General features: G+C 35.7%; 5 protein-coding genes and 1 long non-coding RNA gene across 13 annotated transcripts in view; 4 read left to right on the forward strand and 2 right to left on the reverse strand.

Moving 5' to 3' along the window:
* LOC110656214 (methionine aminopeptidase 1A) overlaps nt 1-4,614 on the forward strand; it is a 5,913-nt gene extending 1,299 nt beyond the window's left edge. For both annotated transcript variants that reach the window (XM_021812829.2, XM_021812828.2), the window contains exons 4-17: nt 389-574; nt 1,013-1,088; nt 1,387-1,434; nt 1,566-1,610; nt 2,325-2,424; nt 2,582-2,633; nt 2,717-2,758; nt 2,989-3,050; nt 3,151-3,249; nt 3,579-3,652; nt 3,730-3,799; nt 3,976-4,041; nt 4,124-4,212; nt 4,329-4,614. In XM_021812829.2, the coding sequence (XP_021668521.2) occupies nt 389-574; nt 1,013-1,088; nt 1,387-1,434; nt 1,566-1,610; nt 2,325-2,424; nt 2,582-2,633; nt 2,717-2,758; nt 2,989-3,050; nt 3,151-3,249; nt 3,579-3,652; nt 3,730-3,799; nt 3,976-4,041; nt 4,124-4,212; nt 4,329-4,406 (1,087 nt within the window). In that variant the 3' untranslated portion in view covers nt 4,407-4,614. The remainder of the gene's footprint in view (nt 1-388; nt 575-1,012; nt 1,089-1,386; nt 1,435-1,565; nt 1,611-2,324; nt 2,425-2,581; nt 2,634-2,716; nt 2,759-2,988; nt 3,051-3,150; nt 3,250-3,578; nt 3,653-3,729; nt 3,800-3,975; nt 4,042-4,123; nt 4,213-4,328) is intronic.
* An 18,433-nt stretch (nt 4,615-23,047) lies between these two features.
* On the reverse strand, nt 23,048-29,025 carry LOC110656215 (protein GRAVITROPIC IN THE LIGHT 1). 3 transcript variants are annotated; one of them, XM_021812833.2, is made up of 4 exons: nt 28,854-29,013; nt 28,085-28,140; nt 23,518-24,564; nt 23,048-23,407 (listed from the first exon to the last, which is right to left on the reverse strand). In XM_021812833.2, exons 3-4 carry the CDS (start codon nt 24,497-24,499, stop codon nt 23,403-23,405), a joined length of 987 nt encoding a protein of 328 aa, XP_021668525.2. In that variant the 5' UTR covers nt 24,500-24,564; nt 28,085-28,140; nt 28,854-29,013; the 3' UTR covers nt 23,048-23,402. The 3 variants fall into 3 exon arrangements, with proteins under 3 accessions (XP_021668525.2, XP_021668523.2, XP_058008308.1); XM_021812831.2 differs by having other exon boundaries at nt 23,048-24,564; nt 28,854-29,025; XM_058152325.1 differs by lacking the exon at nt 28,085-28,140 and having other exon boundaries at nt 23,048-24,564; nt 28,854-29,008.
* Nucleotides 29,026-38,316: 9,291 nt separating this feature from the next.
* LOC110656216 (arginase 1, mitochondrial) lies at nt 38,317-42,326 on the forward strand. Of its 4 annotated transcripts, none has more exons than XM_058152327.1 (7): nt 38,317-38,541; nt 38,641-38,795; nt 39,076-39,235; nt 39,704-39,837; nt 40,760-40,969; nt 41,530-41,640; nt 41,745-42,326. In XM_058152327.1, exons 2-7 carry the CDS (start codon nt 38,655-38,657, stop codon nt 42,003-42,005), a joined length of 1,017 nt encoding a protein of 338 aa, XP_058008310.1. In that variant the 5' UTR covers nt 38,317-38,541; nt 38,641-38,654; the 3' UTR covers nt 42,006-42,326. The 4 variants fall into 4 exon arrangements, with proteins under 4 accessions (XP_058008310.1, XP_058008311.1, XP_058008312.1 ...); XM_058152328.1 differs by having other exon boundaries at nt 38,653-38,795; XM_058152329.1 differs by having other exon boundaries at nt 38,317-38,497.
* Nucleotides 42,231-45,910, reverse strand: LOC110656217 (protein NRT1/ PTR FAMILY 7.2). 2 transcript variants are annotated; one of them, XM_021812839.2, is made up of 5 exons: nt 45,707-45,910; nt 44,437-44,575; nt 44,059-44,276; nt 43,378-43,940; nt 42,231-43,269 (listed from the first exon to the last, which is right to left on the reverse strand). In XM_021812839.2, the coding sequence occupies exons 1-5, from the start codon at nt 45,818-45,820 to the stop codon at nt 42,405-42,407; spliced, it is 1,899 nt and encodes a 632-aa protein (XP_021668531.2). In that variant the 5' UTR covers nt 45,821-45,910; the 3' UTR covers nt 42,231-42,404. The 2 variants fall into 2 exon arrangements, with proteins under 2 accessions (XP_021668531.2, XP_058008309.1); XM_058152326.1 differs by having other exon boundaries at nt 42,231-43,272.
* On the forward strand, nt 43,002-44,371 carry LOC131182911 (uncharacterized). The gene is made up of 2 exons (XR_009151077.1): nt 43,002-43,295; nt 44,022-44,371. It is a non-coding gene; the product is annotated as an uncharacterized LOC131182911 (long non-coding RNA).
* Nucleotides 45,911-46,771: 861 nt separating the features above from the next.
* On the forward strand, nt 46,772-51,730 carry LOC110656219 (probable tRNA N6-adenosine threonylcarbamoyltransferase, mitochondrial). Its single transcript, XM_021812841.2, has 13 exons — nt 46,772-47,155; nt 47,247-47,291; nt 47,383-47,457; nt 47,668-47,764; nt 48,223-48,313; nt 48,533-48,582; nt 49,104-49,294; nt 49,437-49,522; nt 49,632-49,707; nt 49,809-49,892; nt 50,044-50,158; nt 50,768-50,856; nt 51,168-51,730. Exons 1-13 carry the CDS (start codon nt 46,868-46,870, stop codon nt 51,297-51,299), a joined length of 1,419 nt encoding a protein of 472 aa, XP_021668533.2. The 5' UTR covers nt 46,772-46,867; the 3' UTR covers nt 51,300-51,730.
* Nucleotides 51,731-60,948: the final 9,218 nt, after the last annotated feature.

Below are 60,948 nucleotides of genomic sequence, written 5' to 3' on the forward strand. Positions count from 1 at the left end.
TTTGTTTATTTATTTGTCGCAACAGAAAAATTTATACATTTGCTCTTGTAAATATCATGGGCTGTGCAGACCTGGAACTCTTCATTTATATATTTTTGTAGATATCTTTTTACTGCTGTAAATCTTTTTTACTATTTCAATTGAATATGATGATGTCTCTATGTCACTTTTTCAAATCATCGTAGTTAATTCCTATTTAAATTATGAAGGATCCAGTTGTTTTCTCTCTATGTTAGTTTGCATTGGATGCAATTGGAATTTTTTCAATCTTCTTGCATATTTCATTGATTGACTCTTCCTAACAAATTTATATCATAAATATTTGTTGAAATCAAGTTAAAGCTATGTTATTTATCATTCCCATATTGATGAAGTTTTTTCTTATCAGCACACAGGACTGCTTTAAGGCTTGTTGGAGCTCTCATAAATCAGTTCATGTGAAGGCAAAATTGTCCTCACTTGGGACTGGTTCTACAGGTGAACAAGATTTAGGTGTACTTAATGAAGGTTGGCAATATTGCTTAAGGAGAGGACAATCTCGAACTCCAAAACTTCCTCATTTTGATTGGACAGGGTATTTCTCTGGGATTGCCTCTCTACCTTTGCTTTTCTGATCTCATTCTTTTATCTTGGTGACATTTCATTCTCCTTTGACAAGGTTGGTAGCGTGAGGGATCACAATATCTCTATATTATGCTTACGTGACTTTAAAGAATGTTCGATCAGACATGATATTGTTGAATTTTGTTAATTAACTAAACCACTTATAAATGATTAAATATACATATTAATAATGAAAATATAGAAACTGACTTTGGTAAAGAGCTGCTTCCCAGTTGTAGGGGACATCTTTGATAAACCTGGTCATTACTGAAATTCTGGGAGGCATGTTTTATTTCATAAAAGTAGAAGTATTTTACATTCTAAAATCTCCCATTTTTCCTTTTTGGAATAAGACTGCAGCACTGTTTCTTCATTTTATGAAAGCATAATGGAGTTTGTTTTTGCACAGGAAACTAAGACCTTATCCTATATCTCCCATGCGAGTAGTTCCATCTCACATTGATCAACCTGACTGGGCAGTTGATGTAAGTTTTTCAATAACTTCTTTCTAAATTTGACATACAGCTTCTACTTGTTCTTTTATTTTAAAGCAATTTGAGATGATAATATGAATATCATTAAGTCATTTATTGTAATAATATTTTTGTTGTCCATAGAAATGGGTGTCTTCATTTCCTAATTCCATGTCTTTCTTATTGTCTCTTTACAACCTAATATTGTACCACATTGCCCCAATACTAGAATTCTCTTTATTTCCATCCCTACCAGCTTCCTTTTTCTTTTACAGTTATAGACATACTTTTCTCGTGCTATAATTTGCAGGGAATCCCAAAGATTGAACCCAACAGTGAATTGCAGCGTGTTGTGGAGGTAGATTTATTTTAATTTCTTGGTGCTTTCCCTTTACATTCAATTGATGCATGATTATGTTGGACTTATTTTTTAAGCTAATTCCTTCTAGTTCTAAATTCCCTTCTTATCTTCAATTGCATATGATGCAGATCAAAACTCCAGATCAAATTCAAAGAATGCGAGAAACTTGTAAAGTAAGTTATCCTCCATCCTCCACCTCCATTGAGGTACTCTATAAGTGTGTTTTTCCTGCCTTGTTTACCTTATAAGTTGCGTGCCAATTTTGTATTATTATCTAAATGGTGTTCACATGTGTGTGCAAGGAACTCAATGTGCTACATATGCATAAATTTTCATAATGAGATGGAATCTTATTATTAGAAAACTAAGCATTTCATGAGCAGTAGCTATGGCTTCTGCTGACAGGAATTTCTATTGGAAAAAAAAGTATTTTTATTATGAGATCCTGGTCACAGACTGTCAGAATGGAAGTGCTTTAGGTAACCAATGCTTGCAGAATGGTAGAATTGGATGCAATTTTGGATCTTTAGAGACCATGTTGCAACAAAAGTAGCTTTTCCTAGAAAGATTTTATTTGATGTCACTTATTGTAAGATTTACATGTTTGAAAAGTAAAACCTTCTGAGATAGCTTATACCAGGTGATAGTGCATTTTTCAGTTTTAGCTTGTCATTCTATTTACTTTGGGTCTTCCTTGTGATTGTGTGATCAAAAAATAATTGTGACCACGTGGAAAAACTTAGAAACTCCATTTGGCCCAGTTCTCTTTTCATTCTTTTGATCCATAAAAAAATGTGGAGGCACATTTGACCTTGGTCTACCCAACAAGCGGTGGCCTTCTGCCATCCATGCACTGAACAATACTCTGCAACAATCCTTTTTCTCAGATAGCAAGAGAGGCTTTGGATGCAGCTGCTCGGGTCATTCGTCCGGGTGTAACTACTGATGAAATTGATCGAGTGGTTCATGAGGCAACTATTGCAGCTGGTATGTTGATTTTAGTGCTTTTTTTCATTACTTCAGTTGCATGTTTTATAACGAGATTAGTTCACGATTCATCAGATTCTGGATACATAGGTGTGACTAGCTGCTTTAGTTATGATCTTCTAAAGCTTGTTTATTTATTTATTGTAACTTACTGCAGGAGGATATCCATCTCCTTTAAATTATCATTTCTTCCCAAAGTCATGTTGCACGTAGGTTGTCCTTTTGTGTACCTTCTCTATAAATTTGCTTTGGAGCATAATATATTAATCAGGCAGATTTAAATGTGTTGCAGGTCAGTTAATGAAGTAATCTGCCATGGAATTCCTGATGCCAGGTGCATACTAATTCCATCATGTAAAATTTTTCTTGCACCAAAGCACTTGAAACTTGCTTTTATATCTAAATTCTGAAAAAATGATATGATGCTATTATGTAGTTTGTTGTGCATGGGTGTGTGCCTTTCAATTTTACCGTTCTAATGTGATTGTTTTGTCATTTTGACCGTCGTCCAATGTCTTTGTAATAGTGTTTGAATTCAAACTAAATTTGTTTTCATTGCACCAGGAAATTAGAGGATGGTGATATTGTAAATGTGGATGTGACTGTATACTACAAAGGTGTCCATGGTACAAATTTCTTCAACTCTGTGTTGACATTTCTTTTTTTTGTTTAAAAATCTAATAAACTCGAAGATGCTTGTTAAACGTTGATCAACACATTATGCAGGTGATCTCAATGAAACATACTTTGTGGGAAATGTTGATGAAGCATCTCTTCAGTTGGTCCAGTGTACTTATGAGTGTTTGGAGAAAGCAATATCCATTGGTATATGTTATATTTGTGCTCTTGCTCTTTTCTGTGCATTTGTTTTTATGTATGAGCATTTGTTCTCTTGGTTGCACTTTTTAAAGCATGAGGGACAGCTGCATGTCAAGGGAATTGCCTTAACTATGATTTTCTGAAAGAGACTCAGAAATGTATCTTGGTTATTCTGCTTTTGCTTAATTTTTTCAGCAATATTATGGATTGTTAGCAACAATCTCCAGTGTCAAAATGTCTCTGTAAGATGGGATGTTCACTGGGCTCTTCCTTTATTGATGATTTATGAGAAAATATCTTGACTTCATCTTTTTTCCTGTTTGATGTTGAGTTAGTGAAACCTGGAGTTCGATTTCGTGAAATCGGAGAAGTTATTAACCGTCATGCTACAATGTCAGGTTTATCGGTGGTAATGTACCTGAGGCCAAAATTTGTGCACTTTGTGTAAGCTTGTTGGCTGTGTTGATTGTTGTTTTGTTGAAACAGGTGAAGTCATATTGCGGTCATGGTATTGGGGAGCTCTTCCATTGTGCACCAAATATTCCCCATTATGGAAGTATCCTGAGTAAACAAAACTTTTAAATCCAATATTTTTCGTAATGAGAATGCACTTATTTTCATAAGACTTTGACAGGGCATAATCTATAATGATGAGAGAATTGCAAGTTTATCCCCCTTTTTTTTTGTGGTTTTCTGTGGCCCTTTATGCTTTGTACACCTTAACCTAATCAGGGAGTAAAGCTGTTGGTGTGATGAAGGCTGGACAGACCTTTACCATTGAACCCATGATCAATGCAGGTAGTTTACTGATTGTTTGAATTGGTGAGGTAGACAGTTTCCTCTTTTGGTATGACGTCTGATATTTTATTATGCTAAATAGGGGTTTGGCGTGATCGGATGTGGCCTGATGGATGGACTGCTGTTACCACGGATGGCAAACGCAGTGCTCAGTTCGAGCACACTCTTTTGGTAAATGTGCTCTCTTCATAGTCTTGTTCATCGTTCTGAATCTAATTGATATTGTTGTCTGCTGTGTTGCTAAATATATTGACCGTCAGTTCTTATGTTCTGGATATGTTATGCAGGTGACAGAAACTGGAGTTGAGGTTCTGACAGCACGGCTACCCTCATCACCCAGTGTCTTCCCATGGCTAAATGCATGATTGGTCCTTTCAAGTATTTTCACAACGTTATCATATGTATCTTATCTTTCCGTAATTTCGCGAGGAACCTGCTGCAATGGACCCTTCAAGTGGATGAGAATATCATGCTTGAAACAATTTAGGGAATTTTATTTTTTGCTTTAAAAAAAAAAAACTCATATAAGTAATTAATGATATTTTTTATTGCAAGAGTGTTGCTTTTAACAAATTTTACATCATGAACCAATGGATAATTTACAAATAAGAAATGATTATTGAATTTGAAAAGAATTATAATTGTATTTAAAATAAAGAGATAAAAATGAGGGAAAATAACTATTTTTGCTTACACGCAATTCATTCATTCATTGGTTTTTTTTATTTCTTGTAGATTTGTCTATGTGGAATCAAACTCTAGATAGAGCCTATTGTCATCAGCAGCCCAGCAGGAGCCCTGTCGAGCTGGGGGCCTTGGACTTGGCTGCTAATCTGGAACCTAATTGAAGTCTTTGGCAGCCCAAACTCAAATGGCAAAGTGAATTTGGGCCTTAGTTGCGCAAGTTAGAAGCGCTTTAAAGTCCAACGAAAGGTTTGAGTTTTGGCGGCCCAAATTAAAATCCATTCTGCGGTTCAATTAAAGTACTTTTGGGCCTTAAGCCGGATATGAAAGCACGATTGAAGGTATTGGGCCTCAATGGCCTAAATTTGGAAGCACAGATGAAGTGGAAGTGGGTCTAACTGCGCAAATACTACAGCCCAATTGAAATGGTATTCGGCTTCAAAAGCCCGGTTAGTGTTTTGGGCTGCAACACCCAAATTAAAAGGCTGAACTAAAGTGCCTTGGTGGTAAATCTGCCGAAAATTGATCCGTTTGAATGTGATTGGGGCCTTAGGGGCCAATTAGAAGCTCAGATGAAGTCATTTGGACCCAAAATATGAAAGCCCAAAATGGTATTGGGTTTCAAAGGCCCAACTCAAAAACCTGTTAGTCTTTTGGGCCTCAACAACCGAACAAAAGGCCTAATTGAAATGCTTTTGGGCCTCATGGGCCCAAATTTGAAATCCCAGTTAGCGTCATAACTTTGCATTCAAAAGAGGCTATAAAATCGTTTATTATGATCTCTCTAAACAAGTGCCTAAAGAATACACAAATAATAAATAAGAGAATACTAAATATTCAAGTAAAATTTTCAGTTCTGACACAAGATATTTGAAAAAGTGCATAAAACTCTTTTCATAAATTATCGGGTTATTTTTTTATTTTTATTTTTATTTTTTTTTCATATATATAGATAGATCAATAAAATTTAAGATCTAAATTCTATAGATTGAGGTTTGAACTAAATATATTATTTAGATATTCTAAACATATTAAGAAAAAGGAAAATAAAAAACTAAAAATCAAGCATATACAATTTAAAATGGTTCAACAAATTATCGAACAGCAAAGTGAAATGGTAAAGTTTTCAATCAATATGCAATGTTACAACCTTCACAGCAAAAGTTATAGCTTTGGGAAGACTGACAGGCAATAGCAACCGTCTACGTGCTAGTCAACCAATGCTAAACAAACTCCATGCCATAAACCATCACCCTGGAAAAGTATAATATTTCAGTATGGCTTCATTCTGAAAATATAGTTAATTAGCACAGCAAATTTGAAAGCATGGAAAAGAAGAGCATAAGATAACATTCCTACTTCCATTAAGAGAGTACTTCCAAGACAGGTTCCTTCAACCGAAACTCCATCTTTTTTACCTTTAAACTAATAAATGATAGAAAATAAAATATTTACAGTTTATGGCAGCTTATAAAGCGAGAGAACACATACCACGCAATGGACTTCTATCCACTTGACGCAAAGCAATCACAAGACAAGAAACACACAGTACAGCTGGGTTCTTCATATCCCCAACAAATCTCCATAGGCATCTCCAAGTAGAAAAGTTGAAGGGTTGTGATTTGTGAATTAGCAACATCCAATGTAATGACATCAAATCATACACGGGGCAGTGAAACATCACTAGATTGATGTCCCAAACACAGTACTTTCATATTTAGAAGATTCATTAAAGAAAACTTTAAAACATAAAGATGGTTATGTAATCTTCAAATAGCATTTATCGCCCTAAATTCTTACAGAGTCGAAATGCATGAAGTTCAAAACAAGATGTCAAAATTTGAAAAACACTAACCACTTAACACCAGGCTGGTGGACGATGGGGGTGGCAAGTCAGTCCCATCCGCGGATTTAACTTCACCTAGTACTTATGAAGCAAAGGGCTACGAGTTGCAGCACCAGACTAGCCCAATCATGACGCATCATTCCAAACAATCAGACCAACATCCATCAACAGTTTCCGACTACCCGCCATATCACAATAAATGATATGTAGGGCATCAAGTAAACCCACAGTGCGTCTCAACCACCCCTCCCTCCCCCCAACAAAAAACAGAGAGGGGGAAAAAAAGGGAAGAGAAAGTGAAGAATAAACAAATAAAGAAACCCAGCAGTGAACTCTGATAGATAGATGAGCACAATAGAATGATAATAAAAACTTGCAACTAAATGACATCATCTGTGCCAGAAGATTTTTAATGGAACTAATAAAAGAATCGAAGCCATAGGAGTGTCACACATTTTGGCTCCATCCCTCCTGAACCTTCCTGCCGCAAAGAAGTCGCATGGCACTTCTCCAAGAGAGAGAATCCGAGTTCCAAATCGGAAACTTAAGCAACCCCTAATTCAATTGTTTTAGTACGCAAAATCGACATCAAAGGAGAAACATAAGAATCAATCGATATGTGTGATTTTGGAGTACTTCAGGATAAAGATGGCAACTGGGTCTACGAAACATCTCTAATGGGCAATGTGGCTTTGGAGTACTTCAGTTCTCTGTTCGCTAGCAGCAAAGGCGAGTACGAGGATGCCCTCAGTTGTATTTCAGAGAAGGTCTCTAAAGAAGATAATGAGATGCTACTCAGTCCTTTCCAGGCTTGCGAATTCAAGAAAGCTATATTCCAAATGAACCCAGATACAGCCCCAGGGCCAGATGGGCTAAATCCAGCTTTTTTCCAGAATTTTGGCATTTGATAGGTGATGAGGTAGTCAGAAACTGCCAAATTTGGCTTAATTCGGGTCAGATTCCTCCCTCATTCAATGAAACGATCATTGTGTTGATTCTAAAAGGTGCAGAGCCGAAGTCGATGCCGGACCTACGACCTATATCCTTATGCAATGTGCTGTTCAAAATTATCTCTAAGGTTATTGCCAACAGACTAAAAAGGATTCTTCACAAAGTAGTTGCTCTTAGTCAATCTGCTTTTGCACCTGGTCGTGCTATTTCTGATAATGTGCTTGTTGCTTTTGAGATTATCCACTTTATGAAAAGAAAGTGCAGTGGAAGGAAATGTGAAGCTGCTCTCAAAATTGATATTAATAAGGCTTATGACAGAGTGGACTGGACTTACTTGCATCTTATTCTTTTGAAATTAGGTTTTGATAAGTTGTGGGTAAAATTAATCATGAATTGTGTTACCACAATTAATTATACCATCAATGTTAATGGTATGGAGGTGGGTCCAGTGAAGCCGGGGAGAGGCCTGCGACAAGTGGATCTGTTGTTACCGTACTTATTTATCCTCTGCATGGAAGGCCTAACCACTTTATTAGTAAGAGCGGAAAGACTAGGTCATATCCATGGGGTTCGCATCTGCAGGAAAGCCCCGCCTATCTCCCATCTACTTTTTGCTTATGATAGCTTCCTTTTTTTCAGAGCTGAAGAGTTTGAGGGCAAGAAAATTAAGGAAATTTTGAATACCGATGAGAAGGCTTCTGGTCAAGCCATCAACTATCAAAAATCAGGTATTTTCTTCAGTGGGAATGTCAGATATGATTTGAAGCTCCAGATTAAGTATATCCTTGGAGTCTACAGCCCTATTAACCATGGGAGATACCTTGGCCTCCCTTCCCTTATTGGTAGGAACAAGAGACAGATTTTTGCTTATTTAAAGGACAGGTTATGGACTAGAATCAAAATTGGAATGAGAAGCTTCTATCTCGAGCAGGAAAGGAAATTCTTATAAAATTCGTGGCTCAAGCTGTACCAGCCTACTGCATGAGCATTTTCCACCTTCCCTCTTCATTATGTGAGGAGATGCATAGAATGAAGTAGGAAAAAAACTGGACAAAGGAATCTTCATTGGATGTCTTGGGACAGGATGTGTTGTAGGAAAGACAATGGTGGACTGGGTTTTCGAGACCTTCATTGCTTCAATACAGCAATGCTAGGAAAGCAAGGGTAGAGCTTACTAAAGAACTCAGAATCTCTTCTAAGTAAATGCTTCAAAGCCAAATACTACCCAAGGGGTAACTTCTTGGAGGCCACGGAAGGGGAAAATCCAAGCTATGTTTGGAAGAGTATTTTGCATTCCCAGTCGCTTTTGAAACGAGGCTGTAGTCTTAATGTTGGGAATGGGACGCACATTAGGATTTGGCATGATCCCTAGATAAATGACAATGATAATTTTTGGGTCGAATCATTCCCACTCCAAGAAAGAGAGAACATGACAGTTAAAGAGCTGATAGACCCAGTTCGTATGTGTTGGGACATTAATCTTCTAAGAGGAATATTCCAAGGGAGAGATGTGGAGGTCATTAGCAGCATGCCTATTAGTATTTTTGATAAGGAAGACACCTGGATTTGGCATTTTGATAAAAGAGGCAAGTACTTAGTGAAATCGGCTTATCATGTGGCCAGAGATATGAGGGGAGGTGTGGAGGGAAGAAACCCTCATGATCATTGGCGAAAGTTGTGGAACCTGGCAATACCTCCTAAAATAAAGAATTTCCTTTGGAGAGCCTACAAAGACATCCTTCCCACCAAAGTAAATCTCAGAAGACGTGGTTTGGATGTGGTTGAGAATTGTCTGACATGTGGTAGACTTGAAGACACTGTCCACGCACTCATTACTTGCCCAACGTGTCACGACCCAACCTATGGGCCGGACCGATACTAGGACCTGGGCCAGCCTAAAGCCCCCGAGGCCCCGTAGTAAGCCTAACTATTCACTAACCCAACTCTAAGGCCCGTTTGGGCCCAATACCAAGAAATCAACCGGTCGGAGTCTGGCCATAAAATGGGCCTTTCAACGGGGAGTTTTTGACTCACCCGACCTGTAAACAAAATATATCATCAATTGGGGAGCTCAGCTCACCCTCCACATACTCAAATCAACATAAAGATAAATGGGAGCTCAGCTCCCTCATCCAGTCCATCAAACATGCATATAATAATTTTACAGGTCCACATAACAATTTATATTACAGACTCGAATCATTTAAATATTTCTAACACATGTGAAAATTCTAGGAGTAAATAAAATTACACAAATATTGATAAACAACCTGCGAAGGAGAAAAGCAGGTTAACCACAATAAAATCCTCTTGTAGCCTGAAAAAAATATTGAACAGGAGTGAGCGTTCGACTCAGAGAGTAAAATATCAATTTTAACCATAATCTCTATAACTATCTAAAACTAATGCAACCTGTAGAGTGAAATGCAACACCAGCAATAATTTCACATCATAACATCAAAAGGTAAATTGGAGCACTCACACACCCAATAATATCAATCATAATATATGGGAGCTGATCCCCTATACAGCTCTCTTAATTCCAACTGTGCCAGCGAAGAACTCAGCTCGAACTTCCACTTAATAACCAAATCGGGGTCCCAGCGAAGAACTCAAGCCGTGTCTACCCCGAAGGACCGGGTCCCAGCGAAGATCTCAAGCCGTGTCTACCCGTCCTATCCATAGTCCACACCACATCACACGCACGCCAACGCACGCACACTGCTCCAAATTACCACAACAACATACATGGCACTTTCACAGTTATGAATGCAACATAAATCGTGCCTAAAGTTTATCTACATAGATATATGCATATAAGTGATGCATGGGCATGCTTGAATATATAATAATAGTGAAATTACAATTAAAATTAATATTTTACTCACAGCCTTGACAACGGTCACTGTGGAGGCTGGGCGGAGGAAGAAGGCTGTCCCGGCTCACCTGACAATTACATTACAATTATTTAATACAAATGACTCAATACAAATCAAGAAAAGACCAAATACGTCCTAAGTCGTGCCGAAAATTCGGCAGAGTCTCCCCTATACCTAGGACCTACCCAACCTAAAAAAGGGCTCAAAACACACTTCTATATTCGCAACTCATATATCCACAACTCAATCACATCACACAGCCCCTCCTGGGCCCATCAAATCAGTCATCCATCACAATATGTAAAATTTTAATTTAGTCCTTATAATTGATCTTTTTGCAAAAGCTGCCTAAACAAGCTCTAAAAATTCTAAAACTTTGCCCCGCGGTCCTTAGCAATATTACTAGGCTATTGCAAAAAGAATCATAATTTTCTGAGCTACCACGAATATTTTATGGAATTTAATCCTATTTAAGCACTAGAAAATTACAAAAAAGCAAGGTTCGGGTTTACCTTTGCCGATTCTGACTTCGGGGATGCGCTCGGGACGTCTGAAAATGGGGGGGGGGGTAGCCAAAACCTCGATCCAATTCGGAGACTTTTTCCGATAGCGAGTCTGTCTGGCCGAAAATTCACAGACCCGGACAACTGTCGAATTTCCGCGAATTGAGGATACCTACACGAAGCCCACAACACGGGGGTTAGTACATAAATTTTTCAGAATTTTCTAAGCTCATTTAATGCTCGAAAAAACACTGTGAAGTTTCGTGGGACCCACTGAAAACGGTGTCGAAAAATTTTGAAATTTATATCTCCGCGAAGCTCTCAGCGAGTGGAGCGCTCTGGTACTCTCGGTTTTCTCGTGAGGTTTACGGTTTGTGAGAAATCTAGCCCGAAAGTCAAAATGGGCTAAAACTTCCCGGGCAAAAATTGAACAAACTGCTCGATGGATTTCGGTGTTCTTGGTGTCTATGGAAAGCTCTCGACGAGTAGATGAGTTTAGACACAAGACCCGGTCCGATTGGTGGCCAGATCAGCCGAATTTTGGTCAGGAAGACGAACGGTCGTGCACGCAAGGGAGGGGCGTTCGCGCGCGTTTTCCGGCTGTTTGGGGCAGCGGCTGGCCGTGGGGAAGGGGTGGGGCGGCGCGCGGTTGAGCTGGGGTGGCAGGAGAGGTGGCGGCGCGGCAAGGGGAGGAGGGAGGAGAGAGAAAAAGAGAGAGAAAGGGAGAGGGGTCGGACGCGCTCGGGGAGGAGGAAGAAAAAGAAGAAGACCGGTCCGATCCGGTCCGGTTCGATTCGGCCGGTTCGATTCAGGATACAAAATTTTGAATTTTTTACTCTGCCTCGAGACCGAAAATGAGGTCCAAAAATTCCGAAAAAATTCCAGAAAACTCAGAAAAATTTGTAGACTCCAAATATATTTTTAGTTTTGCCACGTGGTCTTTAAATAAATTTTTAAAAATCATCAGAGTTTATATTTTCGAAAAATCGAACCCAATTTTTAAAATCCGAAAAATCTCAAATAATTTCTTAAAATTTAAATAAAATTAAAATATCAATAATACTCATAAAATAATAAAATTTAAAATTTTGGGGTGTTACATTCTTCCCCCCTTACAGAAAATTCGTCCTCGAATTTTACACAAGGTAGAATAAAGTACAAGGTTACACATTGAACAGATAAGGGTACTTGCTACGCATGTCCCGTTCTGACTCCCAGGTACACTCTTCCACCGACTGGCTCCTCCACAAAACCTTAACCATAGGAATCTGTTTTGATCTTAACTGTCTCACTTGGTAGTCCACTATGGCTACAGGTTGCTCCTCAAATGTCAAATTTTCTTTTAGCTCTATTACATCTGGCTGTAGTACATGGGAAGGATCTGGAATGTATTTCCTGAGCATGGAGATGTGAAACACAGGATGAACATGAGAAAGGTTGGGTGGTAGGTCCAACCGGTAAGCAACTGCTCCAACTCTATCAGTAACCTCAAAAAGTCCAATATACCGAGGTGCCAACTTGCCCTTCTTTCCAAATCTCATGACTCCTTTCATCGGAGAAACCTTCAGGAATACGTAGTCGCCTACTGCAAACTCCACATCCCTTCGTCTGGGGTCTGCATAACTCTTATGTCTACTGAAAGCTGTTTTCAATCATTCCCTGATTAAAGGGACTACCTCTGAAGTGTACTGCACTAGGTCTACATCATGTACCTTTGCTTCTCCCATTTCCGTCCAACACAGAGGAGACCTACACTTTCTTCCATATAGTGCCTCATAGGGTGCCATCCCTATCTTTGGAATAATCGTTGTTGTAGGCAAACTCCACCAAAGCTAGCTGATCATCCCATTGACCTCCAAAATCCAAAACACTCATGCGAAGCATGTCTTCCAGTGTTTGGATTGTCCTTTCGGACTGTCCGTCTGTCTAAGGGTGGAAAGCAGTACTAAAGTTTAACTGTGTGCCTAGTGCCTCCTGCAACTTTCTCCAAAATCAAGAAGTGAACTGGGGCCCTCTGTCAGATATTATGGAAGCTGAAACTCCATGCAATCTGACTATTTCTCGAATGTAGAGTCGGGCGTACTGTGCCACAGAATATGTAGTCTTCACAGGCAAGAAGTGAGCTGATTTAGTTAGGCGGTCTACAATTACCCATATCGAATCATATCCTCGCGTGGTACGAGGCAACCCAGTCACAAAATCCATAGTAATTATTTCCCACTTCCATTCTGGGATAGGGAGCTCTTGCAGCTTCCCTGACGGTCTCTGATGTTCAAACTTCACCTTCTGACAAGTCAAGCACTTGGACACAAAGTCTGCTATGTCTCTCTTCATGCCATTCTACCAATAGCTATCCTTCACATCATGGTACATCTTGGTGGAGCCTGGGTGGACACTGTACAGTGTATAGTGTGCCTCTCGCATGATTTCATCTCTGAGATTGTCCACATCGGGCACACATATCCTAGAACCTTGCACTAGGGTGCCATCATTGGCAAATCCAAACTCACCACCTTCACCTTGTTGTACTCTTTCTATGATTTTCATCAATTATTGGTCTCTGTGCTGGAAAACTCTAACTCTGTCTCGCAAGTCTGCCTCACTGAAAAATGAGCCAATAATACCCCCTCATCAGAAAGATCTAGGATTAAACCTTGATCCATTAACTCATGTACTTCCCGAATCAACGGTCTTTTCTCTGCTGAAATGTGCGCCAAACTGTCAGAAGATTTTCTGTTCAAAGCATCTGCTACTACATTGGCCTTCCCAGGGTGGTCCTGGATAGTGCAATCATAATCTTTCAGAAGCTCCATCCATCTCCTCTGTCTCAAGTTTAAATCCCTCTGTTAGAAGATGTACTTCAAACTCTTGTGGTCGGTGTATATCTCGCAAACTTCACCATACAGGTAGTGTCTCCAGATTTTTAGTGCAAAGACTACAGCCGCCATTTCCAAATCATGGGTGGGGTAGTTCTGCTCATGCCTCTTCAGTTGTCTTGAAGCATAAGCCACTACTTTTCCATTCTGCATCAAAACACACCCTAGGCCAACTCTGGAGGCGTTACAGTACACGGTGTATCTTTCACCACTCATAGGTAGTGTCAACACAGGGGCGGTGGTTAGACACTCCTTAAGCTTCTGGAAGCTCTTCTCACAGTGATCTGTCCAAATGAATGGAACATTCTTCTGAGTTAACTTAGCTAGGGGAGCCGCTATCCTGGAAAAATCTTGGACAAAACGCCTATAGTAGCCAGCTAGACCCAAAAAACTTCGCACCTCAGTGACTGTTGTAGGCCTAAGCCAATCAGTTACAGCTTCAATTTTCTTGGGATCCACTTGAATACCTTCACTAGAAACCACGTGTCCCAAGAATGAGATGCTTTCTAGCCAAAATTTACATTTTGAAAATTTGGCATACAGCTGGTGCTCCCTCAAAGTCTGCAATACCATCCTCAGGTGCCACACGTGTTCCTCCTCGGTCCGAGAGTATACCAAAATGTCATCTATGAATACGATGACAAAACGGTCTAAAAACAGCTTGAACACCCGGTTCATCAAGTCCATAAAGGCTGCTGGTGCATTAGTGAGTCCAAAAGACATCACCAAGAACTCATAATGACCATATCTTGTCCTGAATGCCGTTTTGGATACATCCTCATTCCTGATTCTCAACTGATGGTAGCCTGATCGCAGGTCTATCTTGGAAAAGAATCTAGCCCCTTGGAGCTGATCAAACAGATCGTCGATCCGAGGAAGTGGATACTTGTTCTTCACAGTCACCTTGTTCAGCTGTCTATAGTCAATGCACAACCTCAATGACCCATCCTTCTTTCTCACAAATAGAACAGGAGCACCCCAGGGTGAAGTTCTCAGACGTATGAAACCCTTGTCCAAAAGCTCCTGTAGTTGCTCCTTTAACTCTTTCAATTCTGCTGGTGCCATCCTGTAAGGCGGCATTGATATGGGGTTTGTACCCGGCATAACATCAATGCAAAACTCTATTTCCCTTCCTGGTGGTAACTCTGAAAGCTCCTCAGGGAAGACATCCATGAATTCTCTGACAACAGGAACATTTTCCATGCTAACACCTTCTACAGATGTATCTCTCACCAATGCTAAATATCCTTGACATCCACGCCTCAACATTTTTCTAGCACTAATTGCTGACACCAAATTATATGGAGCCACGCTCCTGTCACCATCAAAGCTAAACTCTTCCACACCAGGTATGTGAAAATACACCTTTTTGTTCCTGCAATCTAAAGTGGCATAATGAGTTGCCAACCAATCCATCCCCAAGATTACATCGAAATCCATTACTGGTAGAGGAACCAAGTCTGCTGGGAGGATCTTTCCATCCAATACTCTTTGGGCTACAGAAAAACCATATCTACATCTATGTTGTCACTAAGTGGGGTAGCTACTGACAAAGGGCATTCTAAAGTTGTAGGGTTTCTACCCAATCTCATGGCAAACACAGGGGAGACAAATGAGTGCGTAGCACCCGGATCTATTAAAACACGAGCCTCATAGGAACAGACCAGAAGAATACCTGCCACAACTGCATTTAAAGCCTGAGCATCCTGATGGGTCAGGCTGAAAACCTGAGCTTGACCCCTACCCTGAGTGGCAGAACCCTGATACTGACTTCTACCTCCTAATCTGCCTCCAAATCCACGTACCCCTTGTCCTCGGCCCTGTTGGCCACTGAACTTACTGCCTACCATGCCGGAAGCACCCGGATACAGCTGACGAGGAACATTTGTAACAGAACCCTGTGACCCCATCTGTGACTCACTGAACACGGGGCATTCCCTAGCAAAGTGACCTGGTTGGCCACACCTGAAGCATACTCCTGAACCCATCATACGAGATCCTGAATGTCCTCTTCCACACTGTGCACAAGGTGTCAAGGAGGATCCTGAACTGCACCAGGCTGCACTGTGACCACTTCTTTGGATCCGTACCTGAGTGCGAACCCTCGGGATTTGTGTCTAAAACCACTCCTCTTATTTCTTCTTCTTCCTCTGTAATTAGTTTGACCACCACTATCTGTAGTAGCCATGTGGGGAACACATGAAGAACCCTCTGATCTATTTTTCTTTGCCCTTCCGCTGTCATCCACCGCATAGCTAATTTCAATCTGTCTGGGTCGGTCAACCACCACATCAAAAGACTGATCCGATATCATGGCCAGGTTTGCATACCTCCTGTCAAGCCCCTCTAGGAATCTCTTCACCTTCATAGTTTCTGTAGCTACTGCTGTGGGGGCATACCTGCTCAGTTCCATAAATTCTGTAGCATATTCATCTACAGACCTACCATTCTGTCTTAAGGCCTCAAAGGCCCACTGCTTTTGATTCCTGAAGCTTTCTGGTACAAACCGATTGATGAACAGTTCCACAAACTGAGTCCGCGATAAACCCTCCATCCGAGGTAATATGTAGTCATTCATCCATTGTCTAGGCATAGGCCCCATGACATGCTGTATACACCCTATAAGTCTTCTATCAGTCAACTATAATTCTGTTCCTGCCTGTCTGCAGGAATTCAAAAATCGATATGCATCATCTGACACATCATAAGTACCAGGCATCAACTTCTTGAAATTTATGATCTGTTTGTAAGGTTCTCCTCTTGGTACGGTGGACTGCTGCTGCTGTGGAGGGTGGACCATATACTGTGCCATCATGTCGATGGTTCTCTGCAACCCAGCTAGAGTAGCTGCCATTGGGTCCATGGGACCCTGTGCCATGAAAGACTGATCCTGAACTGTTGGCAGCTGCTCTTCTACTTGAGCAGCTCTAAGCCTCCTACCTCGTCTCCTTGGGGCAGGGGCCTCATCCTGTGCTGACACCTTGTCGAGCACATGCAGTTACAGTGCGATGTGACTCTCACCTTCTGCTCATTTTCCTGAAATTCAGCAGCATTAGCCCACAAAATTCAAAACTGCACATTACATAGCTCTATAGACTCAAGTTTACACACAATAAAACTAGAAGCAAAGATGACAATGCAAGACGAATGTGGACCCTATTTTCCATATGTGACTCCTAGTAGACTCTTCCCAACACTTTAGACAAACAATCCCTAAGAATCTGGAGCCTAAGCTCTGATACCACATTTGTCACGACCCAACCTATGGGCCGGACCGGCACTAGGACCTGGGCCAGCCTAAAGCCCCCGAGGCCCGTAGTAAGCCTAACTATTCACTAACCCAACTCTAAGGCCCGTTTGGGCCCAATACCAAGAAATCAACCGGACGGAGTCTGGCCATAAAGTGGACCTTTCAAAGGGGAGTTTTTGACTCACCCGACCTGTAAACAAAATATATCATCAATTGGGGAGCTCAGCTCACCCTCCACATACTCAAATCAACATAAAGATAAATGGGAGCTCAGCTCCCTCATCCAGTCCATCAAACATGTATATAATAATTTTACAGGTCCGCATAACAATTTATATTACAGACCCGAATCATTTAAATATTTCTAACACATGCGAAAATTCTATGAGTAAATAAAATTACACAAATATTGATAAATAACCTGCGAAGGAGAAAAGCAGGTTAACCACAATAAAATCCTCCTGTAGCCTGAAAAAAATATTGAACAGGAGTGAGCATTCGACTCAGAGAGTAAAATATCAATTTTAACCATAATCTCTATAACTATCTAAAACTAATGCAACCTATACAGTGAAATGCAACACCAGCAATAATTTCACATCATAACATCAAAAGGTAAATTGGAGCACTCGCACACCCAATAATATCAATCATAATATATGGGAGCTGATCCCCTATACAGCTCTCTTAATTCCAACTGTGCCAGCGAAGAACTCAGCTCGGACTTCCACTTAATAACCAAATCGAGGTCCCAGCGAAGAACTCAAGCCGTGTCTACCCCGAAGGACCGGGTCCCAGCGAAGATCTCAAGCTGTGTCTACCCATCCTATCCATAGTCCACACCATATTACACGCACGCCAACGAACGCACACTGCTCCAAATTACCACAATAACATACATGTCACTTTCACAGTTATGAATGCAACATAAACCGTGCCTAAAGTTTATCTACATAGATATATGCATATAAGTGATGCATGGGCATGCTTGAACATATAATAATAGTGAAATTACAATTAAAATTAATATTTTACTCACAGACTTGACAACGGTCCTTTGTGGAGGTGGCGGAGGAAGAAAGGTCAGTTCACGACAATTACATTACAATTATTTAATATAAATGACTCAATACAAATCAAGAAAAGACCAAATACGTCCTAAGTCGTGCCGAAAATCCGGCAGAGTCTCCCCTATACCTAGGACTTACCCAACCTGAAAAAGGGCTCAAAACATACTTCTATATTCACAACTCATATATCCACAACTCAATCACATCACACAGCCCCTCCTGGGCCCATCAAATCAGTCATCCATCACAATATGTAAACTTTCAATTTAGTCCTTATAATTGATCATTTTTGCAAAAGCTACCTAAACAAGCTCTAAAAATTCTAAAACTTTGCCCCGCGGTCCTTAGCAATATTACTAGGCTATTGCAAAAAGAATCATAATTTTCTGAGCTACCACGAATATTTTATGGATTTTTAATCCTATTTAAGCACTAGAAAATTACGAAAAAGTAAGGTTCGGGTTTACCTTTGCCGATTCTGACTTGGGGGATGCGCTCGGGACGTCTGAAAATGGGGGGGTAGCCAAAACTTCGATCCAATTTGGAGACTTTTCCGGTAGCGGGTCTGTCTGGCCGGAAATTCACAGACCCGGACAACTGTCGAATTTCCGCGAATTGAGGATACCTACACGAAGCCCACAACACGGGGGTTAGTACATAAATTTTTCAGAATTTTCTAAGCTTATTTAATGCTCGAAAAACACTGCGAAGTTCCGTGGGACCCACCGAAAAACGGTGTCGAAAAATTTTGAAATTTATATCCTCGCGAAGCTCTCAGCGAGTGGAGCCCTCTGGTACTCTCAGTTTTCTCGTGGGGTTTACGGTTTGTGAGAAATCTAGCCCGAAAATCAAAATGGGCTAAAGTTTCCCAGGCAAAAATTGGACAAACCGCTCGATGGATTTCTGTGTTCTTTGTGTCTATGGAAAGCTCTCGACGAGTGGATGAGTTTAGATACAAGATCCGGTCCGATTGGTGGCCGAATCGGCAGGATTTTGGTCGGGAAGACGAACGGTCGCGCGCGCAAGGGAGGGGCGTTCGCGCTCGTTTTCCGGCCATTTGGGGCGGCGGCCGGCAGTGGGGAAGGGGTGGAGCGGCGCGCCGGTGAGCTGGGGTGGCAGGAGAGGTGGCGGCGTGGCAAGGGGAGGAGGGAGGAGAGAGAAAAAGAGAGAGAAAGGGAGAGGGGTCGGACGCGCGCTGGGAGGAGGAAGAAAAAGAAGAAGACCGGTCTGATTCGACCGGTTTGATCTGGTCCGGTTCGATTTGGCCGGTTCGATTCAGGATACAAAATTTTTTACTATGCCTCGAGACCGAAAACGAGGTCCAAAAATTCCGAAAAAATTTCAGAAAACTCAGAAAAATTTATAGACTCCAAATATATTTTTAGTTTTGCCACGTGATCTTTAAATACATTTTTAAAAATTATCAAAGTTTATATTTTCGGAAAATCGAACACGATTTTTAAAATCCGAAAAATCTCAAATAATTTCTTAAAATTTAAATAAAATTAAAATATCAATAATACTCATAAAATAATAAAATTTAAAATTTTGGGGTGTTACACAATGGCTGCTTCTTGCTGGAGAGAACTTGGCATTGGAGTGGATCATAACCATACCTCTCTTTTTAAAGATTGGATTATGCATTTATTTTAGAATGAAAGTTCTGATTTTAATTGCAAAATGGCAGCTATAGTATGGAGTTTATTCAAGACTGGACTAATGCCAGAACACAGCATCAACCCTCTGAAACTCCCACACTGGCAAGTGGGAGCTCTCATTGGGTACCCCCTCCTAGTAGTTATTTTAAATGCAATGTGGATGGTGCTGTTTTTCAAGATCAAGCTAAAGTGGGATTCGAGTACATGGTTCGTGACTGCCAAGGCCATTTCATCGAAGCAGGGTCAGGCTGGAAAAAGGGTCTTTCTCCTCTTAAGGTGGTAGTAGCTTTTGGGCTTAGAACAGTGCTGTCTTGGTTAAGCAGCAAGCACTTTCATAATATTCAAGTAGAAGTGGATTCTAAGGAGCTGGTGCAGGGTATCCTTTTTTGGGAAGAAAATTACTCGGACTGGGGCTTTTTAGTTCGAGATTGTAAGCAGATCATTCAGCAAGGAACCAATGTCTCTATAAATTGAGTCCCACGACAGGCCAACTGTGTAGCTCATAGGCTAGCTAGATATTCTATTTATTTTGATCATATGGTTGTATGGGTAGAACCGTTTGAAGCTCTGCACCCTTGGTTGACTTCTGTTTTATAGTAATGAAATTCAGCTTATTTTTCAAAAAAAAAAAATCGATATGTGTGATTTCATCTCATAAATGAAGCAAACTTGAAACAGATAGAGATAATGTAAAGAGAAGTGAATTACAATGGATCCAATTTTGTGGGCGGAGGAGGGATGGGAGACGCGGCCACTGGAAACGATGTCGTCGAGGAGGGACTAGTGAACCTTCCATTTCTGCGAGAAGTACTTTTGCAAAACCCTCTCCTTCAAAAACCAAAAGATTAAATTCCGTTGCCGGAAATCAAACCCAGGTCTTTTAGGAGAGAGCTGAATATCCTGACCGACTAGACTACAATAGAATGGATCGGTTAATTGTATTTTCTAAAAAGAAATATAATTATGAAAAAAAGGCCCAAACAATAAACTACTTAAATAAAATGGACTAAGAACGAAAATTGACATATTGAGAGCAAACAAACCAACTAATCAATTTAATCTAATGATGATTAATTTCATGCTAAATCATTTGAGAATAGTGTGATAAGATATGATAATTTTTAAAAGCAAGATAAGATAAAATATTTAATCTCATCTTATTTGAGGAAGTATTATAAATGATGATTTAGTAATAATTTGTAATATATTATAAAATATAAAACTTACTAAAATACTTTTATTGTGTATAGAAATATATTTTCATTTTTGAAAATATATTTAAATAAGAATGGATATATAATATTTAAAATTTATTGAGAAGGATATGAATAATAAAAATTTTGGATAATGATAAAACTTTAAAATTTTTCCTTTCAAATAAGTCATTAATTCCGAACCAATGAAATAGATGGGGCATTTGTAACAAATCCATTCATATAATCATATATGTAGAAAACCGAATTTCTTTTTTATTCAGATGCACTCATTAAATTTCCATCTAACTTCTTGATAATAATACCATTTTACACTCTCTCAATGTGTATATATATTTTTATATTATTTTTTCAAATTATTTAATTTTATTTTTTTTAATATACAATTCATTAATGCATTACTAAGGTCCAACAGGAGAAGCTACAAACACTGAGTCTACAATCAAAATAAAAGAAAGGACGCCCAAAACCTAATTGAGCATTTTACTCATACACAGATAACACAGCCCATTTCCTACTAAAAAATCTTAGGTTGAAGAAAAAGACCAAGCGGCTGTTTCTTCTTGCAGCACCAAGGAGGACCACCGACGGGATGTTACATATATAATTATATGTACGAGAGAAACTTCTCTCTCTCTCTCTCAAACTTATTTATTTCAATAATAGAATAAATATGATACAATAAACGAAAATTAGATATTTATTTAAATAATAAAATAATAATATAATATAATAAGTTAATAATTATATATTTATTAATAAAATAAATTATATATTACATATTCTTATTAATCATTTTATATATCACTAATAATAGTTAGATAAATTTTATTAAATATATAATATAAATAAGTGGTTATCACCATCAATTAATATAAAAAATTATCAATTATATTCAACAATTAAAATTAAGAAATCTTCAAACTTATAGTTTTAGAGAAGGCAAAAAGCTTATTTAGACTCTTAAAATTTTGCTAAATAGTCATATAATTCCTTTAAGTATTTTGGGATTCAATAAATCTTTTAATTTTTAAGATAAAATAATTTTTTCAAATTTTTAAAAATATATCAAATAAATCCTTGAAAATAAATAAACCCTTTTTAACTTTTAAAAATAAATAAATGACTGAACTTTAATTTTGCCTCTAATATAAATCCAGTTAAGGACGTATATGAATATCTTCTAATACACAGAGTTCTCATCAGTAATCATGTATATCTAATTTAAAATATGCCATTTTAAATCTGCTAAGTTGCTTTTATAGAATGATTTTACAGAAACTAAGATAAAGATGATAAATTTTTTGATTCATTCGACAAAAAACAACTTATCAATCAGCTTTAATATATAATAGATATTTATCATAATGTTGTAAATCATATACACAAAATTGTTAGATGAGAATTTCATGTACTATAAGATTTTCGTACAAAGCTTTACTTAAATTTATATTAGAATCAAATTATAATTCAATACTTTTTTTATATATTCTTAAAAATTAAAGAATTTATTTATTTTCATAATAGTAAAAACTCTTATATAATATATTTTTAAAAGACTTATTTAATTATTTTTTATAACTTAAAGGACTTGTTAATACTTAAAACATTTTAAGATCTTATATGCCAAAATAATCTTTTTGCATGTTAGAGAATAAATTATTCAAAATGGATTGCCAGTGATGACACCCCATCGATCACGTGGGTGGGCGTGGGACTGAGCGTGTATGAGTATCTTTTCAGCGAAAATAAACTCATAAGATTTTGCGAAGGACTAATTTCAAAATTGCATGATTCGAATCTTTTATGACCTATGATAGTCGAACTGATCATTAACGGGGTACTTAACCAGTTAGCTTTCCTTATGAGTTTCCCTGAAAACCCTGGTCAAGGAGCAATAACCTTTTACAAATTTCATTGTCCTGAGGGAACTTGAAAGAATTCAAGAGTTACAACGATTGCATCAGTGTAAAATAAAAAAATAAAAAAAAAAATGGAACATTTCCTGAATCCATTTATGCATGCCATATTGCCATTAATGGAGCATATAGCAAAAGCCAAAAACACCAACAAAATCAAGTAATTGGCCCTGATTTTGAACTGCTCTTTAAAAATAGTCCAATGCACACGAGATTAATACTACAGAATAAAACTTTAACATTACAATCATTACAAATATTACATCACGCTATTATCGAAAGGGAGTACAATACATCGAAACACACAACATAGAATTAAGTCAAAGATTATTTATTTGTTTATTATTCAGCAACCTTCACACCTGAGAGATAAACGCGGCTCTGAATCACAGTGCCTCCTATCCAAAAACCAGGCATGACCATTAGCCCAACGATAGGCTTCTGGTTTTCATCCATTATCAGATTTTTCACAACACTTTCCATGTAAACCTCAGAGAATTCACTACCTCTCTTAACCTGAAAGACCTTGACATTAGGATCAAAAGAATATGCTAAACTGTGCAGAAGCCAGATTGACTTGGCCAATTTTAAGAAAGCTTGATAAAAGGGAGTTCTTGGATGCCCACCTCCCATTACATAATTTCGCTGATCGAAATTTCCAAAGAATGACGCTTCCATCTTTGGATGAACCACTGCCAGGTACTTGCTCCTGCAAAATTTACCAAAAATGGAATCTGGGTTCTGACCGAGAACATCTAATGGATCCATCTCCCTTAGTGCAAGAAATTGGTGAAAGAAACTCTCTTTGGTGAATGTCACATTGTCTGATTTTATAGAAAAACTTTCCTGCTGAAACCCACTGAACATTCTTTGACATATATGAGATTCAAAAGCATACTTTTTGTGAGCTCTCTTCGCATAAAAAACATCAGGTTCAATAGAGTTAGCAGCAGCATCAAGATCCCACCCAGCTGCTTTCATCATGTTGATCAAAGGCTTAGAAAAATCATGAATGGCTTTGAAAGCTGCTTCCACAGCAAATATGAAGAGCTCAGGCGTGAGATCCACCGGAAAAAATCCATTTTCATCTCCAGAACCTTCAGATTCTTTGGTTGACAAGCCCCTAAGCTTAAGATTCTTTTCCAGTTTCCCTCGCTTCTGAGTTGCCTCCTCAATCTGCTGCTGTAACTGAAGAATCTCAGCATCTTTATTTTGAATTTCAGATTGGAATTTCTTCACCATTACCTCATATGTTTTCAGAAGGCTCTGTTGTTCCTGAATCTCTGCAGCTAAGCGAGAGTCCTGAGGGGAAACGCATACTGGTTTTGGATAGTTCTCCCTGTAAAAATGCTTGAGCTCAGATAGGTTCTTCAGTTCAGAAATTACAAGTTTGTCAGCAGCCTGGATTTTTTCAGGATCATATGGAGTATGAGCAGATTGAAGCTGTATGTATGCTGACTTCAAGGAGGAGATGTTTGTAAATATTTTGGATATCAAAGCTTCCACAGCTTCAGGATTTTGATTAATAGACTCTTCCATAGGTTGAGGGTGGACCTTTTGGCTGTTGCTCTCACGGAGTTGGTTATCTTTCAACCCAGTGGGTAGCATAGCTACTGCTAAAGAATGGGTGGTCAAATAGGACTCCTTCAGAAATAGCACCAATATAGCACAACCTGAAAACTCTAGAGATTAGTTAGTGAAATATAGCGCATCAACAATATGATAAAGTGGAATTGATGTCTGGGAGTGTTTGTGTGCATAAGACCTAAACTAACTCTCAAAAATAAATAAATAATCCATATGCAATAAGTTATTATTTTCAAATATCTGTCTCAATGACTTGCGTTGCATTGTTCATGAATCATTATAATATAATCTAAAGATGTGAAGATGCCATAACCTTTTCACACCAAATGCCATTGTGATAGTTACATGAATGTTTGACTAATAGATTTAAATCGAAGCTAGCATGATGATACTTCAAATGTTATGTCTTTATGTGAAATTCTAAACACAAAGTATAAGAACAACCCAACCACTATTAGTAACAAAAATTTTGAAGAAAATTATGCCAACAGAAAACAAACCATACAAAAGATCAAATTTGGTGTCAAAACAATTGGTAGGATTATCATCACTCCACCCTCTATAAGCACAGAATCATGAGGCCAAGGTTCTTCCCATCATTGAATTGATTTGATACAAAACTTAAAAATTACAATCCCTATTGCTAAATAAGGTGTAATGCTTGATCACCCTAACATTATTAGGGAACTATTAGAACAACATGAGTTGATAACTAATCTAGATCACAACAGGTAAGACTTTATGATGTAGAACAAATCAACTCAACTTAACTCAACTAAACCTTTATCCCAAAAATTTGGGGTCGGCTATATGGATTCTCTTTCTCCACTCTGAATGATTTTGGGTTAAATCCTCAAAAATGTGAATGATGTAGAACAAAAGCTTCAAAACCATATCTGTTCTTGAAAATCAAATTTGACAACAGGAACATAAGCTCTTACAAATATTAGCTTTTGCCATGCATGGAGCCAAAAATGTTTTCCTTAAGCATCAAAAGTAATGATCCTAACATTTGTATTATATTATCTGGCAAACAACACTTCTAAGCAGTATTGTTAAAGGCGATGAAAGGTGCCAGGCGAGGCTAGCCCCTGGCGACTCACCCGGCTAAGGCGAGGCAACGGAGAAGAGGCAAGTGCCTCATACCTTCGAGGCAAGAGGCGTCGAGGTGCTGACTCTTCAAAGTATCGAAAAAATTTTTTAAACAGCCTATAAAAAGTTATTAAAAAAAAAACTAAACTAGCATCTCATCGTAAGAGGAACGGAGCAAAGCAGTCACAGACCAGCACACAACAGGTATTTTCTTCCTCTCTCTCTCTCATCTACTCTTCTTCTACTCTCTTCTCCTCTCAATCTCACGCTGCTGCAACCAGTGTTTTTTTTTTTAATTTTTATCTTCTTTTATCTCCTTCTTCTGTAATTCTCTTCATTCTTCACGCTGCGCCACATACCAAACTTCCAGCCCTTTATTTTTATTTTTTATTTTTTTCCTTATTTTTTTGCCTCCTCTTATTCTCCACACTGTACAACTTCCAGTACTTTTTTTTCTTTTCAATTTTTTTGTTAAATTTGTTAAATATTTAGTGTGATATACTTTTTTATTAAATGGGTATTGTTGGGAAAGGTTTTTTTATTAAATGGGTATTGTGAATTGTGACATCTTTTTATTAAATGGGTATTGATACTCTTGCTATGATGTAGTGTAATAGCACAAATTATTGAAAAAAAATCAATTGTTTAATATTTTATTTCTTATTTGTTTGAATTGAGACAACATTGATGGTTGTTGTTGCTGTTACATAAATTCTTCTATGTGTTTTGAATTGGGACAACCTTAACCGTTGTTTATGTGTCCATTGAACTCAAATTTGACATGAATTCTTCTATATGTTGCCTAATTGTATATGCTAAAACCATTAATATATCATTCATATTTCTGCCATTGAAATTTTAGTGATGGGTATTGTTTGGTAAGGTGGTTTTTAATCTATATAGATGGTTTTACTGATGACTATTCTTCTATATGGCTTTTTTTGTTAGATGGATATTGTTTTTTGTCAGAAGTATGAATTTTTACGTTAAATGTGTGTGCATGTGTGTGTGTGTGTGTGTGTGTGTGTCTCTCTCTCTCTCTCTCTCTCTCTCTCTCTCTCTCTCTCTCTCTCTCTCTCTCTATATATATATATATATATATATATATATATATATATATATATATAATTTAGGTAATTTAGGTTATGGCACCTTGCTTCAAAAAGGTCCTCGCCTCTTGCCTACGGCCACAAGGTACCTTGTCGCCTTTCGTCTCAATAACACTGCTTCTAAGAGGGTCCAACCTTAGAGAGAGATCAATTTTCATATATATTAACTTTCTTAAGCTTGGTCCTCTTTTGAACTTCCAGACATTGCAACACTTTATGTAGGAGTGGCCACCAGGCCAGTTCCAGTTCAAGGGGACCAGAACTGGAACCACAGGGTCCCCCTTGGTTCTGATTTTGATCAAAGCTACCATTTGAAATTTTTTCAAAATTTTAATTTTTTAAAAAGGTAAAAAAAAATCCAGTTTTGGATCAAACCGAACAGTTCCAGTCTGGTTCAAGGATAGTTTTGGTCAAACTGCTTTTGACCAGTTTCAGTTGCTGATTGGACTGGTCCACTTCCGATTCTGAACCAGACAATGGACAGATCTAACTTTATGTCAACAACAGACCAAAACCAACACTAAATTTTAACGTAGAGCCATATGACCGGCCATGTTATATGATAGTGAATGTTGGGCACTGAAGAAGTCGTATGTGTCTAAGATAAGAATTGCGGAAATAAGAATGTTAAGGTGGATGAGTGGCCATACTAGACTAGATAAAGTCCGTAACGAGAGTATTAGAGAAAAGGTATGAGTAGTGCCAATTGAGGATAAATTGAAAGAAAGGAGATTGAGGTGGTTTGGTCATGTGAAGCGTAGATATACGGAGGCTCCAGTTCGACAAGTGGAGCACATTAGGTTAGATAATAGAAAGAAAAGAAGGGGTAGACCTAAACTGACATGGAGTAGAGTAGTACAACATGATCTAAAAGCATTACACATTTCAGAGGATTTAACCCAAAATCGTTTAGAGTGGAGAAAGAGAATCCATATAGCTGACCTCAAATTTTTTGAATAAAGGCTTAGTTGAGCTGAGTTGGTGTTGCAAGTTGCAACTTCAAGGATGTGTACATAAAAGCTATTGAATTGATTTCGGAAAATGCAATCACAACTTGGAACAGTTATTTTTGCCTCAAAAGAGCAATCTTTAAGAAATCTAATGCAGAATGACATGTACACAGACAGTGCAACCAATTCAGATTTACAACAATTTCCATTACAAAAGGAGCTCGGTTGCTACTGTAAATGGCCAGTGCTTAGAAAACCCAGAACAAATCTTTTGCATATATGGAATCAAAAGTTTATCCTAATCTCCTCCAAAACAAACAACTACTCACATTACAATAGATATGTAGAACAGATAAGTTGATGGACAAAATAATACTGCTTAAACAAAACAAGAGCCCAAAATAACTACTCTCATGATGCACAACAAGAAAAAGAGTTTAATATGAGATTCTTACCTACAAAGATCACAAAACACCCTCAGAATGTATCCAGCAAACATAATACCTCCAACCTAAAAAGAGAAATCAAAGAAATTATATTATTTTGACGGTCCTAATATTATTGGTGAGTTCCCAAGAACCAATAATGTATAATCTTTCTCAAGAAATGCCAATGTAGGAAGAAAATTTGTGAGTGAAGCAGCCAACACTAGTTAGACAACTTGCACACAATTACCAAATCTCCAACACATCACAACTTCCAAAATATTAACTATGAAAAGATTCCCTTTTGTGTTTGATAGCTACAACCTAGAACTATGGATGATTATGAGGCAATAAAAATATATCACACATCAAGGACTAAAATTTCAGAAAATTAGAACCATATTAAGGGGGAAGTTACAACCTAAGACCCATAGTCTCCAAAATTTACAAAGATTCTCTCCATCTAAACCCCATAATTGATAGTAATGAGCTAAGAACAGCTGATTACCAAATCTGCACTCCCATTGTATCAACTGATAAGGCAGATCAAACTCCTAGTTAACTAAACACAACCATACAGAGGCATACAAACGCAATCAAACGCCCATTTGATGCCAAATACTCGAATTTCTTAGTTCACTCCAAGTGAAATAAGAGAGTTTCTTAGGGAAACTTTGAATTCTTTAAAGCCAAAGTGATAAAGAGCTCTAGAATCAGTTAAGCTAGCTTACAATTGCGAACGTTCATGCAATTTCCCTTGATTTGTAGGCAGACGACAAGGAGGAGGAAGAGGATATACCTGATCGGAAATGTTGCCGGAGAATCGCTGAAGATCAGCGAAAGCAAAAAACCAATGGATTGCCGAAGTTTGGTAAAGTTATAGCTTACTTGTGACAAAATAAAAACCCTAAGCTGGGAATTGTCCTTTTTCTTAAGAAAAAAAAAAAAGCATTTTATTTTTTATTTCTCGTTCTATAACAAATATATATATATATATATATATATATATATATATATATATATATATATATATTACTCTAATTTGGACACAGCGAGTGCGAGTTGAATTTTATATTTATATATATATATATATATATATATATATATATATTACTTTTACCTCTTTTTATTTATATAATAATAAATTTTAATTAATATATTATTAAAAATTATAAATAATAAATTTTAATTTATTTAAATTAAAAAATTTTTATGTAAATAAAAAGCATACTAAATTTTACTTTGAATTATAAAAAAAATATTTTAATTAACTTTTTATCGATCTGACTGCGAAGAGAACTTTTTATTAGGGGTTTATTATGGCTATGTCAGTCTTTTATTATTTTCTTAAAAACAAAAGGGAAATAATATTTATAAGAACACATTCAATTACTCCGTTGTTGTCAAATCTCCATCCTATCCCAGTTTCTTCTTCACTAACAACTGCTAGCCAGTGAGCCTCCATCCCCACCCATCCCCCTTCTTCAGTGATTTTGGCAAGTAGTAAAGTGGTGTCAAACAGTAGCCATTGTGGTAGGAAAGGGAGAGGAACATGAATGTCAACCAAAAGCTTTTAGGCTTAGATTTCCAAGAATCCTAAACAGTAGATGGACGAGCTATTTAGCACTCGATTATCCTCTAGGTTTATATTTCAGTGTCATTGATTGCTTAAAGTGGCCCAACATGTGTAGCCTAATCTTCGTAAGGTTTCTCCAAATCATTGTTGTATTGTCTACTTAGGAACACAGTGTTGCTTCCGTGCTCTGACTTTTTTTCTCTACAAGCATGCAGCTCGCTTTGAAGAGAAAAAGTTAACAAAGTGAAGATGAAGATGCCGTTGTTTTACTTCTTCAACTGTGCGATTCTCACCTCCTCTCGCCGTTTACTACTCTGCCACTCCCTTGTATATGGTCTTATTCCTTCCTCACTCTCTCGCTTGAAAATGACAGAGAATAATCAAATGAGTTGTTTCATTTTGTATTAATCTACTGATCTATTTTTCCAATTGGATTTTACTGTTTTAAACCTAGCTCCAGTGGGAAAATTGCCAAACTTCGATTTCAACTTGCCTTTGAAAAGCAATAAAAAGCACACAATTTGGCATGATAGCTTTGTTTGATTTTATAGTACAAGTTCCATTTGATTTATGTGATCTTTTTTTATTTTGGATTTGTTGAATATTTTTTTGTTAATTTTGAATGGTAGATTTATTGATTTGAGTTTCCAAGTGATAGAATTTTAATGGCTGGATATGTCTTGTACTTTTTTTATATACATTTTGGGCAATTGAGCATGATAGAGGAGGAGGAAAAGGGTAGGAGAAAGATAGAGGATGGACGGAGGTTGAATGTGCGAGACAGTTCTGCTCATAACGACTTTTAAAAATTTAAATTAAAGTTAAATGAGTTTTATAAAATAAGTTAAAATTAATCGATGTTTATGAAAATACTCATTAAATTAAGTGATTGCGTATAATATTAATCCAAAAAATATAATCAATCAAACTCCAAAAAGAAATTTTGAATAGGCAAAGACGGTGAATTTTTTATTAAAATAATATAAAAATAACAAGTCAATGTGAAGTAAAAATTATTTATTAAAATAATATAATATCAATGTAATTAGCTTAAGCATTTTCTGTCTTTACAAGACAAATTGCTGATAATAATGCTTATTAAAATTGGTGTTTCTTGAATATTTTTTTGGATTTTAAATGATTCATGAAAGAGTTTTTTTTTATAAAAACCAATTAAATTTTATTTATTTTATAAAAATAATTTATATATAAAAAATAATTTTCATAAAATTTATTATTTACGAGAAAATATTTTTCATAATAATAATTTTTATTGTTTAATTATAATATTAAATTAATTTTATTTATTTATATATTAAAATAAGGTTGTTAATTTAAAAAAAAATAATTAATTTTTTTATTAAAAAATATTTTTATTAACTTATTTCTTAAATGGCCAAATGTTAAAAAATACAAAAAAAAATTTCAGAAAAATATTTTTAAAAATAAAGAAAGATATTTCATAATAACAGTTTTTTTTTGGATTTAATGGATTTCTTTGAACAAAAAAATCTTTCATCAATGGGTCCAGCACAGATGGACTAAAATTTTTTACTGGGCCAACCCAAATCTGGAAAAGCCTGGTGCAATTGGGCCAATGATATTCTCTGTTCGAAATGCTGCAATGCTGCACTATGATTAGCCTAAAATCTCTTAACCCTAGGGCTCTTTTCTGCCATATAAGATTGAAGAAACCCATCATTCAGCGACCGCTATTCTCAGCCGGCCAGTCTAATCGTCGAATCTCTTCCCCTTCTTTATCTCTCTTCCTCCATTTTATCTAATATAGTATTGTCAAGTTGCTCTCCCCTCTTTTAGAAGCAAATGATGAGGAATATTGGTTATTAGAAGCAGGCATTTCTTTAATGCCAGCAGTGTTTAACCTCGTACTTCCATGACTCTGATGCTTCTATTCGTCGTCATTATTTTATAAATTTCCTTTATTTTATTTTTTTTAAAATTCAAATTAAAAAAACGATTTCCATTTTATTTATATTTATGTATATTTTTATTTTTTCAATTAATTCCTCATTTGTTGATAAGATAAGCCGTTCACGTCTGTGGTTTTTACCAGTGTTTCGTTAAGATGATGAAAATCCACTGGTCATTTACCAATTACCATTAAACCGGCAGCGGCTCTGTCTTAAGCCGACGACTTCTTTTTTATCTTGCGGGTGTTTGGCGGAAACAACTGGCGTTTTGAGGGATATTTGCACTTATCTTCCCGAACTTTGATGGTATTTCATATTAGCATCTAAACTTTGATTTATTATAATTTTTTTTTAACTTTAATTTTATTTTAAAAATTATTCACGACTCAACTAAATTTTTATCTAAAAAATTTGAGATTATATAGAGTCGATTTCTCCACTCTAAACGATTTTGGGTTAAATCATCAGAAAATGTTGTACTAGTTCCTCCAAGTCATATTGTTACTAGTCTCCTCCAGATCAATTTAGATCTATCCATTTTTTTTCTTGTTATCCTCTGACTTAATGTGCTCTATTTGTCTAACTGGAGCCTCCGTATGTCTACACTTCACTTGACCAAATCATCTTAATCTCCCTTCTCTCAACTTATCCTCAATTGGCACTACTCCTACATTTTCTCTAATACTCTCATTACGGATTTTATCTAGTCTAGTATGGCCACTCATCCACCTTAACATTCTCATATCCGCAACTATTATCTTAGACACATACGATTTCTTCAGTGTCTAACACTCACTACCATATAACATAACCGGTCATATGGCTGTACGATAAAATTTTTCTTTTAACTTATTGGAAATCTTGCGATTATATAAAACTCCCGTGGCACGTCTCCACTTCAACCATCCGGCTTTAATCCTATGATTAACATCCTCCTCACATCCTCCATATACTTGACTGAGCCGAGATATTTAAAGTGATTATTTGGGACAGTACCACTCCATCCAAACTAACTCCTTCCCTATTATCAGTTTGGCCTTCACTGAACTTGCAATGCATGTATTCTGTCTTTGTTCTACTTAACTTAAAAGCCCTTTGACTCTAGAGTACTTCTCCAGAGCTCTAACTTTTTATTGACTCATTCTCGCGTTTCATCTATCAGAACAATATCATTCGCAAGCATCATGCACCAAGAAATACTCTCTTGTATATGTTTCGTCAATTTATCTAAAACTAATGTAAAAATGTAAGGGCTTATAGCTGATCCTTAGTGTAATCCAATTGAGATCGGAAAATCTCTTGTGTCCCTTTTCACTGTGCGCACAATAGTAATTGGTCATTCATTCATATCTTTTAACACTTGTATGTACCTAATAGATACCCTCTTTTGTTCTAACACACTCCATAAGACATCTCTTGTAACACTATCATAAGTCTTCTCCAAATCAATAAAAACCATGTGTAGATCTTTCCTCACATCTTTATATTTCTTCATCAAGCTTATAATGAGAAAAATCTCTTCCATAGTTGAACGACCGGGCATGAAGCCAAATTGATTGAAAGAGATAGAAGTATCATGACGTAGTCGATGCTCCACAACTCTATCCCACAACTTCATAGTATGACTCATGAGTTTAATTCCCCTATAGAATAGGTACTAAAATACTCCTCCATTCATCAGGCATTTTCTTTGAGTTTAGAATCTTATTAAATAATTTAGTTAACCATGCTACTTCCATATCTCCCAAACACTTTCACACTTCAATTGGTATTCCATCGGGTCCACAGGCTTTACCCACTTTCATTCTCTTAAGTGCTTCATTTACTTCTAAAGATCTAATCCTTCTAGTATAATTCACATTCTTTTCTATTGTTCTATAGTCTATATTCACGCTATTACCATTTTGACCATTATTAAAGAGATAATTATAATAATTTATCCATATTTCTTTAATGTTCTTATCTTTCACCAACACTTTTCCTTTTTTATCCTTAATGCACCTAACTTGATTGAGATATTGACATTTTCTTTCTCTCCTCCTTGCTAATCTATAAATATCTTTGTCCCATTCTTTAATTCCAAGTTTCTTATATAACTTTTCAAAGGTCTGTGCTCTTGCTTGAATAACTGTCTTTTTTACCTCTTTCTTTGTTATCTTGTACTATTCATATGCCTCATTATTATCATATTTAAGTAATTTCTTATACCATTCCCTTTTTCTCTTCGCTGCCTTTTGTACTTCCTCATTCCACCACCATCTCTCTTTTGAGGGTGGTCCATATCCTTTAGACTATCCGAGTACTTTTCTAGCTACTTCTCTAATCTTTGATGCCATCTGTATCCACATATCATTGGCCTCCATATCCAACTTCCATGCTTCGGACTTGAGAAACTCATTTTTGAACTTTACTTGCTTTACTCCTTTGAACTCTCACCACTTTGTTCGAGCTACACTATTTCTTCTGATCTTACTTGAATTGTTTCTTAAATTTGACATCCAAGACCTCTAATCGATGTTGACTTGTTAAATCCTCTCCTAGAATGACCTTGCAATCCTTGCATAGAGCTCTATTTGTCTTTCTGGTTAAGAGTAAGTCCATTTGGCTTCTATGTTGCCCACTTTTGAAAGTCACTAAATGTGACTCTCTTTTTATAAAATAGGTACTTGCTAGTATTAGATCGTATGTCATAGCAAAATCTATGATACTTTTTTCCTCCTCATTTCGACTGCCAAAACCAAAACCTCCATGAACATTCTCATAACCTTGCCTATCACTTCCTACATGTCCATTCAAATCTCTATCAATGAAAACATTCTCTTCATTCATTATGCTTTGCATTAAATCATTCATATTTTCCCAAAACCTTTGTTTACTCTCATTATCTAGTCCTATTTATGGGGCATAAGCACCAACTACATTTATTATTTATCCTTCTAGTACTATTTTTACTAGTATAATTCTATCTCCTACTCTTTTCATAGCTATTACAGCATCTTTCAATGTCCTGTCTATGATTATGCCAACTCCGTTCTTGTTTCTATCCTTTTTGGTAAATGACAGTTTGTATCCTGAATTACCCACTTCCTTGCTTTTCTCTCCTAGCCATTTAGTATTCTGAATGCAAGCAATATTCACTTTTCTCCTTTCCAAGGTATCCACAAGCTTCATTAATTTTTCTGTAAGTGATCCAACATTCCAAGTACCAACCTTGATCCTCCTCCTGTCCTGTTACTTCCTAATTGGTCTCCTTCTATGATATCTTCTATTGTTTTATGTATCTATTTTGTGTTATATTCCACTATCTGTTATACTATTTGTCCTATGGACTAATTTTTTTACTCACACCCGTCCATGATGTGGGAACCCTTGCTCACTTAACACTATACCCGGGCGCCGGCATGGCGCATCACTTTCAGTGAACGCCCTACACCATTGCATATTTCTCACTATACCCGGGCTCCAATGTAGCACGTCGTAAGTAGAGGACGCCCCAACGTTTATATCATTTGAATCCATATTATAAGGTGTGACAAAATTTTTACGCTGGTTGTCACCTACCGCAACCCTCCTCCTTTATTCGGGCTTGGGACCGGCTAAGTGCAAACTACTTAGTCGGAGTTAATATTAATAGTTTACAAGTGAAGATAAAATAAAATTAATTTCACTGAGTGCACATGAATAAAATTTAACTATAAATTTTACTTCATTTTCACCCTTGTCACCGTAGATTTGACTGTTAATAAAGTTTAACTATAAATAGTAAATGAAAATTCAATTTAATTTTTTAATAATTTTAGTAAACAAAAATTTATGAAAAATAAAATAATTTTATTAATTAATAATTATATATTAATTAAAAATAAATAAATGAAAGGAGAAAAAAAGGGAAAATGGATTGTTATTGCAAGTAAAGGATGATTTATGAAACAAAATTAAAATTTAAATAAAAAAAATTAAAGTTTAAAGACCAACATGAAACACTTATCAAAATTTAGGGACAACAGTTATTACCTAGTTTTTTAGCCCAAAATAAGGCTTATCGCTTTTCACTTGGCAAAACAGAAATGTCATTCAGCACGAATAAGGTGTGTTTATTTGATGGAAACTTATATAATGTTTTATACATGTATAAAATTACTGTTGTCTCCCACAAAACGATGAATTTTCTTTATAATATAAATATTATGTTTAAAAAAGTAAAGTAATTTTTTAAAATAAAGTTTTTCATAATTTTGATGCTTTTATAATTTTTAATGTTTGGAATAAAAAAAATAAGGAGACTTTTAAAATTTTTTGAAAATTTTATTTAAAAAATCATAAATTAAAAAAATTCTCTTAAAAAAAGTAAATAATAAATTTTCTATAATTATGGGAAAAAAATTAAATTTTAAAGACCAACATGAAACACTTATCAAAATTTAGGGACAGTAGTTATTACTTAGTTTTTGAGCCCAAAACAAGGCTTATCATTTTTCACTTGGCAAAACAGAAATATCGTTCAGCACGAATATGGCGTATTTGTTTAGTGAAAAACTTATATAATGCTTTATACATGTATAAAAATACTGTTGTCTTCTACAAAATGATGAATTTTCTTTATAATATGAATATTATGTTTTAAAAAAGTAAAGTAATTTTTTTAAAATAAAGTTTTTCATAATTTTGATACTTTTATAATGTTTAATGTTTGGAATAAAAAAAAAGGAGATTTTTAAAAATTTTTGAAAATTTTATTTAAAAAATCATAAATTAAAAAATTTTCTCTTAAAAAAAAGAAATAATAATTTTTTTTATAATTATGGGAAAAAAATTAAAGTTTGAAGACCAACATGAAACACTTATCAAAATTTAGGGACAATAATTATTACCTAGTTTTTTTATCTCATAACAAAACTTATCGCTTTTTACTTGGCCAAACAAAAATGTCGTTAAGGAGTGTTTGTTTGGTGAAAACTTACACAATACTTTATACATGTATAAAAATACTGTTGTCTCCCACAAAATGATGAATTTTCTTTATAATATGAATATTATGTTTAAAAAAGTAAAGTAATTTTTTTAAAAATAAAGTTTTTCATAATTTTGATACTTTTATAATTTTTAGTGTTTGGAATAAAAAAAAATAAGGAGATTTTTAAAATTTTTTGAAAATTTTATTTAAAAAATCATAAATTTAAAATTTTTCTTTAAAAAAAAAGAAAATAATAATTTTTTCATAATTATGAGAGATAATATATATATATATATAATTTCTCTTGATTAATCTATAAATTAAATAAAAAATTATAAAAAATAAAATTACCTTATAATTTAATGTCATTATAAGGTAATTTAATTTAATGTATTTAATTTAATATTTGTTAAGGACTTTTTTTTTTTTATATTGACATAAGACAAATAATTTAATGATGAATATAAATTATTATTAAAATCATAATAATTTTAATAAAATTTATTTTTTTATATAAATTATTCACACACTTAATTCATAAATAATGTGAATGGGACAGACCTAATTCAATTACAACCTCAACTCACATATCACATAAACTTCAAGACGCTCTTACTTTTAACAAATATATTTTTTTAATAAATATAAAATACACAAATAATTCAAATAACGAAAATAATTATTAAAATGTTAATAGAATTTATTTATCATATAAGTCACTCACGTATTCAATCGCTTTCTATGTTCCTGTTCTTTTGATCTCAAGTGCACCCAAGGTGCGTGATGACTAATGAGCTCGGCGGTGCAATCTATTCTGTAGCCCTCTAAGCGTTAGGTAAATTCTTCTTGGAGCGCATGACGTCAATTTCTACTTAGCGATTGTTAATTTCTCGATTTGCCTCATGACTCAGCAAATTGCCTGGTGCTACGTCGTCATAAATTATATTATCGCCACCCACCTTCATATAATTACGCACTCCCTTGTCCCTCCCCAACTTAACCGGACAAATATACCTTCAATGAAACATCATATGTGGATAATAGCGTCTTTTCTATATTGAGCCATAATTCGGCACAACGCGAGTGCCCAAATCACCACTCAAAATTTCATTCTTAATCAAAATTACACGCATCGTTATTTTTAGGGTCTATTTAATTTAACTGTAGTTGTTAGCTAATGATAGTTAATTTATGTTAAGTGTTTGATAAAATCATATTTAGCTATTAATATTGACATATAAAATAAATAATAAGAGTATATATTATATAATTTATTTTATTATTAAAATAAATATAAAATTATAAATTTATTATATTATATTATTTATTTTATTATTAAATTAAATATATAATTATTAAATAATATATTATATCATTTATTATATTATTAAAATAAATATAAAATTATTAATCTATTATATTATATCATTTATTTATTATTGAAATAAGAAAATAATTAAATTATTTTAAAAAATAATTAAATAATTTTAAAAATATAGATAAAATAATAAAATAATTATTATTGTATAAAACTTATAATTAATTTTAAGTTTTTATATATAAATAAATATTTTATATTATTAATAAAAAATATTTTAATAAAATTAAAATACGTATATTAAAATATTAAAATTATAAATAAAAAATATAAAAATATTAATAATATTAATTTTTAAATTAAATAAAAAAATAATACTATCAAAATAAAAAATAAAATCAAATCCGTTATTAATTAATAAAAAATATTTTAAAAATAAAATTAATATAAATTATAATTAATAAATATTATATCGACTATGAATTAGCTATCAAATTTATTTTTTCAAACTTTCCAAACATCCAAATTCATTTATTTAAATGCCTTTCAGCTATAATCTACAACCCAACAGGTGACAGTTAAAAAGCTGCATGACTGCTTCGCCTTAAATTTGTTAGCACCAGCCTACGTACTCATCTTTGTCTAGGAGGCATTGCCGCATCGAGTAGCTACTCGCTATCTGCCTCGTCTATTTCTTTCCTCTACCTCGTAGAGTATTCCTGGAATTTTTTCATGTTCAAAGATAGCTATCGTCAAAATAATTTCTTCGCCTTGCAATTATGTGAGTTTGTGATCTGTTTTTCTTAGTTTGAATTTCAGAGATGTCGGTTGTAGGGCATAGAGGAATTCATTACTTGCAGAAACTAAAAGCTGCGAACATCCCTGCTGAGTTGATAGAGAAGGGCCAAAATCGCGTTATTGATGCTTCTCTTACTCTTATTCGCGAGAGAGCAAAGCTTAAGGTACAGCTTTCAAAGCTTTTAATAAATGGCTCTGGATGATTCTTCGTAGCATTCATTATGTGGCAAAGCTTTTCGTGTCTCGGGGGATTTATTTGCCACTTTTACTCATTGAAGCCCCGCGCCCCCCCACACCCCCCCCCCCCCCCTCTTTTTTTTTAAGGAATTATATGATTGTTAGGTCGAATTTTGCATTGAAAATGTCAAGACTATGATCTCTTCTCCCCTTCTGGCTTCTGTTAAAGGGTTTAGTTATCTGACATTTACTCATGGTGTTCTCCAGGGAGAGCTTGTGCGCGCTCTAGGAGGTGTTGTAGCATCTTCATCTCTTCTTGGTGTTCCTCTGGGACATAACTCATCATTTCTTCAGGGCCCAGCGTTTGCTCCTCCTCGAATTAGAGAGGCCATCTGGTGTGGTAGCACTAACTCGGCAACTGAAGAAGGTAGCCAAAGTACCCTGCTCTTAGACAACTATTTGAATAGCATGCTATAAGATTTATTTGCACAATGTATCTATTTTCTTGGCAAACACAGTAATTAAGAAATGGTAGTTCCTCCTCAGATGTAATAATTTCAGATAATTAATGAATTTCGGATTTGAATTTGTTATCAAACAGACCAGCACTGTATTTGCAAATGTAAAAGTTCCTAGAGCTTGCTTCTGAAGTTTGTGCCTTTCAATTTATTTATCAAGATGCGCTAAAACATTACTATAACGAGGGAGTCCTGAAATTATAATATTAATATTTACTCTGATTTTGCCAAGTGATAAAAGAATCAAAAGATGGTACCTAGATATTTAATTGCCAAGAATCTCTTACCCATTTTTGCATATCTGGCTGTTTTTGTGCTTTACTCTAATAATGTTGAGCACATATGCTTATTGTGGGATGATGATTGGCTGTGTGCAGGGAAGGAATTAAATGACCCTCGGGTTCTAACTGATGTTGGTGATGTCCCTGTCCAAGAAATTCGAGATTGTGGTGTAGATGATGACAGATTGATGAATGTTATAAGTGAGTCCGTCAAGCCAGTGATGGAAGAGGTGACTGCTGTTTTTCATCTGCCTTCCCAATTTTCTGTTATGTTAGATTTTCTGAAAATAGCAGCTAAGTGAATTTTTCCTTTATAAGGAATTTTGAGAGTTCTTTCATGGCACTGGTGAATTATTTAAATGGAGAAATTGCTTTTTCATACCTGTGAAGCAGAAAGCAGTTTCATTTTTTACCTTGCTGTCTGTAATCTACAATCCTTGCTTGCTTAAACATGCGAAAGCTCTCTGAGAGTCTTTATATGTGAGGTGAAATTTATCTTAACTTTATCTTGTACCCTAGAGGATTAAGAAAATTCCACTACTAATGATCCTGAACTATTGGGTCATGTTGATCAATCCATCCTGGTCCAGTATGTTCTTGGCTTGATTTGCTGCATTATATCTTTATTGTTCATGAGTTCATTATTGCTCTGTCTAACTTTCATACAGTTTCTTCCTTGATGAGGTATTATGGCAGTTTTCAAGGTGAATTTATTAGAATACAACATTAGATTTTGCATTGTTCATATCTTTCTGCACATGAAATCCTGCCTCTGTGAAAGGTCACATTTGCTCCGTGTTGGCACTCTGTCAAATGTCCAAAACTTTGCTGAGATAATGAATTAGCTAGCTGAAAATGAACCATTTAATCTGTGTCCTGTGTAATGACGCAGAATATTTAAGTGTTGACCCAATCAGTGGGGGAAATCGTATTTTGACTGAATTATTTTTTAAGTTAGACTACTGGAGGATCTTGAATTCAAAAATTGTCTGGTTACGGTTCTAAATAACTGTGGCCTAGAACATTTTTCCTAAAGCTTTACCATTTTAGCCTCTGATGGGATTCGGCTTTTCAATGGATGTTAAGTATTTCCATGCTACATTTTGGTTTGAGCATTTTAATTTTAATCCTTTTGATATTTTGCTCTTCCAGGATCCATTACGTCCATTAGTTTTAGGTGGTGACCATTCAATATCTTTTCCTGTGGTACGGGCTGTCTCTGAGAAGCTTGGCGGACCTGTGGATATTCTTCATCTGGATGCTCATCCGGATATATATCATGCTTTTGAAGGAAATATATATTCTCATGCATCGCCATTTGCCCGAATAATGGAAGGTGGTTATGCGCGGCGGCTATTGCAAGTATGTCCTGTACTCTTCATATTTTTTTCACTGCTCTGATATTTTGTACTGATTTACTGAAATATTTTATTTGAAATCTTATTACATTATTTCATCCATTTTATGTTGTGTATAGTTTCAGCAGCTTTACCCCAAATATGTCCTCTGTTGGAACAATGCTGTCAATAGAGTATGAACATGACATTGATTACATCTGTTTTTTTTTTTCTTTTTTTTTTTGAATTCATTATTAATTTGGTGGTGGGTTTTGAGACCCTTTAGTGCAATTATGCTATCCTCTTATCACCTTCATTTTTTCCTTATCATTTCCTTTACTCGAAGGCTTAGGTTATGAATCTATGTACAGCATATAATATGTTTTTAATATTTGTGTAGTTATTATTTATTTATTCACAAGTTTATGAGGGTATTAAAATTGTAGTTCCTTTTCTCTTTCTCTCTCCTCCCACTGGCCCTTAAACTTCTAACATTGAGAATGGCCACCATCACCTATTGCCAAGACTACAATGAGAGCTCACTATTTCAGTAATTCTAATGAAATTGAAAGCTGTCCTTTTCAGGTGGGTATCAGATCAATCACAAAAGAAGGCCGTGAGCAGGGCAAAAGGTTTGGAGTGGAGCAATTTGAAATGAGAACCTTCTCAAGAGATCGCCAGCTTTTGGAAAATTTGGTCTCTCTCTCTCTCTCTCTCACACACACACACACACACACACATGCTTGCACGTACATGTGAATGAGCTATATAAATTTGACATTGGGATTTTCCTTTAACAGAAATTAGGGGAAGGTGTAAAGGGTGTTTATATATCGATAGATGTGGACTGCCTTGACCCTGGTTTTGCTCCTGGTGTATCTCACATTGAGCCTGGCGGTCTCTCTTTCCGTGATGTTCTCAACATTCTCCACAACCTTCAAGCTGACGTTGTTGCAGCAGATGTGGTTGAATTCAATCCACAGCGCGACACTGTTGGTGGGATGACTGCAATGGTTGCTGCCAAGCTGGTAAGAGAACTGACTGCAAAGATATCGAAATGATAAACTTCTCAAATTTGGGATTCCTTGCTGCTCCTGGAATGGGCAAATTTTTTCATCAGCCGCAAAGGATTCTCTACAAGGAATTATGAAATCTTTCCTTTCAACGCCCGAGTAAAATAAAATAGTATTGTGATGCGTTATTTGTACCTCATCTCAAGCGTAGTTGTTTACAGCATGCATTCTACCGCTCAAATGTCGGAAATCATAGTCCTCAACAGTGGCAGCTAGTAAATCAATTTGATCAGTTAGCCAATAATTACGTCTCTTGTAATACAGAAATTAAGGGCTGAAACCCTTTATTTTTAAAATCTGTTTCTGCTACTACCTTCTTACAAGTATTACATTTTAATTCTTACCCTTGGATAATTTAGATTGCTGCTCCCAAAAGCCATATTAAATTCAAAGAGAGGTGGATGCATTAGTTGCCTCCAGATCTGGCTTCTCAAATGATGTGAACTTGAACCGCTTGGCGCTTATTACAAACAGTACCAGGTTCAGTGCTATCAAAGCAGCTGAGAGAAAAAAGTACCTTTCTAGATGACCATGATTTAAATTCGAAGGAACCCAACCTGGCTTCCCATTTCTTGCTGTGATTGCCATCACTAGTGTCAAAATCATGCTGTAAATATAGCTGCCAATGGCTGTTGAAGACATGGACAAACTGATCCCTAAGCTTTTCAATGCATCCGGGGTCTGCGATGCAAAAAATTGCATTTGTGCAACATAAACAAAAGCTTCAGATGTTCCCATAAGGATGTATTGTGGTGCCTGCCACAAAATCCCTAATGAACTCGTCTCCTTATCACTATTAGCTGCATGTATACGCCTTTGTCGTTCGACAATGCCTGCAACTATCATGGCTACTGTTACACCTGCTAGCCCAATGCCCATCCTTTGTAGCTCACTTGGAGGTTTAGGCTTTCTTTTTGTTACCTTGATGATTAAGGGAAGAATGAACTTGTCATATAATATAATGAAAACTGACGAGGATACAATATCAAACGCAGTCATGCTTGCAGGAGGAATGTGAAACTTGGAAATTGTCATGTCCATTGCAGCTCCTTGTTCAACAAAGAGAGAGAGCAATTGTACAAAGACTCCAGACGACAAAAGGGTGCAGCACCAAATTGGCAATAGTCTCAGTATACATTTCACTTCCTCAACCTGAGTGACGGTACAAAGATGCCATGGATTTGGAGTTTGGCCTTTGTCTTGCACCAAGCTCATGTCCTTTGGGGTGATAATGGCAGCTCTATCAAGGAACCTGCTAGTCAGGGGAAGAAAAAACAGGTGATTTAATACATTGCGCTAATGATATCTTTCTGACTAGATTAATTTGTTCGATTATTCAAGTCAAGTGAATCGTACTCACTTGAAGTCATTAGTGTGGAGTATTCTCCTTGCACTGCTTATTTCACCCTCCCTCCCTAGAACTTCATAAAGCCCTTCTCCATTTTGGGGTACTTGAAGCTTCATTTTCCCAAATGAAGCCACTATGACTTGAGAGAATCTAGAGATAGGATTACCAGAAGGCTTGAAATGCCTATATCTGAAAATACCACTTACAAGAAACACATATCCAACGACAGCACAAGCAGCACATATCCAAAATCCCAACACCCAGTACCCCATATTCTCTAAATAAACCAAAACTGTCTCTGCAACCAAGGATCCAAGGTTTAACGCAACATAGAAGTAGCTATAAAATGAATTCTTAGATTGCTGTTCTTTAGGATCTTCTTCATCAAATTGGTCTGCACCAAATATTGCTAATGCGGGTTCAGGGGCTCCATTTCCGAGAGCAATCAGATAAATTGATACGTAGAATATTGCCACTCCGATGGATGCATGAGCTTCACATAACACTTCTGTAGTACCACAACCATGGGGTTTAAGCAGAAATGCTTGTGTTGAAAAGGATAGTACTGCCAGTCCCTGCAAGAACCAACATCGAAAAATATCTCTTTTTTTAACCAATTAAATGCATTCTTCTTCTGGACATTTTTCTGGTTGCAGGTCACAATTCTCAAAGGGATCAAAACGAGTAACTTACAATGATAAGGACGACTTGAAATGTGACACAAGTGAGGTATCTTCCCAAATAAGAGTCACTAAGAAAGGCACCGATTAAAGAGAAGAGATAGGTGGTTCCCATCCATCTGCTAAATGTATTTGATGCCTCGGCATTGGTCTGTTTTAGTACAGATTTGGAGAAAAGAACCATATTCACTTCCACTCCAACGTATGCCAGAGTAACAAGTCCTTGATTCGCTGTTCCAATAAAAAATGAAAAAAAAAATCTGTTACAAGTGTGTGAGTAATCTTCAGTAAGCATGACTCAATTCAATTCAATGAATATTTCGACAGAGTTGCTGCTTGCCAACATTTTCTTTTGCCTCATTTTAATTACTAAGAAGAAGAATATACGTACCTAATAATTTAATTCCACATCTCCATCCGCCAGTTGCCCCTTTTAGAGCAGGTTTGCCATGCCTATCGAGTGATCCGTCTCCCGTGCATCCATTACAAACTCTCCCTTGGCTTTCATTTGGTTGTCCGAGCTCAATCATCTTCCATACAAGCAAAGTGCATATTTATACGTCGATATTGAACCTTCAATTTTAATTCAATGGTGCTGGAATCGCCTTTAAAATTGATAAGTGTTGAGTTGGATTTTTTTTTTAATATTTTTAAAATTTTTAGGGCTTTGATATTAAAATTTGACTTAATGATTCAGTCCATCATTAACTTTTCATATGATGTCGTTGAGTCTTTTGCATGTCTAACTCAATCGGCTACTCATCCATTATCATAGTTTAAATTCTTTATAAACACGGAGAGAATGGCTTTGGCTACATAAAATGAATGCAGATATTGCTCTGTAATTTATGGTTCAACCTGTCCAAAAGAGAAGCAAGGTCTTGCCTGCTAAATGCAGATCTAGAGAGAGAGAGAGAGAGAGAGAGAGAGAGAGAGAGAGACTTCATATGTAAGCAATATCCTCTTTCTCCCAGCCTTTGAAACCAGAAAATCTTGCAGGATGTGCAATCAATTACACTTACCAACTTGACAAACTAAGTAGAATTTTCATTTTTCTTTTCTTTCCTATGGGAATAAATAATTTCATTCATAAAAGAAAGAGACAAAAGAAAACTGGAACAAATATCTAATTTTAAGACTTTCAAAGCCTACGTTTCGCAAGAGGCAAGTGCAGTACCTAGGCCACTTATTAGCTTTGCAAAAAGCAAGAACTTTAGACAAAAGGAAAGGGTTAAAAAAAAAAAAAAACAAAAACCATAGAAACTAGAATATCCATATGAATATATTTGAAGATTTTTGGCAGAAGATGGATTGTTTTGAATGTAAAAGGAAAGCTGAAATGGCACTCTAGCTCATAGAAACACTTGTGCAGTGGTAGCAGCTTGTTCTTTAATTAATTTTCCTTTTTTTTCATTATTTTCTTTATTATTTTTTAAAAATGGACATGGAACTAATCTCATAACTTGATTATCCCATCAAAAGAAAATTGGGAGATGTTAATTGTCAAATAAATCTGTAGAATTCTCTCTCTTCATATATATTTCTCTTTCAGAAGAGGAGACTTTTTTTTTTTTGAATGGTAGAAAAGAAGAAAATAAAAAAGAGAGAAAAAAAAGAAAGAAAAGTGATAAGCATGCAAGGAGATTTTCAAAACATTTTACCTCAAAGCCATTAGTGTGGGAAGAAGCTCCTCCTGTGAAGTCTTGTTTGGTCTCCATCATGTTCAAGAAATCTTCAAAGATACACACTGAGAGAATCTCAGGGTGGGGGAGCATTTAAAGGAGTAAATATAATATCTCCATTTAAAGGAAGGATCATGCAGATGCAGATGAATTCTTTTCAAAGTTGCAAGAAATTTCTGTACTCCCAATATTAGGTCTATTAACATTGCTATTAAAAATTATTTTTTATTAAATTTAATAAATTCCAAGATTTTTAAATGTGACTATGTCCCTAAAGCCTAAGCCTAATTTTGACCATTTGCCATAAGGACATCTAATGGAAACTGAGTGTATATATTTAGCAAATTATACTATTTTTTGTTTGCACTAAAAAATAATGTATTTATATCCATAAAAAAATAGTTTTTTTAAATATAAAAAATAATTATTTTTATTAGAAAAATTGAAAAAATGAAAATTGGAATCTAATTTTACCAAATGAACTATATGCTTTCAATCGCTTCTTAGCTTCAATATAATGGGTCAGTGTGAAGCAGCTGCAGCCCAAAACTCACAAAATGCTAAATTGGAGCTAGCTTATTTATTATAAATTAATTGATTTAAAGTTGAATTACTATTTCTTCAAAGAAAAAGTTTAATTAGTAAAATTTATTATTTATTATATTATATTATAGTTAATTTTTAAATTTACATATTTTAAATAAAATTTTATTAAATTTATCATATACTTTTTTATTCATTTTTATTAATTTAATTAAGAAATTAAAAGTTGTTAATGAAAAATTAAATATTAAATAAAAATTTAAATATGAATTTTTTAGAATGATAAAATTTTAAAATAAAATAATAATTTATTTTAAAGAAGATTAAAGTATTGTATTTTTTTTTTCATTACGAATAAAATTAAGAAAAATAACTGAAAAAGTAAAAATATACGGTAAAATAAAAATTTGGAACATGTTGATATGTCTGAAAATTTAGGAAGCACAACAGGGCACGGTGCACTGTGACGATCTTTAAACGGTGCCGTTGCAATTGCAAAATTCAGTAATCCACAGGAGTTTATTCTTTAGCCACCAGCTTGGGGACTGGTTATGGTTTTCCATAGTCGTGCTGTCAAGCGGTCTCTCTGCATAAAAAATGTTGTCTTCGCTATTAACGCTGTCTTCGGCCATTTCCCGCCTAAATAGTCGCCCGAAACCTTCACTCCATTATGCTTTATCATCTTTCAAAGCCCCAAAATCCCACAAGCAACAAATAAGACCCAATTGGTCACCTCGCACTTCCTCACTCTATTCTCTATCTGCTCATTTTTCCTCTTCGGAGAATTCCAGTTCCCCCATAACCCAGATGCAAACTATTGTCTCTAAAGATGATTTGGTTGTTCTCGGCATCGAAACTAGCTGCGATGATACCGCAGCCGCTGTTGTATGCAATTTAGTTTTTTTGTTCGTTTTTCACCTGGGTATCTGTAATTTTCTAATGATATTGATGGGCTGGTTGTTTTGTGTGGTTTCAGGTGAGAGGTAATGGTGAAATTCTGAGTCAGGTGGTGTCTTCTCAGGTAGATAGTATATATACTGAAGTTTAGCTTGGTAATTTGTTTCTTTCGCTTGTAGTGCATGTCATTAGCTCATTGTAAGCTTTCACTAAAGGCAGACCTGCTCGAACGATATGGAGGCGTTGCTCCTAAAATGGCAGAAGAAGCACACTTGCAAGTGATTGATCAGGTATAATATAGATATTTTAAGTCTACTAGATCTCAACTCTCTTTTCTTTTCTATATCGCATTATAGTTCTCTGAATTCGCCGTTTTAGTAATTTGCAACTCTTTTGTTCTCCTTGAGCGGTGAGTCGTCGGTTTCCCCATATAATTTCTAGTTTTAATGCTTTACTGGCAGTAAATCAATAGGGACTAAATTTGTTATTCTCAATTGCAGGTTGTACAGGAAGCGCTTGATAAAGCTAATTTAACTGCGAGGGATGTCTCTGCAGTTGCTGTAACCATTGGTCCTGGTTTAAGCCTTTGTCTTCGTGGTAAGCTTGAGTAATTTATCTTTCTTTTTCTTTTTGAACAAACCAACAATAAATTCTTATTCCCAATTTACGGTCTTCTTGACTCTGGTCAAAAGTCCATTTAGGGGAGATTTTACTTGTGCTTAAAGAGTCGTATATCCAACCTGCATGCTCAACCTTTACACTCCATGCATTATACAGTGTACAGATAGACATATTTTGCCCAGAAAACATGTACACACTAACTTTGGACAACTGGGTTTCTTCATATTACCGAGTCCAGCCATGTAGCTCAACTTCTTAGCTGTATTGTAAGGTGTACGCTGGATACTTGCCTTTGTATTATAGAAAGAAAAAAAAGGGGAAGGTTACATTAACCTGTCTTAATTCATGCTACTTTGTGTGTTGAAGTGAAATATTATTGTTTAGTGAAAAGTAAATGCTCCTTAGGGATTTTTTTTTGTACATTTGTAATGCAGTTGGTGTGCAGAAAGCTCATAAACTTGCCAGCAGCTTCAATCTACCAATCATCAGTATCCATCATATGGAGGCTCATGCTCTAGTAGCCAGGTATGGAAGTAACAAGACCTACAAATTGCAGAATAAAGAATAGCTGCACCCTGGTGTAGAAAAACATAGAATAGAATTCACTAAAAATAGTACAAAAAGCTTATTTCTGTATGTTATTCTTTAAAAAGGCTGATATATTCTTTCGGCCATCCTAAGCTATTGGATTGATGTGTTATTTAAAATGCTTATCTGTGTCTATGCATACCTTTCTTGTTCTAGGTTAATTGAACAAGAGTTGCATTTTCCTTTTATGGCCCTGCTTATTTCTGGTAAGCAGATATACTTCTGCCCATTTACATGTTCTTATCTTTTCTTTAGCGAGTTATGCACGTTCATGAGAGGATGGTTGATGTTCAAAGATTTTACATTATCAAACATAAACATGAAAGGCTAAAATATTGTCATTCGAAGTCAAATGGTGCCTGCAAAATAGGCCACCTCTGTTCACTTCTTGTATTTTAACAAGGCATTATATGAATGACTCAACTAATTTTAGGAGACAAAAAATGCCAATAAATGAACATATTGGCTGGAGAACATGGATTCAAGAAACTGTAGTCCTGTGACTTCAATCATTTAAATATCAAATATTGCCTCAATTCTGAGCAATCCCTTGTTTGCGTACTTATGTCAGCATTGTAATATATATTTTGAAGACAAACTTAATGCTGCAAACCAAATTTAACTTGATGGTACTTTATTTAGGTTTCCATCTCCCTTACCCTCTTGAGGGTTTAGGTTCTTCTTGCTGCACATGTTTTGAAAATTTCACTTTGCCTTTGATTCTCAGGAGGACACAATCTGCTTATTCTGGCTCGTGAACTTGGCCAATATATACAACTGGGGACTACTATAGATGATGCAATTGGTGAGGCATATGACAAGACAGCAAAATGGCTTGGTCTAGATATGAGGAGAAGTGGTGGGCCAGCACTTGAGGAACTTGCTCAAGTGGGTGATGCAGAATCAATCAAATTTTCGGTTAGTTATTATTATTATTTTTTCTCATTTTAGTCATGTTTGCTAGAATGTGTATTTTGGTGAAATTTGTGATACAAGAGTACTATCTTTCTGCTGTTTTATTAGAGTCTGAATCTGAAATGTTTGTTGCTTTGTTTTTTAGACTCCAATGAAACAACATAAAGATTGCAATTTCTCGTATGCTGGACTGAAGACTCAAGTGAGACTGGCAATTGAATCCAGAAATATGTATGTAGAAAACATCGAAATATATGTGTGTGGCTAGTGTTAGGAATAAGCCAATTAATTTTCTGTTAACCTTTTTGTTCTGATTGATGCGTGTGTGGGCTATGCCTAGCAATGCTGAAATTCCCATATCCTCTGCAAGTTGCCAAGACAGGAGCTGCCGAGCTGATATTGCTGCATCTTTTCAGGTTTTTTCAGTTATTTCTTTTCCAAATCTGTCATATAGTTTGGAGGGTACACAATACCGTTTTTTGATGTGCCTTGCTCTTTCTGAGACTTTTTCTTGCAGCGAGTTGCAGTGCTACATTTAGAGGAGAGGTGTGAACGGGCAATTGAATGGGCAAGGAAGATTGAGCCCTCTATCAAATATTTGGTGTGAACTGCAATTTTGGATTCTGTTTATTCCATTCCCCATGATTTGTTGTGAATGCTTTTCGTTAATTTCTTGACATGTATTGGTGCATGACATCCATCCTTGACATGTATCGGTGCCTGACATCCATCCTTTCTTTCATCTTTTGCAGGTGGTCTCTGGGGGTGTTGCATCAAATCAATATGTCCGAACCCGGCTTGATCTGATTGTGAAGAAGAAGAACCTGAAACTTGTATGCCCTCCTTCAAGTCTTTGTACTGATAATGGTAAGGTCTGGTCTTCTAGAGCTTTAAATAACATACAATGTTGTAGGACATGAACATCACAGCACAAAATGAGACCAGTTCCTTAGAACATAATTTGAAATAATAAAAGCAATTTAATTTTGGGTTTATCTAGAAAGACAAAAGAAAAATTTAAATGAAGTTTACAGGCATATTCAAAGGGTTTTATGTCACCCCTGAATAGCATGGTTGGATTATTCATTTCTTTGACATGCTAATGAGGACTTGTCTGCATAATCCCTAATCCAATATTTATGGCCCCTGTATGCACATACGCATATGCACACTTTTGTGATACTGAAAAGTCCATGTGCTAATGAAAAGAAGTTTTAACTCAAAGCTCAAACTACCTTTTGCTTGCTGAAGAGATTTCCATTTCAATCAAATTAACTGTAACAGCCTTCAATTTGCGGAACAAAAGGTAGTTTGGCATGAATTGATTCTCATATAGAGCTAACAGAATGACAGGTTTTGCAGAAGTTGTGCAGACCTGCAAGATAACAATTTATATTAATATATTCTTTGGAAAGTACACCGGCTATCACCTCCAGGAAAATTAAATAACTAATGCCTTGATTTTGATCTCACTAGGTGTAATGGTGGCTTGGACTGGAATTGAGCACTTCTGCATGGGAAGATTTGATCCTCCACCGCTTGCAGATGAAGCAGAAGATTTTGTGGTTTGTTCTCAGTGCTCAGGAGTCATGACTGTCATTTGTTGTTCCCTCCTCCCCATCCCTTTTTCTATTTGAGTGCACTTTTTTGGAATCATAAACAAGATTACAAAATTTAGGAACCAGTCAATAGATCTTTGATATGAACTTTTACAACCTTGTTTATAATTGTAGGAGGATTTTCAATTAGTTGTGCGCCACTTTTAACATCTATGCTGACTTTATTTGGCTTTGAATTATTAGATAATGGTTTAAGGTGTCTATTTTTATCTAGACCGTCAGCAATCTTGACTAACAATGTTTGCTTTATGTATTAGTATGATCTACGACCAAGGTGGCCACTGGGAGAGGAGTATGCTGAAGGAAGAAGCAATGCTCGTTCTGTGAGAAGAGCTAGGATTCATCCATCTCTTACATCTTTAATTCAAGCATCTCTCCAAGAGCATTGATATCTGTTATCTCCAAACTCTCCGTGGTCATTTTATACGGCTTCACTGGTTGAGCTCATTTTGAGTGACGCTTGAGGACCTTAATGGATGACCTTCTTAACCTGAACTTAGTTTGAATGGTAGAGAGGACATTGTTTGCAGACCTGGGACCAACTCAGAAAGTGAATAATCAGAGTGAGTTAATGTTCTGAGGGGAATCGGGGAAATCAGTGAATTGCATTTGCATCACTGTAACCCAATGTACTGGGGGCTGAGATCTCAAGCTGGGCTTATGATTCTTCCTGTGTCCCATAGACCGTAGATGCGTGTGTCCAAAGTCTTGCTGTAGTTTCAAACATTTTAGCCCGCCATTGGCGTGGCATTTCTTGTATTTAAATTGTATACATAACACAGGATGAGAAAAATACAAAATTTTAAGCCATTTTACCAAATATTTTTTGTTTAAAACAAACTTCATTATTATTATTATTATTATTATTATTATTATTATTATTATATTCATTTCCATACCGTTAGGAACAAAAAAAAAAAAAATTGTCTTTATAAATGCATTGGAAGTAGGAAAGTCATTGGAAGAAATCGTTAGTTAAATGGTACTGACTTTGAAGTCATTCTATAATTGCCAGCTTCGCTTACTCTCATATCCGGTGCATGTCTAATATTGGTCAGCAAGTAGGGAAAAAGTTAGGAGGCAAATTTAAAAATCATGTTAGATTCAGGGGCAACAATGGTAGCAAGCTGTATACACATGTTTAGGTTTAGCTGGCAAAGCGTATTTTCTACTTCTATAAGAAAAATGTGGCTGCAGAAACCTGCAGCTTCATGCATGTATGGGTCAAGTTGATATGGGTCAAGTTGATATAGTTCTACAGTGCTCCATTCTTGTTTAACATTTTCAATTTGGGCTTCAACTTTCAATATAGAAGCCACTGATATCCGAGCTTCAAACTTGGAATCATTGTTGTAACGGTAGACGACTAACAAGAATTAGGATTTTGTTGTTTATATGTAGTTTCTTAATTTTAAGGGTAGTGGGTTCTGTATATTGTGAAAGAAAGAGAGACCGTGTTCAAGAAGCACTCAATAAGTTTAAAACCCAATAACAAAGAAAAAGCATCCTCATCCTCACAGGGTATGGATTGGCTGACAGGCAATCTCAGTAATATTTTCTCGGCCCTAACCCAGGGTTTAGTGAACATGAACGCTTGTGATGGGGTAGAGGGTGATCATTATCAACTTTTTTTCATGGTACAATGAGAAAAAGAAGGTGAGTTAGCGGGGGACGATTGATGGCATTCGATCGGGTGCAGAGTTTATTTGTTTCTTATTCTTTTCGTGGGTGGATTTATGGTAGACCAATTAACATTTGGGCGTGAGAATGAGTCCAATTTTTAGATTAAATATATTTTTTTTTGAAATTTATTTTTTTTTAATAGATAAAACATATATACTAATGTTTAGAGATAAGATTTAGTATCTTGATAAATATATTTATTATTTTAATTATATATATAATTAATTATTTTTATATAAATTTAATAATTATTAAACTCGTTAAATTAAAATTGTAGCTGGTATTACAGAGTAAGGCTATTAAATGGGAGAGCACATAATTATAATTAGAATTAATGTGAGTGATGTGTATTTCCTGTTGAAAATGATAGAAGCACTAATTAAAAAAAAAAAGAAGGTAGAGAGAGAGAGAGAGAGAGAGAGAGTTTTCTAATCCCTCGTGTAAATGGACTACCGTTTGAATCTCCAAAATTCCACATTCATGCACTGCGCTAAAGAAGTTGGGTTATTGATTGAAGGTTTTGAGTGCTCTTCACTTTAAGGAGTTTAAAGCTAGAAACAGCTTAGATTTTCCAAGACAATTTTGTTTTTCTTTTTTCTCTTGGAAGGAAGGGGTTGTCGCCTGTCGGCCAATTGATTTCACTACATATCACTTCATCTTTTTGTTATAAGACACTATACACCACTTCATTGGTGTTCACCAAGGATGACACTTTCATTTTTGTCGTCTCTTCAGTTTTCACAAGACCTAGCCCTGGAGGGCTAACGAATTTTTCCTTTTAAAACCTGTTGGAAATATTGGGAGAAGATACCTGCAAGCAAGCACAAACACTCAAACACAGAGAAAATCACTTGGATCGCCCTCATTATCTTATGGCAATCTTTTCCAAGTCACTAACCAAGACTGACATTACGAAAAAATTGTCATTTCCAACCAAGTCTCTCAAGTACTTGCCCTGTTTTGGGATAGGCCATGCATTAGATTTGCACGTAAGAGATGAGAGTGGGCATGTCTGGACCTTTCGCTGCATCATTCGCAAGAAAAACCACCCCAAACCTGTTCTTACCAAGGGTTGGCGCAAATTTGCTTCCAGCAAACATCTTGATGCGGGTGATAAAATCATCTTTTATGAACAAGAAGACGAAGCTACCGGTGCAAAATACAAGATTGAAGTGAAGAAGTCAATCAAGCTATTCGGGGCCATTTTGGGCTACTTGCCATGACTCGCAAGCAAGCCAGTATATATATATATATATATATATATATATATATATATATATATATATATATATATATATATATATGTAAGCCCTAGTCCTCCTGGTTATTATTAATATTTGCACTGTAAACAAATATTGCGAATGTTAATCTAATATGTGAAATATTTCGTAAGGAGTTTTACATTTACTTTCTGCAGGGTTTCAGTTTCAGGTATATGGTTTTCCTGGGAAGTCTACAGCCTTTAATGCTTGCCTACCTATCTTCACAGCGACTACTAATTAAGAACTTTTCTATCCAAAAATAGTTATAAAGTGTAGTGATCTAATTTTGCCTTTATAAGCTGTAACTTTGCTTGATTATATATAAATACACAGGTTAGTTTTTAATTCTTGATGCAGATTATGGAAAGCTTGTCTCCTGCCAGGTATCGTATGCAGTTTTTTGTTAAATTTTACTCAATGTCCCTTAACTTTGAGGGTTATTTCAGCAATATCTCTCAACTTTAATTTGTATCACAAAAATCCTTAAACTTTAATTTAATATAATTAAAAGTCTCTCAGGCCACTTTTCGATAGAACTTTTGGCCAGAAGTTTAGGTGGATATGCCTAGATGGAATAAAAATAATAAAAAATTTTCTCTTTATCACGTGATATTTTAACAATTAAAAATTTCTCTCTTTCCTAAGAAAGCGGGGGTCTCTCTTACTCTCTCTCATGCCTCTCTTCCTCCCTATTCAGGTCCACACATTAAACCCTTGACAAGTAGACCCACCTCTACTCTCACCCTCCATTTATCATCAAACTCATAAATAAACCTAGAAACAATAAAAACCATAAAATCATATCCACACGCTATATAAAATCATACCCACACACTATGCCCAAACCTATACCATCGGTTACTCCATTATTATCAATAATGTTGCCACAACCATTGCCTTGAGCTATAGGATGTTCAAAAAATCTTCAACAAAGAGAGAAACCACCAGCAATTCCTCACTGCAATCCTTGCCAATGAGTTATTTCATTTCATGTACAAAAATACTAATCTACCTTCCTTCGACCATACCTACTTCACATTTCTCTCTCTAGTGTTGAGATGGCTCTACATCTCCATCTTCCTAAGGTCAGCATAAAGCCATACCCATAAGAATCCCTTCTAACCACATGTATGGTAGCCAATCAAGAGCTTGTTGCTGAGCATCATTGGGTTTAGTTGGGTAGCCAATCACATGCATTGGGTTTAGTTGTTGCAATTAAGGAGTTGGAGATGTTAAATTGATAGGCAGAGTAAAAGGGATGGGAACACTAAAGTTGGATATAGCCGATGAAGAAGATAGGGAAGAGAAGGGCATGGTCAGATTGGTGGAGGGAAGCGATTATTGCTGTTACTAGTTTTGATTGGTGAGGATGTCCATCAATACACCACTAAGATTTGGTTTATTAGGTGAGAATGGAGGGGGAGAGTGCTGCAACCATGGTAGTAGTAAGAGGAGGAAAATAAGAGATGAGTTGAGGAAGAATTTAGATTAATTATATTGACTATGAAAGAAAAAGGAGATTTTTGAATCCTACCCATAAAAATTCATGAATCCATTGATTTTAATTCATTTCAAATTTGAAATGGAGATTTGATTTGATTATTAGGTTCGTCCTTGAAATGAGTTGCTTTTTGCGGAAGATGAATGAAAGAACTAAACCAAAGAGCTAGAGATAAAAAAATTATTTGAAAAAAAGAAATATATATGTAGGTAGAAAATGGTTTCTTTATATGGATAGACAAATGGACGGCAATGAAAAATATAGAGATTTTTTAAACTGTTAATGAATTTGAAGTTGAGGTTTTAAGTGTTTTGACGAACTAGTTTATGGATTATTGTTTTATTTCATTGTTGATTTTGGTTTATCAGATGGAGAGAGGAAGGGAGGATTGAGATGATCAAATTGAGAGAGAGGGAGAGGGAGGACATAGATGACAGAGTAAGAGAAAGATTATTAGTAGCAAAGAAAGAATTTTTTTTATTGTAAAATGTCAACATAGCATATCCACCAAAGCTTTTGGCTGGGAATTTCATCAAAAAATAGTTTGAAGAACTTTGAGTTGTATTAAATTAAAGTTAGAGAATTTTTGTGATACAAATTAAAATTGAGGGACATCACTGATACAACTCTTAAAGTTGAAGGATGGAGGGTAAAATTTAGCAGCAATTTTTTTTAGGTATAGAGAAAAATATAAATTGCATTCATTATATGTTATACATTTGGATAAATTATAATTTTATCAATACCAGATATCGTTCACGTCCCTTATATGATCCTTAGAAAACTAATCCTTTAAGGATTCGTGACTGTCCCTCATGTAATGATTTAGTTTTTACAATTTTTAGACTCAATAAATAGTATTTATATTTTAAATTTATTAATGAGTTAGTCTTTTTACTTAAGAGGATACATTTTTCACATAAAAAAATTAATTATTATTTAGTCTATAAATTTAACAAAATTAATAAGTAATTTAATGAAAATTAATTTTCAAATAAATTTTTTGTAAAAAAATATTTTACGAGAAAAAAATTCAAAGACAAATATTTTTAGAAAAAAATTGCTTTTAAGAAAATATTTCTCTAAAAATTATTTTGAAGAATTTCTTAAAAGAAATTTCCAAAACTAAAAAATTTTATTATTTCGGCATTAAGCATGCATATTTAAAATAGGATTAAAATTTTTATCGAAATAAATAATCTTTTTGAATTTTTTATGGAATTTTTTTTCCTAAAAATAATTTCTTCGATTTTTTTTTCCTAGAAAAATGTCTTTTCTTTTTCAAAAAGAAAAAGGATTCTTAGGAAATTTTTTTTATCAGTATAGGGTCTTTTACATAATATTTTAATTTTTTAATAACAAAAAGATTAAAAAAATAAACAAAGATACTAAAATATTAGCAGAATTAAATATAAATAATTTAATTTTTAAAAAATAAAGATTGAATCATTAATTTTATCACATTTTAAAGATTAAATAATCATTTTTTAATTAATTTCATTTAAAATTAAATTTTGAAATTTTATCATTTTAAATATAATTGTAATGTCATTAAATTAAAATATGTTGATTTCATTAAGATAAATATACAAATATGGCACATGTGATCTTAATATATGTACCTCTCAACTCTTAAGAAAACGTTCTAATTAAGGACAAATATCTCTCCAAATTATCTATTAAAACACTAATCTAATCACACATGTGATATATATATATATATATATATATATATATATATATTACAAAATTAAATGAATAAAAATATATTTTTTATATATATATATTTTTTAAAAAGAGAATCTTCCGAGCATTGCATCGCTGTTAAAACCTTTATATGATAGGGTTCTGTCAGAATGCCGAACCACCAAGGAAAAAATTTGGCCCCAATAGGCCATAGGGATATACATTTATGGGGACAAATAATTATGCGGGGACAAACGGTCCATTAGTGGACCCGCGCGCTCTTCACAAATGATTTAATGTAAAAATACATTGTTATTAAAATTATGATAATTTTAATAAAATTTTTATTTTTATTTAACTTACTTATATATTTATTTCATAATTGATATAGAATTTTGAAAAATCAAGTATACCCTACCAACTCTATGGGGCCCTCGTGTCTCTCACTTCCTAAAGTTGAGCCAGCCATCATAATTTATGTCGACAGTACAGAGAAGAACCTATGAACAAAGTTAGACGACCCCCTCAATGTGTAACGACGGCGAATGAATGTTTGTTTTGATTTCTCTTTTTATTATTCTCTTTTTTTTTTTTAATTTATGGATATAGGTATTTTTAAAAAATAATTATAAAATATTCTTTAGTAAAATTAAATTCTAATTAATAAAAATATTTTATCACGGGCCTAGCTAAAGCACTAAATTGGGACCGTGTGGTACTTAGCTTGAACTCTTTAAGGCAAGTCAGCCAATAAGAATCTTACAACAATCTGCAAAAAATCAAGGGCATGGTTAGCATCGGGCCAAGCAAGGCCAATTAAGGGGTCATCACAAGCATTTCATACAAGCGAGGTTTCACATGGCTAGCATCATAAGCATGAAATGCACAACAAACAGAAAAGCACAAGCATGTCATGAAAAGAGCTACTTCATTCATTTATATAACATGAATATAACGAATCCATTGTAGGCAGGAGGGAAACCTATAAGGAGTACAAGATGGGACTCGGTAAGCAAAGTGACTAGTTAGGTCAATTGCCCACCTAAGGCCAACCAGTCACTCCCCCCTAAAGAGCATTTGGGATAAAGTCATCCTTGGTAGGAGGAGACATCACTATGTCTCAATTGTCACAATCTCTAAAATTACAAAATATCCCTTTGCCCCTATAAAGTTACAATCATATACAATCTAAATACCCCATATTCTCCCCCCTTTACATTTTCCCCCACTCAAAGAGTCAACGTCCCCATTGACTGGGCTTGTAAGAACTCTTGAATCTTCTGCACATGATCATGGAGGGTTATCTCCTTCTCCCAGTTGGTCTCTTCTGCACTTAAGCCTTTCCATTTGACTAGGTGCTCCTTTTATGGTGGGCGCTTAGTTGTTTTGATGACTCGTTCTGCCAAGATCTACTTTACTCCTTGGTTGACTGGTGGTGCGTGATTGAAGGCTGGTCGGGAATACTTGTTGCGGCTGGCATCTGATTGATTTGCATGGTAGGGCTTTAATCTGTTGATGTGAAAGACTGGGTGAATCTTCATCCATACTGGTGGCTCTACTCTGTAGGAAACTTGGCCAACTCTGGCCACAACTGGTATTGGTCCTTTATACTTGTGAACTAGTTTTTTATCTTGATTGTGGAGAAATCGAAGTTAATCTGGTAGTAGCTTCACCATCACTCCCACTGCAAACTCTAGTGGTCTTCGATTCTCATCTGCCCATTTCTTCATGTGTTTGGATGCTTTCTCCAACTGAGCCCTTGCAATTTCTACATTTCGTTTCCACTCCTTTGTGAATTGATAAGCCTTGGGATTACGGCCTATGTAAGGATCATTTAACATGTGAGGTGCCAATGGTTGTTGTCCTGTAACAATCTCAAAAGGACTTTTGTTAGTAGCATAGCTCTTTAAGGAATTGAAACAGAATTGTGCTACATCAAGTAAAGAGGCCCAGTTCTTCTGACTGGCATTCACAAAGTGTAGTAAGTATTCTTCTAGCAACCCATTAAATCTTTTAGTCTGGCCATCTGTTTGATGATGAAAGCTAGTGGAGATATCCAATCTTGAACCCAATAAACCAAAGAGTTCTGACTAGAATGAGCCCACAAATCAACCATATCTATCACTGACAATACTCTTTGGGACTCCCCAATATTTCACCACGTGTTTGAAAAAGGCCCTTGTGGTGTCTTCAGTAAAGCAATATTTTGACATTGGTATAAATATCCCATATTTGGAGAATTTATCTATTACAATCAAGATATGGTCATACTCCCCCACTCGTGGTAAACCTACGATGAAATATAGGGAAACACTCTCCCAGGGTCGGCTCGAAACTGGTAATGGTTGAAGTAATCCTGCGGGTTTTTTTCGATCTACCTTATCTTGCTGGCACACCTAGCCAGTCTTAATATATTCCCTTACATCTTCTTCTAAATGAGGCCAATAATAGCCCTACTTCAATAATGCTAAAGTGCGTTGCCAGCCAAGATGTCCTGCCCACAAAGTGTCATAGCATTCATGCAACAATAATTTTCTCAAGTTTCCTGCTTTCGGAACATACACTCGATTCTTTTGGGTCATCAAGATACCATTTTCCAATCAAAATTGTCTGGTCTTCCCTTCCTCCGCTAGTTGCATTACAGCCACTACTTAGGAGTCCTTTCTTAAGTTATCTTGGATCTGCTCCCGTAATGTAGTAGCCACTTTGCCACTGGACAACTGTGCCAATTGCTGAAGAATCTCCCCCCTTGACTTCCTACTTAATGCATCTGCAAATTTGTTTAGAGTTCCCGGCTTGTATTCAAAGTGGAAATCAAACTCGGCCAAACATTCCTGCCACCTGGCTTATTTAGGGGTCAGCTTGGGTTGTGAAAAGAAGTGACTTACTGCTGTGTTATCTATTTTGACGATAAACTTGGACCCTAGCTAATAGTGTCTCCAAGGTCGAAGACAATGTACCACTGCTAATAGCTCCTTTTCTTGGGCTGTATATCTAATCTCGACATCTTTCAGTTTTGGGCTTTCAAAAGCAATGGGATGACTTTCCTGCATTAAGACTCCTCCCAGTGCAAAGTTAGATGCATCAGTTTGCACTTCAAATGGTTTCGTCATGTCTGGGAGGGCTAGGACTGGTTCTGCTATCATAGTTTTCTTCAGATTCTCAAATGTTGCTTGGCACTCCTTGGTCTACTGCCATTTACTTCCTTTCTTTAGCAATTCTGTCAGGGGGCAAATCTTTTGAGAGTAGCCTTGAACAAACCACCGATAGTAGTTTGCCAACCCTAAGAAGGATCTGAGCTCGGTCACACTTTTGGGTACCGCTCATTCTTGTATAGCTTTTACCTTAGCCGGATCCATATGAATTCTTTCTTGTTCAATTATATGGCCCAAGAACTTGATTTGAGTTTGGGCAAAGGCGCATTTTTCCTTTTTCAAAAAGAGTTTATTCTCCCCCAGCTTATAGAAAATAAGACGGAGATGCTCCTTATGTTCCTCCAAAGTAGAACTGTACACTATGATATCATCAAGGTAGACCACCATAAACATGTCAAGATAATCATGGAATACCTAGTTCATCAAGGTACAAAAGGTAGCCAGAGCATTTGTTAATCCAAAAGGCATAACTAGAAATTCAAAAGCACCATACCGAGTTACGCATTTGGTTTTGGGTTCATCCCCTACCTTGATACGGACTTGATGATAGCCAGAGTGGAGGTCTAGCTTAGTGAAGAATTTCGCTTGACCCAACTGGTCAAAGAGATCAACAATCAAAGGAATTGGATATTTGTTTCGCACAGTGACTTTGTTAAGGGCTCGGTAATCAACACACAATCTCAAACTTCTATCTTGCTTTTTTCTAAAATAGAACAGGAGCCCCAAAGGGAGCTTTTGCAGGCCGAATGAA

The sequence above is a fragment of the Hevea brasiliensis genome, chromosome 9 (assembly GCF_030052815.1).
Source record: "Hevea brasiliensis isolate MT/VB/25A 57/8 chromosome 9, ASM3005281v1, whole genome shotgun sequence".
Lineage (NCBI taxonomy): Eukaryota > Viridiplantae > Streptophyta > Magnoliopsida > Malpighiales > Euphorbiaceae > Hevea > Hevea brasiliensis.

Excerpts from the sequence above, each read along its gene's own strand:
- LOC110656219 (XM_021812841.2), top strand. The coding sequence starts at position 46,868 with ATGTTGTCTTCGCTATTAACGCTGTCTTCGGCCATTTCCCGCCTAAAT. Across the intron at positions 48,314-48,532 it reads GCTCATGCTCTAGTAGCCAG|GTTAATTGAACAAGAGTTGC; the intron begins GTATGGAAGTAA and ends TTCTTGTTCTAG. Across the intron at positions 49,295-49,436 it reads CAGAATCAATCAAATTTTCG|ACTCCAATGAAACAACATAA; the intron begins GTTAGTTATTAT and ends TTTGTTTTTTAG.
- LOC110656217 (XM_058152326.1), bottom strand. The coding sequence starts at position 45,820 with ATGCTCCCCCACCCTGAGATTCTCTCAGTGTGTATCTTTGAAGATTTC. Across the intron at positions 44,277-44,436 it reads ATGTGGAATTAAATTATTAG|CGAATCAAGGACTTGTTACT; the intron begins GTACGTATATTC and ends TTATTGGAACAG. Across the intron at positions 43,273-43,377 it reads CTCCACACTAATGACTTCAA|CAGGTTCCTTGATAGAGCTG; the intron begins GTGAGTACGATT and ends TCCCCTGACTAG.
- LOC110656215 (XM_021812831.2), bottom strand. The coding sequence starts at position 24,499 with ATGCTACCCACTGGGTTGAAAGATAACCAACTCCGTGAGAGCAACAGC.
- LOC110656216 (XM_058152327.1), top strand. The coding sequence starts at position 38,655 with ATGTCGGTTGTAGGGCATAGAGGAATTCATTACTTGCAGAAACTAAAA. Across the intron at positions 38,796-39,075 it reads GCGAGAGAGCAAAGCTTAAG|GGAGAGCTTGTGCGCGCTCT; the intron begins GTACAGCTTTCA and ends GGTGTTCTCCAG. Across the intron at positions 40,970-41,529 it reads ATGCGCGGCGGCTATTGCAA|GTGGGTATCAGATCAATCAC; the intron begins GTATGTCCTGTA and ends TGTCCTTTTCAG.